Source organism: Muntiacus reevesi, chromosome 9, assembly GCF_963930625.1.
Source record: "Muntiacus reevesi chromosome 9, mMunRee1.1, whole genome shotgun sequence".
Taxonomy (NCBI): domain Eukaryota; kingdom Metazoa; phylum Chordata; class Mammalia; order Artiodactyla; family Cervidae; genus Muntiacus; species Muntiacus reevesi.
The window spans coordinates 40,819,901-40,891,989 of record NC_089257.1 but is presented as its reverse complement, the minus strand read 5'-3'; the positions used below and the strand labels follow the sequence as shown (position 1 = coordinate 40,891,989).

At 41.5% G+C, this 72,089-nt stretch overlaps 6 protein-coding genes across 6 annotated transcripts; 4 read left to right on the top strand and 2 right to left on the bottom strand.

Annotated features, from left to right (window-relative positions):
• Nucleotides 1–4,806: 4,806 nt before the first annotated feature.
• On the top strand, nucleotides 4,807–5,769 carry LOC136174746 (olfactory receptor 51I2-like). The gene has a single exon (XM_065944931.1). It carries the CDS (start codon nucleotides 4,807–4,809, stop codon nucleotides 5,767–5,769), a length of 963 nt encoding a protein of 320 aa, XP_065801003.1.
• Nucleotides 5,770–16,854: 11,085 nt separating this feature from the next.
• On the top strand, nucleotides 16,855–17,817 carry LOC136174744 (olfactory receptor 51I2-like). The gene has a single exon (XM_065944929.1). The coding sequence runs from the start codon at nucleotides 16,855–16,857 to the stop codon at nucleotides 17,815–17,817; it is 963 nt and encodes a 320-aa protein (XP_065801001.1).
• Nucleotides 17,818–28,465: 10,648 nt separating this feature from the next.
• Nucleotides 28,466–29,428, top strand: LOC136175094 (olfactory receptor 51I2-like). Its single transcript, XM_065945403.1, has one exon. The coding sequence runs from the start codon at nucleotides 28,466–28,468 to the stop codon at nucleotides 29,426–29,428; it is 963 nt and encodes a 320-aa protein (XP_065801475.1).
• Nucleotides 29,429–35,604: 6,176 nt separating this feature from the next.
• On the top strand, nucleotides 35,605–36,567 carry LOC136175184 (olfactory receptor 51I2-like). The gene has a single exon (XM_065945505.1). The coding sequence runs from the start codon at nucleotides 35,605–35,607 to the stop codon at nucleotides 36,565–36,567; it is 963 nt and encodes a 320-aa protein (XP_065801577.1).
• Nucleotides 36,568–41,247: 4,680 nt separating this feature from the next.
• LOC136175026 (olfactory receptor 51E1) lies at nucleotides 41,248–54,627 on the bottom strand. The gene is made up of 2 exons (XM_065945322.1): nucleotides 54,588–54,627; nucleotides 41,248–42,243 (listed from the first exon to the last, which is right to left on the bottom strand). Exon 2 carries the CDS (start codon nucleotides 42,199–42,201, stop codon nucleotides 41,248–41,250), a length of 954 nt encoding a protein of 317 aa, XP_065801394.1. The 5' UTR covers nucleotides 42,202–42,243; nucleotides 54,588–54,627.
• A 12,471-nt stretch (nucleotides 54,628–67,098) lies between these two features.
• On the bottom strand, nucleotides 67,099–68,073 carry LOC136175776 (olfactory receptor 51D1). The gene has a single exon (XM_065945997.1). It carries the CDS (start codon nucleotides 68,071–68,073, stop codon nucleotides 67,099–67,101), a length of 975 nt encoding a protein of 324 aa, XP_065802069.1.
• Nucleotides 68,074–72,089: the final 4,016 nt, after the last annotated feature.

The following is a 72,089-nucleotide window of genomic DNA, read 5'->3' as shown; positions in this document are numbered from 1 at the left end:
AATGCTAGATCTGCATCACCAACTAAGAGAGAGAAAGTAAAAAGGCTACTTTCCTGAAGCACAGATATTGTCTAATTCAGATAATTATGCAGAAACCCAGATTCTGTGTCCAAGCAGATTAATACCTTTTTATTTCTCTAAGAAAGTCATCAATGTAAGGGAATCTTAAAAATCCCACTCCAGAGAGCATCCTGTGGGTGATCTGCATGTTTGCTTGGTTTCTACACTCTCACTATGAGATTGTCCTTTTCATTTTTCTGAGTAAGTAGAGCCTTTCAGGAAAGAACTTGGCTTAAATATTGTGAAAGAGACAAAATAGAAAAGTTTTATGTCATTTCGTCTAATAATACAAAAAGTTGGAACTTGTTTCTTTTGTCTTTACATTTTATTTTCCAGTAACTCACTTTTTGTACTTTACAGAAGACTCAATATGAGACAGATTGGAAAGTCAAAAAGCAAACTAGTTCTTCTTCACAGTTTGAGAGGCGTTGAACTAAAATACTGATCCGACTAAATTCATTCCAAAAACAACCACATATTAGAATGAGTGCCTTTTTTTAAATATGAAAAGTAGATATGTTTATTTTTTCAGATTCTGTGTTTCAACAAATATTTTTTAACCTAAAAATAGTTGCATTTGATAAGAGGGCTTATTTTGTATCAAGTTTACTTTTATTTTAATTCAATACAAGAAAGGAACATCAATATGAAATTAAATGATTTTCAAGTAAAAAAAATATTGTGAAATAACTACAACATAGTATTAGATAGCACCTTCATCATGTCACATAATTACAAGATTTCTTTCTTTTTTTCTTTTGTAAAAAAAGAAACAACTTGGCTTTGAAGTCACGTAAAGAGTGTATGTTGGATTCAGCCTTTTGTTTCTCAGCTGTTTGACTTTCCAAGACACATGGAGTCAGAAGATAACACAATCCTAGAGTGCTAAAGTGGAAAGGATGGAATTCCTCAGGGGAGAGCTATAATTTAAAATTATCTTTGACCCTTTAGTGTCCTGGAGATAATAAGAGAAGACCAAACCTGATCTGATTCCAGGTTAAAGTGATTTATTACAAAATTCTGAGCTTCATAGGAAGCAAGAAACATATTAATCCAACTTGGCTACTAAAATAGGCATTTTAGTAAAAGAATAGGAAGAAAAAAAGCCTTTCCTTTCTTTCAACACAAAAAGTCTTTCTCAGTGTTCAGTTCAGTTCAGTTCAGTCACTCAGTTGTGTTCGACTATTTGTGACCCCATGGACTGCAGCACACCAGGCTTCCCTGTCCATCACCAACTCCTGGAGTTTACTCAAATTCATGTCCATTGACGCCATCCAACCATCTCATCCTCTGGCGTCCCCTTCTCCTCCTGCCTTCAATCTTTCCCAGCATCAGAAGAAATGAAGTGAAGTCACTCAGTCTTGTCCGACTTTTTGCAGCCCCGTGGACTGTAGCCTACCAGGCTCCTCTGTCCATGGGATTCTCAGGGTCTCTTCAAATAAGTCAGTTCTTTGCATCAGGTGGCCAAAGTATTGGAGTTCCAGCTTCAGCATCAGTCCTTCCAATGAATAGTTGGGACTGATTTCCTTTAGGATGGACTGGTTGGATCACCTTGCTGTTCAAGGGACTCTCAAGTGTCTTTTCCAGCATCACAGTTCAAAAGCATCAATATTGGACCCCTCGTAACACTGTAATATATATTAACAAAAGAAAGGTGGAAAGGTCATTATCTGGATATAAAGGGGAAATCAGCTTGGTTGTACATAATTTTTGGCAATATGCCTTAGGTGGTATACTATAATTTTAACCCCTTAAGCTCTGAACTTCTTATAATGTTTAACTTAAGCTACCATTTGGATCCTGATACCACAGCCAAGAGTAATAGATAACACAAATGCCTACAGTTGCCTGGGACCTACATATCAACTATGGAAAAAGTCAAGCTCTAAGATAAGGGATTTGAGAATAATTCAATAATAGGTCAATTAAGGCAGGGTGAAAGAAAGAGAACTGTGACATTCATCCCAGATAAAATTAATCCTCAGATTCCTTCAAATTAAATGGAGAGCTGACACATTCTATTTTGATTTATGCTGCCAAAGACAAAGAGTATCTCCTGGGTTGATCCTAAGCAAATCCAAATAAAATTGGATAATAATAAATATTAACTGAAGAAACCACTGATCTTTATACAAAGTATATAGTTTAAGTTGTGAACATATGGACCTATGAGGTGCTATGTTAAGGGTATGATATGTATGATATGTTAAGATGCTAAGATAAGGAGAACCAGAAAATGAAATTAAGGTATTTTCATTCAATTATTCATTTTCTTGTTCATTAACTGATTATCCCTGAAAAAAAGAGGATAGAAATTTATGAAATCATCAAAATCAGAACAGTAAGATGGAATGAGAGCTGAAGAACTATATCTTGGATTAATGAAAAGAAATGCAGGAGCAAGGAGATAATTAACACAATAAAAGGCAAATGGCTTTATAAGAAGGACACCCAAGGTGACAGTGAGAATTAAGATTTTTGGAGAAACAGGAAGGGGCTTCATTTGCAGCAACTTCAGTCTTATTAACATGGAACATCAGAAGAGAACAATCTCTTCTTGATAATTTGATCCTGCCAGCCCCACACTTAACAAACCTCCAGTATCTAGTACAGCCCACGGCCAATACAGGAGGTTTAAGACTGTTGAAAGCATGTAACCCAAATAGACTTGAATTTGAATTTGGTCTCTTTCCTGGCACAGCCTATACAAACTCTCTAAGCCTCTTCCTTCCAGTTTAATGTATTTTTTTTCCTTTTTTTTTTTTTTTTTTGGTGTGTACAATTTTTAAAGTCTTTATTAAATTTGTTGCAACATTGTTTCTGTTTTATGTATTGCTTATCTAGCCATGAAGCACGAGGGATTTTTGCTTCCAAGAAGGGATAGCATCTGTACCCTCTGTGGATGGTAAAGTCTTAACCACTGAATCACCAGCAAAGTCTCTACAATTTTTATTATTTGTTAAAAAGATACAGTAACACTTACTTTATGTCTTTTTCTTTGAGATTTCTTTGAGAGATATTATTCACAAACAAGAATGTTGGGGATCTAATATCTAGAACACAAGAGCTTCAATAATTGTTAAATTAGGAAGTTAATTTGCTCGGCATTGTTTTGTTGTTGTTGAGTCACTCAGTCATGTTTAACTCTTTTGCAACCCCATGGATTGTAGACCACCAAGCTCTTCTGCCCATGGGATATTCCAGGAAAGAATACAGGAGTAGGTTGCCATTTCCTTCTCCAGGGGATCTTCCCAACCCAGGGATCGAACGCGTGTCTCTTGCACATGTCCCCTGCATTGCAGGTGGATTCTTTACTGGTGAACCACCAGCTCAAGATCAGATGCTAAAACTTTGTGACACTACTAGGACAGATTCCCCTGAACCCTTAAAGAACCTAAATTTATGTCTCCGATTTATGTCTTCAGTTGGCTTCTGTGGAAATTCTAACTTGGAGAAGAGAAACTTATTTCTCGTCCTCCTGCAGCTGTGGCCCTCCCAGCTAGGGCTGAGGTCAATGATCAGAGATTACAGGGAGTCCATTCAAGGACAAATCAAGTCTTCCAGGTGAGTGTGCTAAGAGGCCGAACAAAAGGTTTAGCTGGTATTCTAAACACTACGGCAAATGTTCAACGAATGCAGTAAGCTAATGATTTCTGTTTAGCAACTTGTAGCCTGTATTGCAAGGGCACCCAATGACCCAGACAGATATTTTCCGGGCAAGGCAGAGCTGGACCCCAAACTCCTAAATGTTCTCAGGGTCCTGGTGAGAACCAAGTGTCTCTTCATTTACCAAAGTTTCTTAGTACTTAATATAGTTTTCAGCCTAGGTATTTATCATTACTGGATCTTGATTAGAAGACAATGTCCTAGGATTTGTACTCAGACACTCCAAACACAAGAAAATCTCAAGTTCTAATAGTTCAGGAAAACGCTGCAGTTTTCTCTTCCTTTGTTGGACTTCAGAATTTCTCTTTTCACTTTAGATAAAATATTTCACTTCTCTATAAGCAAAGTAATTATGAGAGAACATGTGATAACTATGTGAAATTGGGCTTCCCTGATGGCTCAGTTGGTAAAGAATCCACCTGCAATGCAGGAGACCCCTGTTCAATTCCTAGGGAAGATCTCCTGGAGAAGGAATAGGCCACCCACTCCAGTATTCTTGGGCTTCCCTTTTAGCCAGCTGGTAAAGAAATCACCTGCAATGCGGGAGACCTGAGTTCAATCCCTGGATTGGAAAGATCCCCTGAGGGAAAGGCTTAATCACTGGAATATAACATCATTTAAAATATAACAAAATTCATTCTCAATGGGATAAGAATAACAACCAGGACACAGGGAGGAGGAGGACAATGATTATGAGCATTTTGAATGTGCTGTACATATTAAAGAGTGCCAACACACATCAATTTATTTAAAGAAAACATTGGATGAAAGTGTATAAATTGTATAAAATTTACGTTTAGTAAAAACTAAATCCATTTCAGTCATTTATTTTGTGGTAACCATAGAAAATTTACACTATCTCCTACATGCCTCATCTGTTTTGATGACACAGTGGCTAATGTATGTACATTCCTAGAACAGTTAATAATATAAAGTTAAAGCTGAGAAATGGAAAATAAGTAGTGAAAATGCCTACACAGCATAATTATCTGCCTATTGACAGGTGTCGGGTCACTGTCTTTGTGTCTGTCTAGATTGAAAAAGTCACAAATATCTGGAGACCTCATCTGGCCCCTAAGGATGTTCCCTTCCTGGTCCTTTGCCAACATCTCCTTCTTCCAGCCACCTGCTTTCCTGATGATTGGCATCCCAGGCCTGGGGGCTGTTCATGGCTGGATCTCCATCCCCTTCTCCTCCATGTACACTGCAGCCCTCACTGGGAACTGCCTGATCCTCTCGGCTGTGAGGAGGACCCCCAGCCTGCACCAGCCCATGTACTACTTCCTGTCCATGCTGGCCCTCACCGACGTGGGCCTCACCTTGTCCACAATGCCCACCACGCTGGCTGTGCTCTGGTTTGACCACCGGCTCATCGGCTTCAATGCCTGTCTGGCCCAGATGTTCTTCCTCCACTTCTTCTCCGTGGTGGAGTCCTCGGTGCTCCTGGCCATGTCGTTTGATCGCTTTGTGGCCATCTCCAACCCCCTGCGCTATGCCTCTGTCCTCACAAACAGCGTCATCATCAGGATTGGGCTGGCCATTGTGGCTCGCGCTACTGTGTCCCTCTTTCCATTGCCCTTCTTACTAAAGAGACTGAACTATTGTCCTGGCAAGATCCTCCTGTCCCACTCATTCTGTTTCCATGCAGATGTCATGAAACGAGCCTGTGCTGACATTACTGTCAATATCATTTACGGGCTGTATGTGGTTCTGTCCACGATGGGAATAGACTCCTTGCTTATTGTACTATCCTATACTCTTATTCTTCATACAGTGATGAGCCTGGCCTCTCCCAGGGAGCGTATCCGGGCCCTCAACACTTGTGTTTCTCATATTTTGGCTGTTCTGGTTTTCTTCATCCCAGTCATAGGTGTGTCCATGATCCACCGTTTTGGGAGACACCTTCCCCCCATAGTACACGCCCTTGTCGCCTACGTGTACCTGGTGGTTCCCCCTGTGCTGAACCCCATCATCTACAGTGTCAAGTCCAAGCCCATCAGGGAGGCCATGCTCAGAGTACTGAGGGGGAAGAGGAAAGGCTGATGGAATCAAGAGATAACCTCAGAGTCTCAGGGAAAACACAGCCAGACAGTCATAACGTATGTCCGGAAAGCCCATTTTTCTGAGCCCTGACCCAGAGACATTATCAAGAGAATGACAAGCAAATGCATATCCTCAGACTCATGGGTGAAAACAGTCCTGATTCTTTACTGCACTCATTAACCTCAGCTTTTTTATTCAGAGTTTACTTGTGCAAGACTCTGTAGTTGTTATAAAGAATAATATTAAATGAACCATAGGTAGCCTCTTCCCTCCATTGAAGGATAGAAGCTCTAAATACACAACTACAGTAAGTATAATAGGGTTGTGAGGGTTTCACATGAAGAGTTATAGGAATGTGGAAGAAGGTTTGCTCCCTTGCCAGGAGAAAATGAGAAAGGAGTCAAGGAAGGAGGCTAAAAGGTGAGTCAGTTGTCAGGAAGGCAAGGGGAGGTCATACATAATCACTGGAAAAGATTGTAAAAGTGAATAAACTGAGATGTGGAGTTTTCTGGTTGCTTGAGGAAAGGTGAGTGGTCAGATGTGGTTCAGCATGTGTGTATGTGCTGGAGGCAATGAAGGTGCAGTACAGCTCTTCAGAGCTATGGATCCAATGGACATTCCTTGCTCCAAAAGTGTACCTCCGTGCTCAAAAATGGCCTTTCTCTGGCCTTTGGCTATCACCTGAGATTCTAATGTCAGAGACTCTAGATTTTAATTACACATCATTCACTTCTTCCTCACCTCTTAAAATTCCATGTCCCTTGGCTAGGAGCACCTTCATTGCAAGGACATCACAAAGAGATCACTCAGGTAGGCACTTTCTGCATTGGCAGCTGCACTGGCAGAAAATCAGGGAGCAGGTACATTTAAGCAGGGTTTAGAGGCCTATGTTTTGAAACAAATATTCTCTTATTATGCTACTGCACATATCTTTTACATCCTGGTGTCCATTTTGGTGGGCATATATTCAGAAGTGATAACTAGATAGTATAGTAGCTCCATATTTAATTTTTTAAGGAAGCTAAGTACTATATTTTTAGTAGCTACACCAGTTTACATTATCACCAACGATGTAGAAGTTTCCAGATTCTCCACATCCTCACCTAATGCTTGTTATCTTTTTAGTAGTAGTTGTGAGGCAACATCTCATTGTGGTTTTGATTTACATTTTCCTAAAAAGTAGCAAGTTTAGATGCTTTTTATATACATATTAATATTTTTTCAAAGAAGTGTCTATTCAGTTCCTTTGCCCATTTTTTAATCAGGCTATATTTTTATTTTTGAGTTACAGGAGTCCCTTATATATTGCTATATTAATTCTTTATCAGATACGTAGTTTGCAAATATTTTCTTTTCCGTAAATTGCCTTTTCACTCTGTTGATAGTGTTTCCTTTCCTGTGCAATAACTTTTGAGTTTGGTGTATCCCCACTTGTCTAAATTTGCTTTTGTTGCTTGTAATTTTGGTTTCATATTCCATAGATCATCACCAAGTCCAGTTACATGAAGGTTTCCCCCAAGTTTTCTTCTGCTAGTTTTGTAGTTTATTATGGTCAAATATTTAATCCATTTTTTAGTTAACTTTTACTTAAGATGTGAGATCTGGTTCAATTCTATTTATTTGCATGAGGGCATCCAATTTTCTCAACATCACTTGACAAAAAGAATGTCCTTTCCTCATTGTACATTCTTGGGACCCTCATTAAAAAGTAGCTGAGTATATATGGGTGAGTTTGAATCTTTATTGTACAAGACAGGTTTTATACCAGTGAAAGTGACAATCGTTCAGTCGTGTTTGACACTTTGCGAACCCAGGGACTACAGTTCATGGAATTATAGGCCATAATACTGGAGTTGGTAGCCTTTCCCTTCTCTAGAGGATCTTCCCAACCCAGGGATTGAACCCAAGTCTCCCACATTACATGCGTATTCTTTACCAGCTGAGCCACAAGGGAAGCTTATACCAGTACCATACTGTTTTAAATTGCTATAGATTTGTAATATATTTTGAAAGCAGGAAGTGTGTGATGCCTCCAGCTTTGTTCTTCTAATTCAAGTTTGCTTTGACTATTGAAAGTGAAAGTGAAGTGGCTCAGTCGTGTCCAACTCTTTGCGACCTCATGGACTGTAGCCTACCAGGTTCCTCCATCCATGGGATTTTCCAGGCAAGAATACCGGAGTGGGTTGCCATTTCCTTCTCCAGGAGATCTTCCCAACCCAGGGGTTGAACCCAGGTCTCCTGCATTGTAGGCAGATGTTTTACCATCTGAGCCACCAGGGAAGTCTGACTATTGAGGGTCTTTGACTATTGGGGGTCTTTTATTCTGTAAAACATATCATTGAGATTTTTATATAACTTTCATTGACTTTGCAGATCATCTGGGGTAAAATGCACACTTTGACAATATTAACTCTTCCAATCCATGAACATAAAGTGTACTTTCACTAATTTATTGTCTTCTTCAGTGATTTGTAGTTTTCAGTGTACAAATCTGTCACCTCTTTAGTTAGGTGTGTTCTTAAGTATTTTATTTTCTTCAATGCTATTGTAAAACAGATTATTTTTTCTTATTTTCCATTTTGGATAATTGATTGTTAGTGTAATAAAAACAAAACTAATTTTGTGTACTAATTATGTACCCTGAAACTTTCTTGAATTTATTGTAAACAGTTTTCTTATAGAGCTTTGGAGATTTCAAATACATAAGATTGTATAACCTTTAAACAGAGATAATTTTATTTCTAATTCTCCAGTTGGATCTCTTTATTTCCTTTCCTTGAGTCACTACTTTGGCTTGGATTTTAGTACTACATTGAATAGAAGTGGAAAAAATGAGCATGCTTCTTTTTTTCCTGATTCTCATTCATGAGAAAAATGTTTCAGTTTTTTACTATTGAGTATGATGTAAGTTGTGGGCTTGTCATATATGTCCTATATTAAGTTGGGATACATTGCCTACATATCTAGAACTCCCATAGTCATTTCAGCATTATTCACAATAGCCAAGATGGTGAAACAATCCAAATGTCCATCAATAGATGAATGGATAAAGAAAACGTGTTATACACATAAAGTGGATTATTACTTAGCCTTTTAAAAAGAGAATCCAGTCATTTGCAACAAGGAAACATTTGAAGGTGATGGATATGTCTGTCGCCTTGATTGTAAGGAATGATTTTAAGGGTAAATAGGTATGTTCAAATGGATCAAATTATATACATTATAGAAATTCAGTCTTCTGTATATTAATTATACCTCAATAAAGCTATTACACACACATACACACACACACACACACACAGATGCTTCTGCATGTTGGCTCTGGGGCCTCTTCATGCTTTCAGTATTGTTTTCACTCAATCAGAAGTAGAGGAAGCCCCTGAGGGTGAAACAAGATGGCAAGGACAATGTCCTGGGTAGGAAGGCATGCCGCATCATAAAACACAAGTCCAGAGACATGGATGAGCTCCCATGTCTTCCCCCATTCATCTCTCTGTGTCTTAAGCTGTTTATTCCCCATCTGTCCTCCCAGGTTACTTGATCCATAGTTCCTATGAAACATGATAGTGTTTTCACAAAATCACAGGAAAAACAGACACAGAAATGGGTCTGCTTAACCTGCAAGGACAACCCTAGGAACCAAGAAGAGAGTGGAGAGAAATAAACACAAGTCACCTGAGTGTCTGTAAGGCTCACTTGGAGGAACCAAGAAGTGTTCTGTGTGACTCCACATACTTAAAGACATTGTTAAAAAAAAAAAAAAAAAGATTGAAGTACCAACTAAAATCTCCTACAGATATGATAGCAGGGATGAGCCTAGAGAGGATGTTTCCAGCCCTATCCTACACAAATCAGGTGCTCAGTAATATAACTTTCCAACCAAAAATACATATTTTGCACATTTTCCATTGCCCAGGAAAGGCTAAGCTGAGACTGTCCTCTGTGGCCTGTGGCCAGGACGTCCCTGAGGAGCAGCAGCTCAAGGTACCAGGTATAAAGTAGCCTCTTAGTTGCAGAGATTTCCGGGGCTCCTTCAGAATGAGGAACAGTAGAAAAGGCTGCAACGACAAGCAGGGTGAGTAACTTGGGCCCAGATACAGTCCTTGATATACATGTTATTTAGTAGGAGGGGGCCCTGGTTAGAGAGTTTGGGATGCCCTCTTCATCAGCTGCTTTCATGTGGAAGAGCCAATGAGATGGAGAAAGCACATGTCAAGAGCAGGAAGAAAAGGAAGGAGGCCAGCCTTCCCAGAAATGCCAGGTCCACACCATACCCCTCCCCCTGCCAGGTAGGGAAAAGGAAGTGGAAGAGACTACTTTCCTGCAGCAGAGAGACTGTCTAATTCAGATAATTATGCAGAAACCCCAACTCTGTATCCAAGCAGATTAGTACCTTTTTATTTTTCTAAGTAAGGAATCAATATAAGGGTATCTTAATATTCCACCCCAGAGAGCATCCTGTGGGTGATCTGAATATTTGCTTGCTGTCTCAATTCTCTCTATGAGATTTGTCTTTCCCATGTTTTCTGAGTAAGAAAAAACTCTTAGAAGAGCTCTTGGCTTAAATAATGCAAAATTGTTACACCATAGCATTAGATAGCACCTCCATCATGTCACATAATTATCATGTTTATTTCTCTCTTTTTCTGGTAGGAGAAAAAAAGCACTTGACTTTTTTCGGGGGGGGGGTGTATAGTTGTTTTATAATATTGTGTTGGTTTCTACTGTACAACGAAGTGAATCAGTTTTATGTTTGCCCTTGATTTTATGCCTCCCACCCACACCCCCTCATTCAACCCCTCTGGGTCACCACAGAGCACTGAGCTGAGGTCCCCGTGCTGTACTGTAGATATACACCTCCCAAGTCCACATGGCCATACTCTATGTCTGGATCTCTACTCCTGCCCTGAAAATAGGTTCATCTGTACCTTTTTTCTAGATTCCACACATATGTGTTAACATATATTTGTTTTTCACTTTCTTACTTCACTCTGTATTACAAACTGTAGGTCCATCCACATATCTACAAATGACCCAGTGTCACTTCTTTTTATGACTGAGAAATATTCCATCATATGTATGTGCCACACCTTCTTTATCCATTCATCTATCAATGGACATTTAGGTTGATTCCATGTCCTGGCTATTGTAAATAGTGCTGCAATGAATATTGGACTGCATGTGTCTTTTTGAATAATGGTTTTCTCTGGGTATATACCCAGTAGTGGTATTGCTGGGTCATAGGGTAGTTCTATTTTCAGTTTTTTAAGGAATATGCATACTGTTCTCCATAGTGGCTGTATTAACATACATTCTCATCAAGTGCAGGAGGTTTCCCTTTTCTCTACATCCTATCTAGCATTTATTGTTTGTAGGTGTTTTGAAGATGGCCATTCTGACCAGTGTGAGGTGATGCTTCACTGTAGTTTTTATCTGCATTTCTCTGATAATTAGCGGTGTTGAGCATCTTTTCATGTGTCTCTTGGCCATCTGTATACACTTGATTTTGAGTTCAAGTAAAGAAAGTATGAGGTATTCAACCTTTTGCTTCTAGGCTACTTGACTTTCCCAGACACATGGAGTCAGAAGATAACAGAATCCTAGAGTGCTAAAGTGGAAAGGATGGAATTCCTCAGGGGAGAGCTATAATTTAAAATATCTTTGACCTTTTAGTGTCCTCGAGATAATAATAGAAGACCAAACCTGGTCTGATTCCAGGTTAAAGTGGTTTATTTTAAAATTCTGAACCACATGGGAAGCACAAAACATATCAATCCAACTTGGCTACTAAAATAGGCATTTTAATAAAATAAGAGTGGGAAAAAAAGCCTTCCCTTTTTTTTTTTAAACACAGGGAATCTTTTCCAATATTAGACTCCTCATAACACTAATATACACAAAAAGCGAGTAAAAAGGTCATTATCTGGATGTAAGGGAGAAATTGACTTGGTTGTACATGAGTTGCTCATAATTTTTGGCAATTTTCCTTAAGGTGTATACTATAATTTTAACCCCTTAAGCTCTAAACTTCTTGTAATGTTCAGCTTAAGTTACCATTTGGATCCTGCTACCACAGACAAAAGTAATGCTGCTGCTACTGCTAAGTCACTTCAGTCGAGTCTGACTCTGTACAACCCCATAGACGGCAGCCCACCAGGCTCCTCCATCCCTGGGATTCTCCAGGCAAGAATACTGGAGTGGGTTGCCATTTCCTTCTCCAAAGCATGCATGCATGCTAAGTCACTTCAGTTGTGTCTGACTCTATGCGACCCCATGGACAACAGCCCACCAGCCTCCTCTGTCCACAGGATTCTCTAGGCAAGAATACTGGAGTGGGTTGCCATTTCCTTCTCCAAAATTAATCCTCAGATTCCTTCAAATTAAATGGAGAGCTGACACATTCTATTGATTTGTGCTGCCAATGACAAAGAGTATCTCCTGGATTGATCCTAAGCAAATCCAAATGAAATTAGTTAATAATACCTATTAATTGTATTAATCTGAAGAAACCACTGGTCTTTACTATATACAAAGTATATAGTTCAAGTTGTGAACATATGGACGTTTGAGATGCTATGTTAATGGACTGAATGAAGAAGAGCTGGGTAATAAAATTACTGTCTTCATTCAGTTATTCATTTTCTTGTTCACTTATTGATTATCCCTAAAAAAAAAGAGGATAGAAATTTATGAAATCATCAAAATCAGAACAGTGAGATGGAATAAGAGCTGAAGAAATATGCCTGGGATTAGTGAAGAGAAAAGCAAAACCAAGGAGATAATTAGCACAATAAAAGGCAAATGACTTTATAAGAAGGATCTAAAGGGTCACAGCCTTTCCCCTGCTTAGAGCAAAGGCTAAAAGAGTTTTGCCAAGAGAACATATTGGTCATAGCAAACACCCTCTTCCAACAACACAAGAGATGACTCTACATATGGACATCACCAGATGGTCAATACCAAAATCAGAATGATTTTGCAGCCAAAGATGGAGAACCTCTATACATTCAGCAAAAACAGCACCGGGATCATGAACTCAGATCATGGACTAGATCATGGCTCAGATCATAAAACTCCTTATTGCAACATTCAAACTTAAATTGAAGAAAGTAGGGAAAACCACTAGACCTAAATATGACCTAGTATGACCTAAATCAAATCACTTATGATTATACAATGGAAGTGACAAATAGATTCAAGAGATTAGATCTGATAGACAGGGTGCCTGAAGAACTATGGACAGAGGTCTGTGACATTCTACAGGAGGCAGTGATCAAGACCATCCCCAAGAAAAAGAAACGCAAAAAGGCAAAATGATTGTCTGAGGAGACCTTACTAATAGCTGAGAAAAAAAAAGATGTGAAAGGCAAAGGAGAAAAGGAAAAATATACCCATTTGAATGCAGAGTTCCAAAGAATAGCAAGGAGAGATAAGAAAGCCTTCCTCAGTGATCAGTGCAAAGAAATAGAGGAAAACAATATAGAAAAAATAGAGGAAAAAATAAAGAAAACAAATAGAGGAAAATGAAAGCGACTAGAGATCACTTCAAGAAAATTAGAGATACCAAGAGAACACTTCATGCACAGATGGGCACAATATAGGACAGAAATGGTATGGATCTAACAGAATCAGAAGATATTAAGAGGTGGCAGGATACACAGAAAAGTTATACAAAAAAGATCTTAATGACCTAGACAGCCACAATGGTGTGATCACTCACCTAGAGTCAGACATCCTGGAATGTGAAGTCAAGTGGGACTTAGGAAGACTCACTACGAACAAAGCTAGCAGAGGTGATGAAATTCCAGTCGAGCTATTTCAAATCCTGAACGATGATGCTGTGAAAGTGCTGCACTCACTATGCCAGCAAATTTGAAAACCTCAGCAGTGGCCACAAGACTGAGAAAGGTCAATTTTCATTCCAATCCCAAAGAAAGGCAATGCCAAAGAATGTTCAAACTGCAGCACAATTGCACTCATCTTGTACGCTAGCAAAATAATGCTCATAATTCTCCAAGTTAGGCTTCAACAGTATGTGAACCAAGAACCTCCAGATGTTCAAGCTGGATTTAGAAAAGGCAGAGGAACTAGGGATCAAATTGCCAACATCCATTAGATCATAGAAAAAGCAAGAGATTTCCAGAAATACATGTATTTCTGTTTTATTAATTACACCAAAGCCTTTGACTGCATGGATCACAACAAACTGTGGGTAACTCTGAAAGAGATGGGAATACCAGACCACCTTACCTGCCTTCTGAGAAATCCATGTGCAGGTCAAGAAGCAACAGTTAGAACTGGACATGGAACAACAAACTGGTTCCAAATAGGAAAGGAGTATGTCAAGGGTGCATATTGTCACCCTGTTTATTTAATTTATACGCAGAGTACATCATGGAAAATGCTGGGCTGGATGAAGCACAAGCTAGAATCAAGATTGCCGGGAGAAAAATCAATAACCTCAGGTATGCATATGACACCACACATATGGCAGACAGCAAAGAAGAACTAAAAAGCCTCTTGATAAAGGCAAAAGAGGAGAGTGAAAAGGCTGGCTTGAAACTCAACATTCAAAAAACTAAGATCATGGCATCCAGTTCCATCACTTCATGACAAATAGATGGGGGAATAGTGGAAATAGTGACAGAGAGTGATTTTTGGAGAGTCCAAAATCACTGCTGATGGTAACTGCTACCATGAAATTGAAAGACGCTTGCTCCATAGATGAAAAGCTTTGACAAACCTAGACTGCATATTAAAAAGCAGAGACATTGCTTTGCTGACAAATGTCCATCAAGTCAAAACTATGGTTTCTCCAGGAGTCAGGTATGGATGTAAGAGTTGGACTATAAAGAAAGCTGAGCACTGAAGAATTGATGCTTTTGAACTATGGTGTTGAAGAAGATTGTCGAGAGTCCCTTGGACTGCAAGGAGATCAAACCTGTCCATCCTAAAGGAGATCAGTCCTGGGTGTTCATTGGAAGGACTGATGCTAAAGCTGAAGCTCCAATACTTTGGCCACCTGATGCAAAGAACTGACTCATTTGAAAAAATCCTGATGCTGGGAAAGATTGAAGGCAGGAGGAGAAGAGGATGACAGAAGATGGGATAGTTGGATGGCATCACTGACTCGAGGGACATGAGTTTGACCGAGCTCCGGGAGTTTTTGATGGACAGGGAGGCCTGGTGTGCTGCAGTCTATGGGATCCCAAAGAGTCAGACACAACTTAGCGACTGAACTGAACTGAAACAGCCACAGAGAAACGGCAAGATTTTTTGAGAAACAGGAAAGGGTTTCATTTCCAAAATCTCAATCTTATCACTATGTAACATCAGCAGAGAACAAGCTCTTCTTGGTAATCTGATCCTGCCAGCCCCACACTTAACAAATCTCCAGTATCTAGTACAGCCAATACAGGAAATTTAAGATTGTTTAAAGTGTGTAAGGCAAATAGACCTGAATTTTAATTTGGATTCATTTCTGGCACAGCCTAGAGAAACTCTTTAAGCCTCTCCCTCCAGTTTTATTTTTTATTATTATTGTCATTTTTATTATTTTTTTAAAATATACAGTAATATTTGCATTATTTTTTGAGACTGAGTGGTATTATTTACTAATACACAAGAGAGTAGAATGTCTAATATCTGGAAGACAAGAGGTATCCAATAACTGATGAATTAGAAAATGTGTTTCCCCAAAATCAACCTAGAGGGGAGGGATGGGGAGGGAGATGGGAGGGAGGTTAAAAGGGAAGGGATATATGTATACCTATGGCTGATTCATGTTGTGGTTTGACATAAAACAACAAAATTCTGTAAAGCAAGTATCCTTCAATTTAAAAAATAAATAAAAATTTAAAATAAAAAGGAAAAATGCTATAGAAATTTTTAACATAAAATTTTTAAAATATAAAATGTTGTGTTAGTTTCAAACTAAAAAGAAAATTTATTTCCCCAAAATCAGAAACTAAACTGACATTTCTAAGACAGATCCCACTGAATCCTCAATGAGCCTAAATTTATGTCTTTCATTCATGTCTTCAATTGGCTTCTGTGGAAATTCTAACTTGGAGAAGAGAACCTTCGGTCTCATCCTCCTGCAGCTGTGGCCCTCCCAGCTAGGGCTGAGATCAGTGCTGAGAGATGACAGGGAGGTCATTCAAGGACAAATCAAGTCCTCTTGATGAGTGTGCTAAGAAGCTGAACAAAAGATTTAGCTGGTATTCTAAACATTATGGGGAATGCTCAGTAAATGGAGTGAGAAAATGATTCCTACAAAGCAATGTGTAGCCTGGATTGCAGGGGCATTTAAAGACCCAGGCAGATATTCTCTGGGCAAGGCAGAGACGGAACCCAAATATCTAAGTGTTCTCAGTGACCTAGTGAGAATCAAGTGTCTCTTCATTTACCAAAACTTTCCTTGTACTTAACAGTCTAGGTATTAATCATTATGGGTCTTGATTAGAAGGCAACATCCTAGGATTTGTACTCAGACCCTCCAAACACAAGAAGATCCCAAGTTCTAATAGTTTTAATAATTCAGGAAGAAGCTGCAGCTTTCTCTTCCTTTGTTGGACTTCAGAATTCCTCTTTTCACTTTAGATAAAATATTTCCCTTCTCTATCTATCAGCAAAGTAATTATGAGAGCACATGTGATAACTGTGAATCTTTTAAAATTCTGCAAAAAGGAATGATCATGAGCATTTGAAATGTCCTTTATATATTCAAGAGTGCTAACACACATCACTTTGTTTAAAGAAAACACTGGAAGTAAGGGTGGAAATAGTATAAAATTTACATTTATTAAAAACTAAATCTTAAATCTATTTCAGTAATTTATTTTCTGGTAATCATAGAGAAGTTATACTATCCCCTAAATGGTATATTTGTTTTCATGACATATAGGTTGTTATATGTACCTTCTTAGAACAGTTAATAATGGAAAGTAAAAGCTGAGAAATGGAAAATAATTAATGAAAGAACCTACACATATCTTCCTAATGATAGGTGTATAGTCAATGTCTTTGTGTCTGCCCAGATTGAAAAGGTCACAAATTTCTGGAGACTTCAACTGCCTTCCCAAGATGCTCTCTTCCTGGTCCTTTGCCAACATCTCCTTCTTCCAGCCACCTGCTTTCCTGATGGTTGGCATCCCAGGCCTGGAGGCTGTTCATGGCTGGATCTCCATCCCCTTCTCCTCCATGTACGCTGCAGCCCTCACTGGAAACTGCCTGATCCTCTCGGCTGTGAGGAGGACCCCCAGCCTGCACCAGCCCATGTACTACTTCCTGTCCATGCTGGCCCTCACCGACGTGGGCCTCACCTTGTCCACAATGCCCACCACACTGATTGTGCTCTGGTTTGACCACCGGCTCATCGGCTTCAATGCCTGTCTGGCCCAGATGTTCTTCCTCCACTTCTTCTCCGTGGTGGAGTCCTCGGTGCTCCTGGCCATGTCGTTTGACCGCTTTGTGGCCATCTCCAACCCCCTGCACTACGCCTCTGTCCTCACAAACAGTGTCATCATCAGGATTGGGCTGGCCATTGTGACTCGCGCCACTGTGTCCCTCTTCCCAGGGCCCTTCTTACTAAAGAGACTGAACTATTGTCCTGGCAAGATCCTCCTGTCCCACTCATTCTGTTTCCATGCAGATGTCATGAAACGAGCCTGTGCTGACATTACTGTCAATATCATTTACGGGCTGTATGTGGTTCTGTCCACAGTGGGAATAGACTCCTTGCTTATTGTACTATCCTATACTCTTATTCTTCATACAGTGATGAGCCTGGCCTCTCCCAGGGAGCGTATCCGGGCCCTCAACACCTGTGTTTCTCATATTTTGGCTGTTCTGGTTTTCTTCATCCCAGTCATAGGTGTGTCCATGATCCACCGTTTTGGGAGACATCTTCCCCCCATAGTACACGCCCTTGTCGCCTACGTGTACCTGGTGGTTCCCCCTGTGCTGAACCCCATCATCTACAGTGTCAAGTCCAAGCCCATCAGGGAGGCCATGCTCAGAGTACTGAGGGGGAAGAGGAAAGGCTGATGAAATCAAGAGATAACCTCAGAGACTCAGGGAAAACACAGCCAAGCAGTTATAACCTATGTCCAGAAAGGCCGTATACTGAGCCCTGACCCAGAGACATTATCAAAAGAATGACAAGCAAATCACCCTCATACATATGGGTGAAAAGCAGACCTGATTCCTTTCTAAGTCTTTGTGGCCTCGCATTTAATTTATTTGTTTATTTATTTATGTGTTATTTTTCACCGTGCTGCATCGCTTGCAGGATCTTAGTTCCCCAAACATGGATGAAACCTGGAGCTCCAACAGTGAGAGTGCCAAGTCCTAATCACTGGACCAGCAGGGACTTCCTCAGTTCTAATTTTTCACTCCATTCATTAAATTCCATTTTTTTAGTGTTTATTTGTACTAGAATCTGTGGTTGTTATATGAAATATTTAAATGAACCATATGTAGTCTCTCCCCTACTTTGAAGGATATAGCAGCTTCTAAACACACAACTATAGTAATGTGCAAAGGCTGTGAGCGGTTCACACAAAGCGCTATAGGAGCCGAGAAGTGGATTTGCTGCCTTGACAGGAGGAAATGAGATAAGAGTCAGGGAAGAAGGAGGCTGAAAGATGGGTAGGAGCTTGTCAGGCAAAAAATGTAGGCAAAAGGGGGTCATACCTAATAAATGGGAAAGAATATAAAAAATGATAAAACTGAGGCATGGAGTTATCTGGTTGATGTGAAAAAGTGAGTGGTTAGATGTGGCTCAGCATAATGTGTTAGGTGTTAGAGGGAGACCTGGAGATAAGCTGGAAATGACAGGCAGTGGTGAGACCTCTTGAACCTTTCAGATCTGACTGGACCATTTGGTGTTCATTCTTTGTTTAAAGGTCAGCCTTGGAAAAGCTACTGCAATGTAAGAAGTTGTAGAGGCTTTACTGTGTATCACAAATTAGGAAGGTGAAAATGAAGAAGAAAATGAATGCAAGGAAAACATTTAAGAAGTTGTTTTAACAGTCTAGAGAAAAAGAATGTAAACTAAAAATAAGTCAATAATTTTTTTTAATGTAATTTTTAAACTATAACCCTATATGCAAAACAGAAAAAGAGACACAGATGTACAGAACAGAATTTTGGACTCTGTGGGAGAAGGCGAGGATGGGATGTTTCGAGAGAACAGCATCGAAACATGTATATTATCTAGGGTGAAACAGATCACCAGCCCAGGCTGGATGCATGAGACAAGTGCTCCGGCCTGGTGCACTGGGAAGACCCAGAGGAATCGGGTGGAGAGGGAGGTGGGAGGGGGGATCGGGATGGGGAATACTTGTAAATCCATGGCTGATTCATGTCAATGTATGACAAAAACCACTACAATATTGTAAAGTAATTAGCCTCCAACTAATAAAAATAAATGAAAAAAGTGTAATTTTTTATTTAATTTCATCTCCACATTTCTCTTCTCTGTCTTCTGAAAGTACCTGGAAGCAATGATACCATCATCAGTGAGCAAGACTAGTATCTATTTGCTTCTAAATATCATTCACCACTACCTATAACCTAGGATTCTTGGAGTAGTGGTTAATTCCAGGTATCCAGGTATGAAGCAGGGAGAGTACAACGTGAGATGGAAGAGTTTATGCCTGAAGAAATTAAAAAAACCACAAAGACAATAGGAGCATTAAAAAAAAATACACAGAAACTCATTCAAAAAGGCTACCAGTGGCCAAATGTAGGCCAATTAGAACATTAAAAATAGTTTTAACAGCAATTGATTATAGCAAATAGAATTCTTTAAGAAAAGTATGAGTCCCCAGTGATACTCAAAATGAAGAGATAGAAAAGAAGAAAACTCTTTTTATAGAAGAATGTCATGAAATAAATGCAAAAGTCTTGATTTATTAATAGATAACCTCTTTGCAGTTTTTAATGTATTTTAAATAATCAATAAATGCTTAAAAGATGTTCAGATACAATATTCACACAGTTTCAAAGTACACTGCACAACTTACTCACTTAATTGGAAAGGATAAATCTGTTTGAACAATAAAGAGACTGGCAATAATATCTTAAGCAAATAATCAAATGTAGGCTAACCAGTAAGATGTAATCTGACCTTATGTGCCTTCTGATAAGAATAAGGACACAAAATCCCATATGTAAAAGCCCTACCAAAAATGCTCAACCTGAATCTACTATGAGGAAATACCCAGGGAAACAATAAATATGGGAAGTACCCCCCACACATACTTACACTAACATACATACGTACACTCACACACAAACTAGTAGCCTGGGAAAGTTTTCAAAATACAGTGCTATAAAAGTTATGTCAGGGGACTTAATCTATATTAAAATCATGGAATTCAAATATGTATTGTACATAGGTAATAGTATTCAGTTCAGTTCAGTTGCTCAGTCGTGTCTGACTCTTTGCGACCCTACGGACTAGAGCAGCACACCAAGCTTGCCTGTCCATCGCCAACTCCTGGAGTTTGGTCAAACTCATGTCCTTAGAGGCTTGATACCAACCCAACCATCTCATCCTTTGTCATCCCCTTCTCCTCCTGCCTTCAATCTTTCCTAGCATCAGGGTCTTTTCAAATGAGTCAGTTCTTTGCATCAGGTGGCCAAAAGTATTGGAGCTTCAACTTCAGCATCAGTCCTTCCAATGAATATTCAGGACTGATTTCCTTTAAGATGGACTGACTGGATCTCCTTCCTGGCCAAGGGACTCTCAAGAGTCTTCTCCAACACCACAGTTCAAGAGCATCAATTCTTCAATGCTCAGCTTTCTTTATAGTCCAACTCTCACATCCAAACATGACTACTGGAAAAACCATAGCTTTGACTACGTGTACCTTTGTTGGCAAAGCAATGTCTCTGCTTTTTAATATGCTATCTAGGTTGGTCATAACTTTTCTTCCAAGGAGCAAGCGTCTTTTAATTTCATGGCGGCAGTCACCATCTCCAGTGATTTTGGAGCCCCCCAAAATAAAGTCTGTCACTATTTCCATTGTCTCCTCATCTATTTGCCATGAAGTGATGGAACTAGCACCATGATCTTAGTTTTCTGAATGTTAAGTTTTAAGCCAACTTTTTACTCTCCTTTCACTTCATCAAGAGACTCTTTAGTTCTTCTTCGCTTTCTGCCATAAGGGTGGTGTCATTTGCATATCTGAGGTTATTGATATTTCCCCTGGCAATCTTAATTCCAGCTTGTGCTTCATCCAGCCCAGTGTTTCTCATGATGTACTCTGCATATATGTTAACCAGTGTGACAATATTCAGCCTTGACATACTCCTTTCCCAATTTGGAACCAATCTGTTGTTCCAAGTCCAGTTCTAATTGTTGCTTCCTGACCTGCATATAGATTTCTCAAGAGGCAGATCAGGTGGTGTGGTATTCCCATCTCTTGAAGAATTTTCCAGTTTGTTGTGATCCACACAGTCAAACGTTTTGATGTAGGCAATAAAGCAGAAGTAGATGTTTTTCTGGAACTCTTGCTTTTTCAATGATCCAATGGATGTTGGCAATTTGATCTCTGGTTCCAATGCCTTTTCTAAATCCAGCTTGAACATCTAGAAGTTCACAGTTCACATACTATTGAAGCCTAGCTTGGAGAATTTTGAGAATTACTTTACTAGCATGTGAGATAAGTGTAATTTTGCTACAGTTCGAGCATTCTTTGGGATTGCCTTTCTTTGGGATTGGAAGGAAAACTGACTTTTTCCAGTCCTATGGCCACTGCTGAGTTTTCCAAATTTGCTGGCATACTGAGTACAGCACTTTAACAGCATCTTCTTTGAGGATTTGAAATAGCTCAACTGGAATTTGAGTCCACTTGACTTCGCATTCCAGGGTGTTTGGCTCTAGGTGAGTGATCACAATAGTATTAGGCTGGTATGATTTGCCTAGGTTTAAAAATAGTTTTGTGATTAGGTAGGAAAATCTATTTTTAGGAAGTGCATGCTTAATATTTATTATGAAGAGTTGTATTAGCTATAATTTATTTTCAAAGGAGTTATCAAAATAAAATATATGTGAGTGCAAGTGTAGAGAGTGAAGGGGGGAGAGAGAGATAGAAAACAGTGTTAAAAATGTTGCTAATCTAGGTTATTGGAATACACGTATCAGAATATTCTTTTGACTCTTGCAGACATTTTAAATTTATAAAAATGAGAAAGTGTGAGTGGAGCATATCATATATATACACATATATATAAAGAGAGAGAGACAGAGTGACCCTCATGCCCATGGTCCTATATTTCAGGAGAGATAGGACAGCCTCTTAGATAATTATTAGATACTGAGGAGATCCTAAGACAGCTTGGGTATTCATGCTAGGGATGCTGAATTAGAATTCAGAGTCAGCAAAATAATTATACCTCCTCTTGACTAGAATATGATTTTACTCAAAACTGTAACTGGGACTTCATGAACTCCCACCCACCCCAAGCTAAATCGGAGAGTTCAACAGTGATCACTGAGCACCCAATGTTTCCCTCAGTTGTAATACTTGATACACTGTAACATAAATATGGATAAAAAAAGAAAGCTTACCACTCAGTGCAGATGTTTTAATGGATGGATGGATGGATGAACACAGTGAGAGAAGGTATCAATAGCATAGGGACTCTGGGTTCTCTTCAGAAATGGAGATCTCCTGATGCAGGGTCTCCTACTCCTCCCCTAGTTTACCTTCAAATGTAGGCAGCAGAGGGCTGGCCCACCACTGCACACCCTGGGGAGAGGACCTCCAGCTTCTTTACTGCTAGAGTCCCCTACTCCTACTCTCACCATCTTATTTAGAAGACTCTTCTCCTTACGGAGGAGATAAAAGTTCCTGTCCTCTGGGTCTGTGATCTTCTCTCTGCTACTCCTTTAATAGCCTGTTCACACCTCTCTTAGAACTCTTACCACTTGCTGTTGAAACCATGCTTTGTACTGACAGTTTCTGGAAGGCAACAGTGAAACCTGATTCACATTGAATGCCTTCATTATCTGTAAAAGAGATTAGCCCAAAGGTGGCTTCAGGAATACTGCTTGAATAAACCTATTTATGAATCATAACTCCTAAATAAATGCACTGAAGTCTATTCATGTATTTATTCAACAATTACTTATCAAATTTACATCAAATCTCAAGCAATTAAAGCAGGAGTTATAGCTCTTCACAGCTGTGGATCTAATGGACATCTTTGTTGCCCCAACAGTGTACCTGCTTGCTCAAGAATGGCCTTCCTCTGACTATTTGCTATTGCCTGAGATTATAATATTAGAGCCTCTACATTTTAGTTACACATAACTCTCTGCCTCACCTTGTGAATTTCTGTGTCTGGGATAGAAATACCTTCATTCCAAAGTCATCCCAGAGACCACTCCGGTAGGCACTTTCTTCACTGGCAGCTATACTGGCAAAAAATTGGGGAGTGGGTAAATTTAAGCAGGATTTAGAGGTCGACATCTGGAAACATAAATATTGTTCTAAGGTGATATTGCAGATATCTTTTAGATCCTGATGTCAGTTCTTTTGAGTATATATTCAGAAGTAGAACTGCTGGATGGCACAGTAGTTCCAAATTTAATTTGGAGTAAACTCCATACTGTTTTCCATAGCAGCTGCAACAGTTTACAGTATCACCAACAGTGTACAAGGGTTCTAATTTCTCCACATCCTCACCAATACTATTTTTTAATGACAGCCATCTTAACAGTTGGATCAACTTAGAAAAGATGATGATTCTAGCCCTCTCCTCCACAGTTCAATTGCTCAAAGAAACCATTTTGTATAAGTTTTCATCCAAACACATATATCCTACATGTTGTCAATTCCCCAGGAAGGACCAAGCAGAGACCATCCTCTGTCGCCTGTGGCAGGGCCGTCCCTGGGGAGCAGTGACTCAGTAGGGCACCCAGTCAGTGGTATAAAGTAGGATCCTAATTGCAGAGTTTTTCTGGGCTCCTTCAGAATGTGAAGCAGTAAAGACTGCAACAACACACAGCGTGAGTAACTTGGGGACCAGATAGAGCCCTTTCTACACTATTTAGAAGGATGAGGACCTAGTTAGAGAGCCTGAGATCCCTCTCTGTCGGTTGCTGTCTTGAGGAGCCAGTGAGCTGGAGGATGAGCAGATGCCAGGAGCAGGAAGAAAAGGACCTTCCATAAATGGCAAGTACACATCCCCAGGTTGGGGAAAAGTAAAGAAGGCTACCTTCTGAACACACAGATTTCCTAATTCATACGATTATTAAATCCAGGCTCTGTGTCCAAGCAGGTGAGTACACTTTTGTTTCTCTAAGTAAGGCGTCAGTATAAGGGAAATCCCACCCGTCCTGTGGGTGATCTGAACATTTTCTAGGTGTCTATACTGTCACTATGAGATTTTCGTTTCCATTTTTCTGAGTAAGAAGAGCCTATTATAAAAGACTCATATATTACAAAATGATTATACCATAGCATTAGATAACACCTCCCTCATGTCACATAATTACCATGATTTTCTTTTTTGGTAGAAATTTTAAAAGAAAAGAAAAGAAAAGCACTTGGCTTTGAGGTCAAGTAAAGAGAGTATGGTGGATTCAGCCTTTTGTTTGTAGATAATTTGACATTCCCAGACATACCCAAACACAAGTTAACAGAAACCTAGAATGCTAAAGAGGAAGTGCTTGAATTCCTTGGGGTAAGAAAGCTATAATTTATAATATCTTTGACCCTTTAGTATCCTGGAGATAATAATAGAAGAACAAACCTGGTCTGTTTCCAGGGTAAAGTGATTTATTATATAACACTTCCGAACTTCATGGGAAGAAAGGAACGTGTTAATAGAACTTGGCTACTAAAATAGGCATTTTAGTAAAAGAACAGAAAATAAAATATTTCTTTTGTTTTGCCACAAAGAATCCTTTTCTAATATCAGACTCCTCATGACACTGTAATATTCACAAAAGGAGATAGAAAGGTCATGCATGATCTGGATGCAAGGAATAAATTCTTGTGATTGCATTGGAGTTGCTCATGGGTTTGGCAACTAGTCTTAACTGGTATCCTATCATTTTAATCCCTGTGCTCTAAGTTTCCTGAAAGTTCAGCTTAAATTACCATTTGGATTCTTCCACCACAGCCAAGAGCAATAGATCACACAAATACCCACAGTTGCATGGGATCTACCTATGAACTGTGGACAAAGACAAGTTCTAAGATAAGGGATTTGTGAATAACTCAATAATAGATCAATTAATGCAGAATGGAAGAAAGAGATTTGTGACACTAATCTGACGTAAAATTAGTCTTCAGATTCCCACATGTTAAAGGAACAGCCCAGAATTCACCTTTAGCTATCACATTACCATTTATGTTACCAATGACTGAGGGTATTTCCTAGTTGATCCTGAGTAAAACTAAATAAAATTGGATAATAATAAATAGTAATTGTATTAATCTGAAGGAGCCATTGGTTTTTAATATATGCAAAATTTATTCTTTAAGTTGTGAACATGTGCACCTAGGAGGTGCTGTGTTAAGGGTTGCAGTGGAGGGGAAAGTGAAAGCGAAAGTTGCCCAGTCATATCCGACTCTTTGTGAACCTATGAATTATACAAACCATGGAATTTCCCAGGTACTAACACTGGAGTGGGTAGCCTTTTCCTTCTCCAGGGGATCATCCCAACCCAGGAATCAAACTGGGGTCTCCTGTATTGCAGGTGGATTCTTTACCACCTGAGCTATCAGGGAAGCCCCATACTGGAGGGGAAATGGATTATAAAATTTAGAGTGTTTTCATTCAATTATTATTTTGTTGTTTGTTCATTGATTATTCTTGGGGGGAAGAAACATAAATTTGTGAAATTATCAAAATCAAAACACTGAGAATGAATGAGATTCTTGAGGAAATGTGTCTTGGATTAGTAAAAAGAAAAGCAGTAACCAGGAGATAATTAGCACAATAAACAAAAAATTTTATTTCTTTATAAGAAGGAGCCAAAGGGTCACAGAGTGGCGTAAAAAGATTTTTGGAGAAACAGGAAGGGGCTTCAACTGCAGAACCTCAAATCTTGTTACTGTGGAATATCAGAAGAGAACAAGGTTTTCTTGATAATCTAATCCTGCCAGCACTCACACTTAACAAATTTTCCATATCTAGCACAGCCCATAGTCAATACAGGTGGTGAAAGACTCCTGAAAGTGTGTAAGCCAAATAGGCTTGAATTTTAATTTAGGCTCATTTCCAGCATAGCCTAGGGGAAACTCACCAAGCTTCTTCCTTCTTTTTTAAACATTGCCTTATTGTTGCTATTATTATTCCTTAAAGGTTACAGGAGGGAAGGGAGCTAGAGAAAGGGGCAAAACAGGTGAAGGGGATTAAGAGGTAAAAACTACTAGATATAAAGTAAGTTATAAGGATATGGTGTACAGCACAGGGAATATAGTCTTATTTTATAATAATTTTGTATGGAGTATAATCCATAAAAATATCAAATTACTATGAATTTGAGTTGAGCTATTTCAAATCCTAAAAGATGATGCTGTGAAAGTGCTACACTCAATATGCCAGCAAATTTGGAAAACTTCAGTGGCCACAGGACTGGAAAATGTCAGTTTTCATTCCAATCCCAAAGGGCAATGCCAAAGAATGTTCAAACAACAGCACAATTGCACTCATCTCACATGCTAGCAAGGTAATGCCCAAATCCTCCAAGATAGGCTTCAACAGTATGTGAACCAAGAACTTCCAGATGTACCAGCTGGATTTAGAAAAGGCAGAGGAACCAGAGATCAAATTGCCAACATCCATTGGATCATAGAAAAGGCAAGAGAATTCCAGAAAAACATCCACTTCTGCTTCATTGACTATGCTAAAGCCTTTGACTGTATGGATCACAACAAACTGTAGAAAATTCTTCAAGAGATGGGAATACCAGACCATCTTACCTGCCTCCTGAGAAACCTGTATGCAAGTCATGAAGCAAGAGTTAGAACTAGACATGGAACAGTGGACTGGATCAACATTCGGAAAGGAGTACATCAATGCTGTATATTGTCACCCTGCTTATTTAATTTATATGCAGAGTACATGTGAAATGCCGGGTTGTAGGAAGCACAAGCTGGAATCAAGATTGCTGGGAGAAATACTAACAACCCCAGATATGCAGATGATACCATTTTAATGGCAGAAAGTGAAGAGGAACTAATGAGCCTCTTGATGAAAGTGAAAGAGGAGAGTGAAAAAGCTGGCTTAAAACTCAACATTCAAAAGACAAAGATCATGCCATCTGGTCCCATCACTTCATGGCAAATATATGGGGAAAAGTGGAAACAGTGGCAGGGAATGCTCAATGAATGCAGTGAGGGAATGATTCCTGTAAAGTAATGGATTGCAAGGGCATCCAAAGACCCAGGTGGATATTCTCTCGGCAAGGCAGAGATGGATCCCAAATACCTAAATGCTCTCAGCGACCTGGTGAGAATCAAGCATCTCTTCATTTAACTTTCTGAGTACTTAATATGACATTCAGCCTAGGAATTTATCATTACTGGGTGTTGATTAGAAGACAATGTCCTGGGATTGTACTCAGACTCTCCAAATACAAAAAGATCTAAGTTCTAATAGCTGGGTCAGGTGAAAGCTGTAGTTTTCTCCTTCTTTCATGGACTAAAGAATTTCTCTCTTTTTACCTTAGCTAAAATATTTCTCTTCCCTATCAACAAGGTTAAAAATAATGTACTGTGTGAAAGCACATATGCAAAATATGCTATCATTGGAATAATAACAAGGCAAAGGGATGACGATGATGAGCATTTGGAGAGTGCTTTATGTAGTGAAGGGCTTCCTGGTAGCTCAGCTGGTAAAGAATCTGCCTGCAATGCAGGAGACCCTGGTTTGATTCCTGGGTCGGGAAGATCCACTGGAGAAGCGATAGGATACCCCCTCCAGTATTCTTGAGCTTCCCTTGTGGCTCAGCTGGTAAAGAATCTACCTGCAATGTGGAAGACCTGGGTTCGATCACTGGGTTGGGACGATCTCCTGGAGAAGGGAAAGGCTACCCACTCCAGTATTCTGGCCTAGAGAATTACATGGACTATACAGTCCATGGGTCTCAAAGAGTCAGACACAACTGAGCGAATTTCATTTTCACTTACATAGTGAAGAGTGTAACAAACATCACTTTTTTCAATATTAGAAGACACTGACTGCAAGTAAAGGGTGGAAATAGTATAGCATTTATATTTAAAAGAAAGAAATTCTAAATCTATTTTAGTCATTTATTTTCTCCTGGAGGAGGAAATGGCAATACTCCAGTATTCTTTCCTGTAAAATCCTATGGACAGAGGAGGTGAAATCCCATGGATAGAGGAGGCTGGTGGGCCTCTGGTGTCCATGGGGTCCAAAGGGTTGCAAAGAGCTGGACATGGCTGAGCAACCACGCACCCACCCAGCCGTGGAAAATTTAAACTATCCCCCAACATGGTGCATTTGTTTTGAGGACACATTGGTTTATGCATATACATCCCTGAAACAGTTAATAATACAAACTAAAAGCTGAGAAAAGGAAAAATAATGAATGAAAAGAATAAATAAATGTCTTCTTTGACAGATATCTGGTCGGTGTCTTTCTACCTATCTGCCAAGACTGAAAAAGTCACAAGTTTCTGGAGACCTCAGCTGCCTTCCAGAGATGATCCCTTCCTGGTCCTTCAATAATATTTCCTTCTTCCAGCCACCTGCTTTCCTGATGATTGGCATCCCAGGCCTGGAGGCTGTTCATGGCTGGATCTCCATCCCCTTCTCCTCCATGTACACTGCAGCCCTCGCTGGAAACTGCCTGATCCTCTCAGCTGTGAGGAGGACCCCCAGCCTGCACCAGCCCATGTACTACTTCCTGTCCATGCTGGCCCTCACCGACATGGGCCTCACCTTGTCCACAATGCCCACCACGCTGGCTGTGCTCTGGTTTGACCACCGGCTCATCGGCTTCAATGCCTGTCTGGCCCAGATGTTCTTCCTCCACTTCTTCTCCGTGGTGGAGTCCTCAGTGCTCCTGGCCATGTCGTTTGACCGCTTTGTGGCCATCTCCAACCCCCTGCGCTATGCCTCTGTCCTCACAAACAGTGTCATCATCAGGATTGGGCTGGCCATTGTGGCTCGTGCTACCCTCTCTCTCTTCCCAGTGCCTTTCCTGCTTAAACGTCTGAACTTCTCCCCTAATAAGACCCTTTTGTCCCATTCATTCTGCTTCCATCCTGACGTGATGAGAAGAGCCTGTGCTGACATCACCATAAACATCCTCTATGGGCTCTATGTGGTTGTGTCCACTGCGGGCGTAGATTCCCTGCTCATCGTCCTGTCCTACACTTTCATCCTGTGCACGGTCCTGGGTCTGGCCTCTCCCAGGGAACGTATGCAGGCCCTCAACACTTGTGTTTCTCATATTTTAGCAGTTCTGGTTTTCTTCATCCCAGTCATAGGTGTGTCCATGATCCACCGTTTTGGGAGACACCTTCCCCCCATAGTACACGCCCTTGTCGCCTACGTGTACCTGATGGTACCCCCTGTGCTGAACCCCATCATCTACAGCGTCAAGTCCAGGCCCATCAGGGAGGCCATGCTGTGGGTGCTGAGGGGGAAATGCCAGAGTTGATGATGCCAGATGCCTGCAAGATTGGGGGCCTTGAAAAAAGTTTGGTAAATCAAAATTTCAACTCCTGGATAGATCAAGTCCCACCATGGCACTGTTTGCGGCATCTGGAAAAAGAGATGATCAATAATCACGGGAAGCTTTCATTTATTTATTTATTCTCTCATTATTTCACATACATTTATTCAGTGCTAACTTTTTTCTGGTCCTATGCAAAGTACAAGGAATACAGAAATGATTTATAAATGGTCTTTCCCTTCAAACATCTCACCTTTGAATATACATAAAAATTACACGTATAAAAATGTTTAAGTAAGTGTACATGCTCAGCTGTGTCTGACTCTGCAACCCTGTGGACTATAGCCCACCAGGCGCAGTGGTGAAGAATCCTCCTGCCAGTGTAGGAGACATGGGTTCAACCCCTAGATTGGGAAGAACCCCTAGAAAAGGATGGCAACCCACTCCAGTATTCTTGCCTGGAGAATCCCATGGACAGAGGAACCTGATTTGTCATAGCTTTTCTTCCAAGGAACAAGTGTCTTTAATTCTGTGGCTGCAGTCACCACCTGCAGCAATTTTGTAGCCCAAGAAAGTCTGTATCCCAGACTTTGTTACAGTAAAGTCTGCCCCTGTTTCCATTTTTTCCCCATCTATTTGCCATGAAGTGATGGGACAGGATTCCATGATCTAAGTTTTTTGAGTGCTGGGTTTTAAACCAGCTTTCTGCCTTTAAGATGGTGTCATCTGCATATCTGAGATTGTTGATATTTCTCCCAGCAATATTGGTTCCAGCTTGTGATTCATCCAGCCCAGCATTTGGCATAGAAGTTAAATAAGCAGGGTGACAATATATAGCTTTGACATACTCCTTTCCCAATTTGGAACCAGTCCGTTGTTCCATGTCCAGTTCTGTTTCTTCTTGACCTACATACATGTTTCTAAGGAGCAGGTAAGGTGGTCTGGTATTCCCTCTCAAAACTGACATCCTGTTATGCACCTGATAAATAGGTCAAATGATTATTTTCAAGTGTATAAGTGCTCTCTCTAAAATCCGAGGAAAACTAATAGGTTCTGTGCCTCTTTGGAGGAAGTAGGAAGAACAAGGTGAAGTAATTTGCCCTTTACCTTGGAGAGGGTAGGCTGACAGGACACAGAGCACTGAACCTGTAAGAGCTTCACTGATGTGTCTGGCTGCCTAATATTTGAGCACTTTGTCTCCCGCTCTATGATGTGCAAATGTCTTTTTTAATATATAATTATTTTAATGATAGCCTTAGCCTGTGAATAACCAGAATTGTGGTTGGACCAGCCCTTGGGGTTGTTATTACTTTTTCAAGATTTTTTAAAGGTTTTCTTGAATTTGTTACAATATTGTTTCTGTTTTATGCTTTGGCATTTTTGGGATGCAAGTGGGATCTTTGCTCCCCAACCAGGGATTGAACCCACACCCCCTACATTGGCAGGTGAAGTGTTAACCACTGGACCACTAGGGAAGTCCCCTATGTACATATGTTTTATGAGGATATTCAGAGGACTTATCACTTCCTGGTCTCTTCTCCAGAACCTTGGCCAGGGATCTTAATATCCATGTCCAAATATCATGCTCCTTCAGCTCTTAAAAGTTCTTTTGGTGAAAAGCATTTTTCCTTCTGTGACATAAGCATTCCTTTTTTCCTCATGACCTACTTCTGAATGTTCAGTTTAGTTAATGGTCACAAGTAATGTCATCTCTGTGTTGGCTAACTCTGCCTCTTTCCAGCAAAGAGAAAGATATTCTGTTTTAAATGATATGTACAGCACAGATGGGCCCCTGAATCATCAAAACCTGTTGAAAGCAAGATTTACAGAAGGCTGGGGTAGATAACCAGAGAGTCTCTACATTTCGGAGAGTTCTGATGGCTCATATCTCTAATTGATCAGGGTTTCCCTTTCTCTTGAAAGCTCCCTTCAGCCTCCTCCATCTTTCTTACCCTCTCATAACATGCTCCAATCCCAGGGGTGAAACACAGCAGAAAAAAGTTTCTCTGTGACCCAAAGCCTGATATCCCTAGAGATGGGCTGCATTCCCCTGAAGCAGCATAAAAGGGGAGTGTCTTGGCTGCAGAGTTTTCCCGGGTTTATGTTAAGAAGTGGCACAAAAAAGCAGCCTGGGGAAGCAGCCAGGGTAAGTAGCCAGGGCCCAGACTCAGAGCCTTCTTTATGTCCAGAGTCCTGGAGGACACTTCTGTTACCTTCCCCTCTCCTCCTTCAAAATAAGGGTTAAATGGAGATAAGTGACAGAAGGCAGAGGTAGCAGAGAAATATGGAGACTGGAGTACTGAGTACCCTCAGTGGTAGTTTCATATTCTGCATAAGGTAAAGGTCAAGGATAATCTCTTCCTGAGGCTCCTGGATTAGCTCAGAGAAGGCCTCAATATCCCAGGCTCTGTTTCTAAGACTGACGTCTATATTGGTGATCCAGAGTGGTAATGGTTAAGGTTACCAAAATCTCTTCTGGGCTACCATTCTAGAAAAATAGAAAGATGCATGCTTGGCAACACACAAGCGTAGTATGCAAATTACTCTAGTGACTTTCATTCATTCACTTGTTTATCACAGCAACCAAATTCCCAAGATATACCATACATTGTGCTGAGTAGATCCTTATGAATATAAATCAGAATTGCTGTTCTTGGGAGACTCAAGCTAGCTGAGAGGAGAGAGAAATCAGAAATCACCAGGTAAATGACTGAATGATTGAAAGTGATTTCTAAGAGATGTGAATGAAGAAACAAAAGGGAGGGGAAAAAAATGGTTGGGCATGTGGAGGGTTGTTTAGCAAAAACAAAAGTTTAGGAGCATGAGAACCTTAAGGGAAGGAGAATCAGAGGGGGAAAAAACAGTAAAAGGAAAAAGTAGGAAAGTGAAAAACAAATCTATCTTAGGAACACTGGGTCTTGCAATCATAGAATGTCAGAATTAGAAAGATAATCTGTCTCAGTTCCCTGATTTTACAGATGAGGAAATTGAGGATCACAAGGAGAAACTGACAGATCTTTAGCAAGCCTGGTACCACATGCAGTCTGTGGCAAACAGTGCAGTTTATTTGGAACAACAAGGTATGTGACAAACAGAATTAAGATTAGATCATTCAATGCTGTATCCTCACTAGAAACTTGACTTCTCCAAGCCTCAGTGTCTTCATTGATATATATGGGGAAAGTTAGATATATCCCACCATGTGGCTTCAGAGTGGAGGGAATTCATTGTTCATCATAACTTGACTGATTTCTAATCTGTGCCATACATAACCAGCACAACTCAATGATATAGTGGCATAGCTCTAATTCTCTACATTAAAATAAATTGGAATGCATTGTATCTGCTGTATGCTGTGTGATAGTGTTTCTCTACCAATTACAAAGCACGGAGACAGAACGGAGGGTCTCTGCTCCTGTGGTTGCCCCAGAGATTCTGAAGCCCTGAAGGGATGTACACCCGCGTGACAGTACAGAGCTCCAGCCAAAGGCACTGGTGGACTGGCCTAGAGAATGATTAAGAGGTTCCGGGGTGTAGAAATATACCAATTTCAGTGTGGAAAGGAAAATTAGGAAAACTGAACTGATTTAAGTAGCTTGAGAAATCTGCCAAGGGAGGAGGTGGTCGTGTAGGTAAGAGAAATGATACCAGTAAAGCAGCCACCCTAAGAAACTATAAAGGAAATGATGAGATTATGAACTATTGAATTAGGGACTGAATTAGAGGAAGGAGAGCACAGATGTAAGGCATATTGGGCAGAGAGGAAACTGATGAGAGGACATCCATCAGCTTTAATTCTAGGCAGATTATCCAATAATAAGGTTGTAAGTACACATATGTCTGTGAGGGCCCCCATCACACTTCTCAAAGCAGTATGGATAGACCCAAATACTTGAGATTCATTGTTGACCTTAATTGTTTTCATAAATTCATTTTCAAAAATTTAACAAGACCCTTCATTGGGCGTTTCTCTTATGCCCAGTCATCCATGAATCAAACATGTTTCCAATTCTATAATGCATTAATGCCTAGGATAAGACCTCAGCTACCTTCCTCTTTAAAAAGCAGCCCTTTTCCCAATATTTGGAAGATAGGGGAATAGTGGTTTTCTTTTACTTCCTCTCCTTTCATTGAGTTTACAGACATGATTATTTATTTTGCCATTTATTTATTCAAACAAGCAAATATTGACTGAAAATCTGCTCTGTTCCAGGCACTGCACAATGCAAGAGCTCTGTGTCAGCAAATACAACCATATGGCTATTGTATTCATGGCTCTTACAGTCTAGTGAGAGAACAAAAGGTTTCAAGGAAAGAAGCAATCACAAAATTTTAAAATATGTGGAGTGGTATCAAGGAAACTAAGTATGTGTAGAGTGAGGGTAATGCGTTTGGTATATGGCTCATTGCACTTACTTAATGAGGGTCAACCCAAATGGTCTCTGAGAAAATGATATTCAAGATCTAAGGACAGAGGAGTGAGCCAGGAGAAAGCAAATAGAGGGATAAAGGATGAACAGGAAAGCCCCAAAGTGAAGCAGTAACTTGGCTTTTTTAATAAACTGAAGTAAGATCTGTGTGGTTAAAGAATACTAAGTAAGAAGTTTTCTGTTCTGTGATAAGGGTGGAGAGTTAGGCAGGTGGGGTTGAGAGGGATAAATTGGGAGCTTGGGACTGACATATACACGCTACTATATATAAAATAGATAACTAATAAAGACCTGCTATATAGCACAGGGAATTCTACTCACTCTGTAATTGTCTATATGGGAAAAGAATCTTAAAAATGAGTATATATATGTATGTGTATAACTGATTCACTTTGCTATACACCTGAAACTAACACAACATTGTAAATCAACTATATCCCAATTTTAAAAAATGTTTGAAATGACAGGGATCAGTATCACCATATAACATCATATTGCAAGCATTTTATCAGAGTGCACTGAGGAATGACTGAAAGATTTTAAGCAGGGGAGTAGCATGAACAAGTCACTTCTCTGAATCTCAGTTACATTATCCCTAAAGTAAGGATAGTAATCCCTTCAGAGTCTACATCACAAGATAATTGTGAACATTAAAGGAATAATATACAATGAAAGATTTAAAGAAATACATATTACACAATAATAACAAAAATCATTCCTGTGGTGCTTTGCGCTTAAGACAGTTTTCAAATACTTTGTCTCATCTGAAGAAGTCGCAGGAAAGAATATTGGATTTGGAGTCAGAGAGACTCAGATTGAATATCAAGGACTACAATATAGGAGCAGTTCACTCAGAGGCCAGCCACTAGAGTTGAGTCTCAGTTTTCTCATCGGTATAATGGGAGCGGGGAGGTGGCCTTGTCCAAAGTCTCTGCTGGTTCTGAGATGGAGAAATTCAGTCAAAAATGCTTATGCACATATCAATCCATTTATTATATTCAAAATGTTTTATGCAAAAGTCAAAAGCAAGAGAAGCATAGCACCTTAGGAATTCCTGGTTTCAAGAAGTGTAAGGACATCTCCATGGGGGAAGAAAGCGGCTAATCACTCTTTCAGACCCTCTCTCTATCAGACTGCATGAGCTCTCATCCTTGCCTCTCCCTGGATATCTGATTCAACTGTCCCTCTCTCTCTCCAAACAGGCATTCTTCTTAGATCCCAATGCACATAGCAATACATCCTCAATTTGAGCAACAAGTATTCAGAATTCAGAATTCAGATTCTCTGAATTCTAATTGCTATTTCGCTACAGAGAAATTTCATTAGCTCATACCTGGGCTCAACATTAGGGATGGTAAACTTTTGCAAGATAAAATTATGTCTTAGTGATGTGACTCATAGGGTCCAAGACTGTGGATGAAGGGGAACAGCCTTAAAAAGAAATTTATGACTTTGATAATGAAATGAGAAAATCTAGACAAATACACTAGCATAGTACATGGAATATAATAGGGGGTCTGCCAATATTTAAGTTGCTATTATCATTAGGTTTTAGACATGTTGGTAAATAGTACAACCAGTTATTTGATTGTACTGGGACTTGATCAGGTATGGGACTTGATTTTTAGAATTCGGATTCAATATTAGATTTTTCTTTTCTCTGGATCCTCTCAGTGCCTGCCCAGATTGAAGAAGTCACATCTTTCTGGAGACCTGATCTGTAAACTAAAGATGCTCTCTTCCTGGTCCTTTGCCAACATCTCCTTCTTCCAGCCACCTGCTTTCCTGATGATTGGCATCCCAGGCCTGGAGGCTGTTCATGGCTGGATCTCCATCCCCTTCTCCTCCATGTACACTGCAGCCCTCACTGGGAACTGCCTGATCCTCTTGGCTGTGAGGAGGACCCCTAGCCTGCACCAGCCCATGTACTACTTCCTGTCCATGCTGGCCCTCACCGACGTGGGCCTCACCTTGTCCACAATGCCCACCACGCTGGCTGTGCTCTGGTTTGACCATCGGCTCATCGGCTTCAATGCCTGTCTGGCCCAGATGTTCTTCCTCCACTTCTTCTCCGTGGTGGAGTCCTCGGTGCTCCTGGCCATGTCGTTTGATCGCTTTGTGGCCATCTCCAACCCCCTGCGCTATGCCTCTGTCCTCACAAACAGCGTCATCATCAGGATTGGGCTGGCCATTGTGGCTCGCGCTACCCTATGCCTCTTCGCTGTGCCATTTTTGATTAAGCGCCTAAACTTCTGCCCTGGCAATAATGTCCTGTCTCACTCATTCTGTTTCCATCCTGATGTGATGAGAAGAGCCTGTGCTGACATCAGCCTCAATATACGCTATGGGCTCTATGTGGTTGTGTCCACTGGGGGCATAGATTCCCTGCTCATTGCCCTATCCTACACTTTCATCCTGCGCATGGTCCTGAGTCTGGCCTCTCCCAGGGAGCGCATCCGGGCCCTCAACACCTGTGCCTCCCATATCCTGGCTGTCTTTGTCTTCTTTATTCCAGGTGTCTCCATGTCCATGATCCACCATTTTGGGAGGCACCTTCCCGCTGTGGTACATACCCTTGTTGCCTATGTGTATCTAGTGGTACCCCCTGCGCTCAACCCCGTCATCTATAGTGTCAAGTCCAAGTCCATCAGGGAGGCCATGTTCAGGGTTCTAAGGGGGAAAGACAAAGGCTGATGTAATTATGACAGGCTAGAGAGTCTGGATATCACAAAAGACACTTTCTGTAGCCTCATAGGATCCTGCTACCCTCAGCAAGCACTGACAGTTCCTAGTCTGTGCTCATGCGGTGGGAAGACAATGAAGCTTCTTCATGATACAAATGGACATTCACCATTTACTTTGTACCAGAAGCAGTGCTGAGAAGGAAAGGCTAAGAAATATTTTAATCACGGTCCTTTCTTTCTAGGAGTTCACAATCTTGTGCCAGGATAAAGGCATATAAATATACAGAGTATAGATTTATACATACCATAATAAAGTTCAGTGCAAGAGATCACTAAGGACGATAAATTCATGCATGCCAGAACTTTCCTAGGAAGATCAGACAAACCTCTACAAAGGGGAGAAGGCTTTTTATTTCATCTTGGAAAATGTATAGGGTTTTTCTAGGCAAAGTGTGAATTAAGGAAAAGGAAAATCTAGAGGAAAAAGAAGACATGAAAAAGCCATTTTTCATTTTTTCATAAAATTTTATTGAACAAGTGAATAAATGTGTTAATCATGTGATATGGTGCCACCTGCCTAAGCACTAACTCTTCTTGTAACCCCACTCAGGAGTGTCTTTTTCTCCAAGAGACTCACTTTCCTGATAGATTCCATGGTGAAGTCTGATACTGACAGTTGCATCCCCTCCTATAACCAGAATTCAGATTTCCAACAGTCTTCATATCCTTATTCTTCAAGTGTGTTAGAGTTAAGAATCTACATCCTTGTTGGCTTCCTTAGGAATAGTAAATTACAATCTGGTTCTGCATCAGCTTCATATTCTTTGGATCAAATATAAGATTAAAAAAATCTATGAGACTCCAGGGGAATGGACATGAAGTTTGAAAGTACTTTGCTTAAGAGATAAACAAGAACACCAACTCTGAAAGCCTAAATCAATGTTATAATATAATCCTTTCCCAAGTTCAGATCTGCCTATGTGAAGGCCAGCCATAGTGGAAGGGAATGACCCTCCACAGGTATGTCCATTGCATACAAGGGAATCTTTCCTCAACTTAATTAAAAGAGTGATATAAGATAGATTATTATCTTAAACAGACAGAACTCAGAGATCTCATTCTAGCTTTTCTGAACTGAAAATGGTCCAGTTCTAAAAATCTTCAAGAAGTCAGAGCACACTGAAGAGAAAATACTTCCTCTGGCCTGACAAATCATGGATAGCTTCATTTTATAAGGAGTTACTAAAAAAAAAAGGGGGGGGGGTGGGGGGCAAAAGATCAGTTCACACAATGGGACAGAGTGAAACAAAGGCTTTAAAAATTAATAAAATCAATCAGAGACACCAAGTAGCTGAATAATACGTTGTGTGGAAGAATTATAAATGTTATACTGAAGAAATAAGACAGGAACAGGTATAAAAGGAAAAAGTGTAGCCTACTGTCTTTCTGAGAAGTAAAAACTTTTCACGGGAAGTAACAAAAGATCCTTGATGGATTTTAAGCAAGGAAGTTAATCAGAGGTGTGTTTGGAAAAAACTCCTACTAGCTCTGTGGGGTTTAGAACTGGTGCAAATGATATTCAAAGCAAGGAGACCAGTGTGAAGGTTTTGACAATTGTCCAAGCAGCAGGGGAGTATCTGGACTAGAGAGCTGGTAGTCATAACTGAGAACGCAAGACATGTTTATGAATCATTTCTAGGTAAAACCTAAAAAGAAAAAAAAAAAATGAGTAAGTGACTTAAAGACTGAAATTTCATGTTGTTCCAACTTTTCTAGGATCCAGCAAAGGTCCAATTAGTTGCAATGGTGGGGCCAGAGACAAGAATATCTAAACAAAGGAAATGGGGCCAATAAAATGATGTCCAGGTAAAATGTATATGATAAAGTTTTTAAAAGTGAAAGTGTTAGTTGCTCAGTCATGTTTGACTCTTTGCAACCCCATGAGTTGTAGCCCACCAGACTCCTCTGACGGTGGGTTTTCCCAAGCAAGAATACTGGAATAGGTTGTCATTCCCTTCTCCAGGGGATCTTCCCAACCCCGGGGTTCAAACCCAGGTCTCCCTCATTGCAGACAGATTTTTTACTGTTAAAACTACCCAGGAAACTTCTAATTTCCAATCAACTCTCCTAAAAAAGGCAGCCTCTCTTTTCATCCTAGTTCTTACCTCTGGGCCCTCTGGATGACCCAGTAAGTACTGAAGTAAATGACCAGATATAGTTTTGTCCCTAAATCTGGCCTTTAGTACTTATTGAGAAACACAGGAAGGTAGTGGAAGTGTTGATGTGTGTGCATGTGTGTTTACATTCACCAAATGGTTAATCCATTTAGGATCAAAACCATGAAACTTTATCCTGAGCATATTAACTATTATACACTTGGAATCTAAGTGTACACTTAGATTTATACACTTTTGTGTATAAATTATACACTTTTGAAATCTAAGATAATAGCTGCATCCCCAGAAATAAAAGTAAAAAATGTGTCTGTCTGATTTGTCTCTTTTTACTCATTTATCTGTGACTCTTGTGGGATTTCAACTATAAAACAGATACCCACATTTATCATATGCCCATACAGAAGCATGTATACAAACACTTATTAGAAATCTGGAAGAATAAACACCAAAAGGCCAGCAGTACTTTTTTTTTTTTCTTTAGGGTGACAAGTTTATTGGAGTTTTTATTACATTTTTATTTCTGTTATATTTTCAGAATGTCTAAGATCTTTGTTTACTGTGATCATATACTGGTTTCCTAATAAGAAAAAAGTCTTTCTCTTCTCTCTCATTCTGTTTCTTTCAATCTCAGTGTCAGGGCACTATTGGGAACTGGGATGATCCTCTATACAGTTCAGAGTGACCCTAGCTGGCATTGACTAATTTATATCCCTCGATCTGCTGGTTGCCACTCACCGAGCACAGCAGATTCCACACTGCTCACAATTCTCATCTTCTGGATTCCAGTGCAAGAAATTGGATATGCTCTCCTGATAGCCTTTCTACCGAGTAGTCCTGTGCTTCTGGCCATGGCCAGAAAAGTCTGTTCAGCCATGTGCCATGCTCTCTACTCTCCTACCTGCTTCTCACACTTACGTATCTATCTCTCCTTAGGTCTGCCTAGCACTCCCCGGTGGGTGGAGATCTCATTCCTCCTCCATTCATTACTCCTGAACTCCTGCACCTGCAACGCCCACACACATTCTTCCCATTTGGCTTCCTTCTGGAAATGCTATACTTGGCCTGTGGGGCTCCTGTCTGGGCCTTTGGAACCATACTCATGCTAAATGCAGCTATCAGGGATACAGTCTTTAAAAAAAAAGTCTGTATTGCATGACACAACATGTCAGATCTTAATTCCCCAACCAGGAATCAAACCCATGGCACTTTGGTGCTGTGCGTGTCCCCAGCAGGGTGTCTCAGACCCTGGGAATACATGTTGCCCACTTCTATGCTCTGTTCACTTTCTGTGGGCCTATGCTTGCCTTAGCTTTTCTTCCTCACTAGTCACCTGGGCCACTGATCCCACTCAGCCTCACAATGCTTTGTGCTCTTGACTCCCTGGTCTATGGTACCAGCCCTGCCCTTTCTGCCGTGAGCCTCTAAGTTTTCTCAGCTGCGTTTCTCTATAAAGTGTCTCTTCAGATATCCAGTGAATGCCCCAACTACTAATCATACTATTACCCGAAATAGCCACTGTTTGGGAATTACCCAAACATATTCCTGTTGCTATGACATAAGTACAATGGCAAGTAGTCTGGGAACCTTTGAAATTAAAGCCATCAACAACATTAACAGGGAATTCCTAAATACAATACTGAACGGGAAAGGAACTTAAATACAGAAAATTCAAGACTCTAGAATGTCTGACTTACTACCCCACTAGTCTAACAACCCCTCCTCAAATATGGGGTTGGGCATCAAAAGATAACATTTTAAGCCCGTGTGATCTCATTGAACATCAGTTTCCCCATCAGTACAATGGGGACACTAATCACATTCCTGCTGAAATCAAAAGGTTGATAAGAAAATTGGAAAATAAGGAAAACTTTCCAGAGTCTACGAAAATGCTCAGATATAGTATCATCTTTTATTAATGTAGATAAATGTAATCTTCTGTGAATTTACTTTCAATCCTCTTCTTTAGAACTGGTAGTCAGGAAAAAAAAAAAAAGAAATCATGTTTTCTCTGTGGACATCATTTTGAAGAGGGAAATCCAGGTATGTCTCCTTTCCTAAGATCCAAATGGTAGGGGATTTTGAAGAGGAAATCAGTTTTAAGCCAGATTATCTAATTGTAATATGTTCTTATATTTAATTTTTGTCATACTCAAACCTTTGGTAAACATCCTTTAGAAATATCGCCCTTATCTCAGAATGCTATGAACTATCAGCACAAGCAACTGTCTGAATGGTTTGGACTTGAAAATTGAACTGAATTCCAACCAAATAGGAAGTAATAACCCTCCAACCTCAACTACCCCAAAGAACTAAAGGGAAAAATAATATTGAAAAATAAGGATTGGGAGTATACAGTTCTGCTGCCCCTACACACATGGAGATCCTCTAACCAGTTTCATCTTTGAAGGATCAGTTGTGTTTTTATTAAGAATTTTTTTCCTAATACTGTCTTCCAAAATGTTGATATTAAAATCTGAACTGAAAGACTTTGCACGAAAAAGAAATATGGCCCCTTAGGGATCCAAAGTGTGGGTGGTCACATGAAAAAGACGAAGGATACGCTGTCGGATCTCCTTTGTCTTCACTCCATAGACAATAGGGTTGAGCACGGGAGGAACAAGCAGGTAGGTGTTGGCCAGGATGATGGGCAGGAGGGAGTCATGCGGCTTGCCAAACCGGTGCACCATAGACAATCCAATGAAAGGTACATAGAATATGAAAACAGCACACACATGAGAGACACATGTACCAAATGCTTTTGCCTGGGCTTCACGTGTCAAGCCCAACACAGTCTTGAGGATAAGCAGATATGACAAAGAGATGAGAAGTGAGTCCAGGCCAATGGCTGAGATGATGACGATGAGGCCATAGATGATATTGACGTGGATGTCAGCACAGGCCAGCTTCATGACATCTTGGTGCAGGCAGTAGGAATGGGAAAGGATATTGGATCGGCAGAAGGGTAGCCTTTTGATGAAGACAGGTAGGGGTGCCATAAGTGCAACCCCCCGCACCACAGCAGCCATGCCAATCTTGGTTACACGAGGCAATGTTAGCACAGTGGCATGGCGTAGTGGGTGGCAGATGGCCACATAGCGGTCAAAGGCCATGGCCAGCAGCACTGTGGACTCCATGCCAGATAAAGAGTGGATGGCAAACATCTGTAACAGACAAGCATCAAACTGGATGGTAGTGGAGTTGAACCAGAAGATGGCCATCATTTTGGGCATGGATGACGTGGAGATGAGAACATCAAGGCCAGAAAGCATGCAAAGAAAGATGTACATGGGTTCATGTAGACTGTGCTCCGTCCTCACAATGTAGATGATCGTCAAGTTACCTAGCACAGCAATAAGGTAGAGGGAACAAAGTGGGAAGGCCAGCCAGAACTGAGCTTCTTCCAAGCCTGGCAGGCCTATTAGGATGAAATACGTGGCACTGGATTCATTGCCATTGGGACCCACCATTGTGAAGAAGCTGAGCTGCAACCAGTGCCAGGCAGGTAGAGGCTGGAATACAAAGATAAGCCATTGTCAGATCCTCTAAGATTTTTCTGTCATTTTCCTCCCCACCTCCCCCCTCTCTATTCCATGCCCTATTCTTTGACAAGAACTCTAACTTCATTGCCTATCCAAACTCTGATTCTATTCTAAATTCAACCTAACTATCCTTCATAACTCAAGGCCCAAATGAGCATTCACCCAGTCTTACTTACTAGCCTCACCTCAAAGTGAACTCGGAAAACAAATAAAATACTGAAGCAAAAATTCTAAGTGTTTTAAATCGTGTAGTTCACCGATAAGAGGTAGTTGACTAAGTTCATATCAGACATAGATGATAAAACTCCCTTTGCTTCTATTCTAACTACCCTGTGCTCCACTATCTTTAATATCTACTGTAATTCTATCATTCAGTTCAGTTCAATTCAGTCGCTCAGTTGTGTCCGACTCTTTGAGACCCCATGAATCGCAGCACACCAGGCCTCCCTATCCATCACAAACTCCCGGAGTTGATTCAAACTCATGCCCATCGAGTCGGTGATGCCATCCAGCCATCTCATCCTCTGTTGTCCCCTTCTCCTGCTGCCCCCAATCCCTCCCAGCATCAGGTTCTTTTCCAACGAGTCAACTGTTTGCATGAGGTGGCCAAAGTATTGGAGTTTCAGCTTCAGCATCAGTCCTTCCAATGAACACCCAGGACTTATCTCCTTCAGGATGGACTGGTTGGATCTCCTTGCAGTCCAAGGGACTCTCAAGAGTCTTCTCTAACACCACAGTTCAAAAGCGTCAATTTTTCTGCGCTCAGTTTTCTTCACAGTCCAACTCTCACATCCATACATGACCACTGGAAAAACCATAGCCTTGACCAGATGGACCTTTGTTGGCAAAGTAATGTCTTTGGTTTTTAATATGCTACCTAGGTTGGTCATAACTTTCCTTCCAAGGAATAAGTGTCTTTTAATTTCATGGCTGCAATCATCATCTGCAGTAATTTTGGAGCCCCCAAAATTAAAATCTTACACTGTTTCCACTCTCTCCCCATCTATTTCCCATGAGGTGATGGGACCAGATGCCACGATCTTAGTTTTCTGAATGCTAAGCTTTAAGCCAACTTTTTCACTCTCCTCTTTCACTTTCATCAAGAGGCTTTTTAGTTCCTCTTCACTTTCTGCCATAAGGGTGTCATCTGCATATCTGAAGTTGTTGATATTTCTCCCGGCAATCTTGATTCCAGCTTGTGCTTCTTCCAGCCCAGCGTTTCTCATGATGTACTCTGCAAGTAAGAGTACTTAAACAAGCAGGGTGACAATATACAGCCTTGATGTACTCTTTTTCCTATTTGGAACCAGTCTGTTGTTCCATGTCCACTTCTAACTGTTGCTTCCTGACCTGCATAAAGGTTTTTCAAGAGGCAGGTCAGGTGGCCTGGTATTCCCATCTCCTTCAAAATTTTCCACAGTTTATTGTGATCTACACAGTCAAAGGCTTTGGCGTAGTCAATAAAGCAGAAATAGATGCTTTTCTGGAACTCTCTTGCTTTTTCGATGATCCAGCGGATATTGGCAATTTGATCTCTGGTTCCTCTGCCTTTTCTAAAACCAGCTTGAATATGTGGAAGTTCTCGGTTCACGTACTGCTGAAGCCTGGCTTGGAGAATTTTGAGCATTACCTTACTAACGTGTGAGATGAGTGCAATTGTGTGGTAGTTTGAGTATTCTTTGTGATTGCCCTTCTTTGGGATTGGAATGAAAACTGACCTTTTCCAGTCCTGTGGCCACTGTTGAGTTTTCCAAATTTGCTGGCATATTGAGTACAGCACTTTCACAGCATCATCTTTCAGGATTTGAAATAGCTCAACTGGAATTCCATCCCCTCCACTAGTTTTGTTCATAGTGATGCCTTCTAAGGCCCACTTGACTCACATTCCAGGATGTCTAGCTCTAGGTGAGTGATCACACCATTGTGATTATCTGGGTCATGAAGATCTTTTTTGTACAGTTCTTCTGTGTATTCTTTCCACCTCTTCTTAATATCTTCTGCTTCTGTTAGGTCCATACCATTTCTGTCCTTTATTGAGCCCATTTTTGCATGAAATGTTCCCTTGGTATCTCTAATTTTCTTGAAGAGATCTCTAGTCTTTCCCATTCTGTTGTTTTCCTCTATTTCTTTGCATTGATCACTGAGGAAAGCTTTCTTATCTCTCCTGGCTATTCTATGAAACTCTGCATTCAAATGGGAATATCTTTCCTTTTTCCCTTTGCTTTTCACTTCTCTTCATTTCACAGATATTTGTAAGGCCTCCTCAGACAACCATTTTGCCTTTTTGCATTTCTTTTCCATAGGGATGGCCTTGATCCCTGTCTCCTGTTCAATGTCACGAACCTCTGTGCATAGTTCATCAGGCTCTCTGTCTATCAGATCTAGTCCCTTAAATCTATTTCTCACTTCCACTGTATAGTCATAAGGGATTTGATTTAGGTCATACCTGAATGATCTAGTGGTTATCCCTTTTTTCTTCAGTTTAAGTCTGAATTTGGCAATAAAGAGTTCATGATCTGAGCCAAGAGCTCTATACAGTCAGCAAAAACAAGACTGGGAGCTGACTGTGGCTCAGATCATCAACTCTATCATTAGACTATCTTTAAGACTAATCACAGTCCAATGTAGGAATACTCTAGTAACACAGACTAACATTGAAATATAACCTTATCACTAATTCTTATGACCTCTCCAATTCTAGCCTTAACCCTAACTTTAGCATTAACCTAAGACTTAAATCCAGTAGCTATTCAAAACAATGTAAAACTTAATAATGGCCTTCCCAGGTGTCTCAATGGTAAAGAATCCACCTGCCAATGCAGGAAACGTGGGTTTGATCCCTGGGTTGGAAAGATCCCCTGGAGAAGGAAATGGCAATCCCCTCCAATATTCTTGCTTGGGAAATCCCACAAACAGCTCCAGTCCATGGGGTCATGAAAGAGTTAGACACGACTTAGCAGCTAAACAACAAAGACTTAACTCTTGCAGTCATTTAAAACTTAATGTAAAACTTAATAATACCTATTTTTTATGGTAACCCTTAATTCAACTTAAAAAAAAAAGATACACTAAACACATCCTGAACTTTAACTCTACATTCTTATTCTTGCTCAAATGTTCACCCAAAGTCTTACACTTGTTCAGACTGCCCAGTTTATTTCATTAAAGGAACAGTGACTGCAATGGATGCCATAGGTGTCCCACTCAGATCCCCTTCACCAAGCCAATGCATCTGTATCCCTTCTGCAGTGGATGTTGAGTAAGACAGGCTCAGAATTCTTCCTTTCTACAGAAAAATTTTATTTACCAAATGAGAGGCACTTCACCCAGAAAGTCATGTTATCCCCACCAGGGCAGATCTAGAGGTCAATGAGTGCCTGACACAATGGTACACAAGGCCAGCCTCCTTGACTCCAGGTGGGACCAAAGCTGGGATGCAATGTGTGCTCCAAAGCTTCCTGAGGAACCAAACCTGTAGCTGGTCTCCAGCTGAAACCACAGCCTCACATTATTTTCTTTCTGTGCTCTGTGCTATTTCCCTCACTCATCTTCTCGTGACAATATGTCCTTTAAATAAGAATTTCTATTTAGGTACTGTTTCTAGGGGACCTACTAGGCTGAAGAGAGTTGGACTGATACAGAGGACTAAATGTGAATGATGATGGCATTAGAAGCACTGGAGGAACAATCAATCCTACACCAGGGTTCCACCATCCCCAAATCTGGCTATTGAAGTGAGGGATATAAGTAGAGATTCCTGAGGTGGGAAATATCAGACTTGAGTTTTCTCAGATCACATCTCTCTTTTGAAACAATTAGAGAGTTAACTAACTTTCTCTCTTTTTCCTTTTCCTTCGTTCATTCACGTATATTCACATGCTCCTATTATTTATTAGATTATATAAATTGTATATATAGGTGTATATATTTTGTGTGTGTGTGTGGCTTTCTCCTCTTCCCATTATGCTAGGGTATGTTTAAGAATTTTATCTTGGTAAGAAAAAAGGGGGCTTCCCTGGTGGCTCAGACAGTAAAGAATCCACCTGCAATGCAGGAGACCTGGGTTCAATTCCTGGGTTGGGAAGATCCCCTGGAGGAGGGCGTGGCAACCCACTCCTGTGTTCTTGCCTGGAGAATCCCCATGGACAGAGGAACCTGGCAGACTATAGTCCATGGGTTTGCAAAGAGTCAGACACGACTGAGCGACTAAGCACAGCATAACAAGAAAAAAGAAGGACTAGGTTCTTAAGATTTGGTCCTTGATAACTGAGGTAGGGGCTTCTGCATGGGCTACCAGACAGCAGGTGAATGCAGAGAAGAGCTCACAGCCAGCATCAGGAGGGGTTTACACTTTCACTGGGTTCAGAATGTGTTGATGGGTTTTGTTCCACCATTGATCTGCCACCCAGAGGTTCCCTCAGGCCAGACACAAAGGGGAAAACACTGAGAGCATGAGCTTTAGAACAGAGAGGGACAGATTTTAATTCCAAAAACTGGAGGGAGAAGCTCTAAGGAGTCAAGCTTAATGAAGAACTTCAGGTTAAGAGACCAAAGTCTTCAAAGTCACTTAAATCTTCTGTACTGACCTCTCCATAGTATATGACACTGTGATTATTTCTCTCCTTCTTAAGACTTCTCCTTGATCCTTCTGCTTCTCCTCATTTCTCTCTGACCATTAGTTTTTTATTCTTTCTGGATCTTCAGCCTCCTTCACTTGACCCTTAAGCATGTTTTTACATGATAGTGCTCTCAGAATGTTATCCTCAGAGCTCTTTTCAATCTATATACATTCCCTGAGCCATCTCACCCGCTTCAGTAAACCTTCAGTAAACTGATGATTCCTAAATATTCTTGGGAAGGCCTGAATTATCTTTTGTGATCCAGATTCACAATTCTAAATTCACTAAAAGAATCCACCTAGTTGTCTCTGAAGCACATCAAACTCTCCATGTCCAAAGATCAAGGTCTTCCAGGGGCAGTATTGTACAGTTGTTAAGTAAGACTGGATTTAAATGGAGCCTGGATTTAAATCCCAGGCAGCAACTTTGTTAGCTGTACAATCTGGGGCAAATCATTTAACCTTTATAAGCCTCAGTTTCCTCATTGCTAAAATGAGATTAATAGTCCCTGCTTAATAGAAATCAATGTAAAGTTTAATTGAGATGATCAGTGTTAAAGCTTTTAACACAATGCCTGGAACAGAGTAAATCTGCACACACACAAAAAAATTATATGTGTTGCTGTTAACTGTTTTCCTATAGTGTTTCCCTTTTTCTATTATGGTGGCCTAAACAGACACAGGACTTTCCAGGTGGCGCCAATGGTAAAGAACCCATCTGCCAGTGCAGGAGGCATAAGAGACCTGGGTTCGATCCCTGGGTTGGGAAGATCCCCTAGAGGAGGGCATGGCAACCCACTCCAGTATTCTTGCCTGGAGAATCCCATGGAAAGAGAAACCTGACCGGCTACAGTTCATAGGGTCGCAAAGAGTCGGATAGGACTGAAACAACTTATCCAACAGACACATAAGCTAAATACTCTGATTCTCATAGCCATGCCCCTAGTGTTAGCTTTGTTATCAGCACAATCCCAAGAATCTTCTACCCAAATGAAATTGGGTCACCATTTATGGTTTTAAAAAATACCTTTGAAAACTTCACGTTAATTCTGGAATAAAGACAGAACTGCTAGGGTGGGGCAAAGCTCCGCCTTTCAGCATCCAGCCCTAGTTTCTCTCTGACCACTCTTCCCCTGGCCCCTATACTCCAGACACATTGGAATACATACCATTTCATAAATGTAGCATTGATTTTGTGCCTCTGTTTGTCTTTTTTTTTTTTAACTTCTTTTTGTCACTTTCCTCCTAAATCTCCCTCCTTATCTTCCCACTGGGCAAGATTGCATCTTCCACCTCCTGGTTTACTGCCTCTCTCCTGTGCACTTTGCTGAACCTCTTTCCCTTTGATCCCCTGGGGTATAATTAAATGTTTCCTGTTCTGTGCTCCCAAAGAACTTCGTTTAGGTCTCTTTTTATGCATTTACCATCCTGAACTAGAATTATTGCTATGTTTGTCACTAAATTTTTAATTCCTAAACGGCAGGGACCCAATTCTGTGTTTAGTTAATGTTTGTTGAAAATAAAAAAGAGTTTTATCACAAGAAGAATTTCTCAGTAAATGTCAAATGAGGTAGCACAGCCAAGGGGATAAGAAAGACTGCTAGTTGTCTGAACTATAGAGATTTTTGAGAAAAAATAAAAAACTGGAAATTCATATCAGGGTGTTGTAAGTTCAGAACAAGAATTTTTAGGATCAAACTAAAAAGATCTTTCTCATTCAGGGATCCAGAGGGCATGAGAATGGATACATGGAGAACAGGGCAAGAGCAAAGCCTGGACTCTAAATAAATGCAAAATGGACATATGTAACTGGGAAGGGTTAAATCTGACTCCATACTGGATCTGCTTCTGTGACTTTAAGTCTTATTTTGCCGATTTTGTTATTATGTGGTTTAGTCGTTAAGTCCTGTCAGGCCCATGTGACCCTATGGGCTGTACTGCCAGGCTCCTTTGTCCATGGGATTCTCCAGGCAAGAATGTTGGAGTGGGTTGCTGTTTCCTTGTCCAGGGGATCTGCCCCACCCAGGGGTTACAGGCAGATTCTTTACCGAGCCGTGAGGGAAGACCTTTTGTTATTATAGGCATTCACTACGGCTTGCCCTGGGCTATGGTCCCTTTGACTCACAGGCAGATAGCCTGACCCTGCCCACCTATGAAAGACTGGGACATTCTTGAGTTCCTTGTGTGGGAAATGGTGCCCTTTGTCTCTTGCTTACCAGCTTGGCTCAGAAATTCACATGTGGAGGGCCGGAATCGCAGATAGCTGTGGCATATTTGTTTATTGATATGACAGGAGATACTTCATTTCATATCACCTGTGAAATAACTGTAAGGAAGTGAAACCAACACATCCCCCTGCCGAAGGCTTACCATTCTAGGAAACATTTGCAAGAATTAAATGGTCTTTTACTTTGTTTCCTCACCTCCCCCCATCTCTGATCCATAAAAGAACCTAGCATCTAAGCCCTGGCATCCAAAACAATATGATTATTTTCAGACACTAGTCTGCCATTTTCTCAGTCAGCCAGCTTTCCAAAGTCATATCGCTTGCCTCAATACCTCATCTCCCGGATTTATTGGCCTATCGTGTGGCAAGCAGAATGATCTTGGACTCAGTGACACTTGCAGCACAGTTTGTACCTAAGAGAGAGGGTGACCAAGGATCCCTGATCTGGAGATGTCAGCAAAAAGGCTCCGGTGCTTCACAGGGTCAGATATCAATACCATCCAAAATTTCACGTGGACAGACAATGCAAAACTGGGCAGTTCCCAGGATAAAGATGCGCTGCCTTAGGAAATATACTGAGGAGAAATTATGGGTTGGCACATTCAACCCTGTTACCTAGAGGGTAAACTGATGTGTTGAGTGGAGCCCTGGGACTACAAATCAAGTCCTGGGTCCAAGTAGATGCAGAGGATGATAATCTCATTGTGCTGTTGCAAAATCAACAAGGTCAGGAATGTCAAAAGACATCATAAAACAGCATCACAGTGTACAAAGTGTTTTTTTTTCATGTTTGCTTAAAAATGGGGAATAAGGGCTCTGAAAATGTCTGAGGTTTCCAAAAACTTTTTATCACCCCCCCATTTGTCACCTTAATTTCCACTTTACCTCAAGCACATTCTCATATACACACACATACTAACTAGCAGCCAATCTCTCCCAAAGGCAAAGGCTGAGAATTGAGATGGAGACACCAGAAATCAGAGAGAGGAGGATTTAGCTGGCCCAGAAGAGAGGTGCCTCGACAGCATAAATTGGACAGCTATCTGAGGTAAAATCGGGCTGGAACTCAGATGCCAGTAGCAGGAGAGAGCTGAAGGTCTGGAGGGGAAGCCAACCCAACGACCCAAGCATCACCCTTCAGACTGCTCAGCCCTGAAGCACCCCAGTCTCCCACAGTCCTGCCAGCTGACTGCCAGCCTGGGCAGCTGTTAGTAATTAGAACCATGGCACACACTCAGATAACATTTGGAAGCTCTGAAGGAAATTGGAGCTAAATCACTCTATTTTGAAAACAGAACATAATCAAGGAAAAATAAACAAAGAAAGAGTTTTTTTCTTTTTTAGAAAGCCTGCACTGCCTTAAACCCCCAGGGGATAGCTCTATGCTTGAGATTTTCTCTGAAAAGTCACACCATTTTAACAAGCCTGGGGAATGTTTCTTGGAGAACTGTGAAAAAAATCTTAGCCCTTTCTTAAGGACAGGGCATTAGAGCCTCCAGTGAGGTGGAGTAGAAATCTACATTGAGGTTTTTAATCCTCCACATTCCTTTCCCCTGGCCTCCAGGAGTCAGTCCCTCAGGCCAGCTCAGCCCCTATCCCAGCCCATCCTCAGATTCTTCCCCAGAGTTTCTAAATTCCATGTCAGAGAAGCATGGAAAAGTGGTCAGGGATACACTATCCACGAGAACAACGAGATCACTGCCACCATTGATTCTATTAGTTTTTGTGATTAAAATAGAAATCACAGACTGCCTACAAAATGCCAGATCCTGCCTGTATAGAGATAATTTAACCAAGGAACAATTCTCCATAATGAGACTTTTATGTATCATGTCTACATGGCACCCCACTCCAGTACTCTTGCCTGGAAAATCCCATGGATGGAGGAACCTGGTAGGCTGCAGTCCATAGGATCACTAAGAGTCAGACATGACTGAGCGACTTCGTTTTCACTTTTCACTTTCTTGCATTGAAGAAGGAAATGACAACCCACTCCAGTGTTCTTACCTGGAGAATCCCATGGACAGAGAAGCCTGGTAGGCTGCAGTCCATGGGGTCGCTAAGAGTCGGACATGACTGAGCGACTTCACTTTCACTTTTCACTTCCATGCATTGGAGAAGGAAATGGCAACCCACTCCAGTGTTCTTGCCTGGAGAATCCCAGGGACGGGGGAACCTGGTGGGCTGCCGTGTATGGGGTAGCACAGAGTCAGACACGACTGAAGCGACTTAGCAGCAGCAGCTACATTATAGGTGAGAAAACTGAAGTCGCCCCCCAACAAAAGTTAAATATTCCCAGGGTTTAATAGTTGACTGGTAAAACAGAAATCTGACCGAGGCTGTTCAACTCCAACACCTGTATGTTTTCCCCTTTAACTGTCTTTAATAGTGTTGCACCTTCTGAAAGCTAATCAAACCTTCCCCAGAGGCAAAGTAGAAAAGGGGCTTGGCAAGTAGAACACCTGGCCCAGTTAGATCCTTGAAAGAGAAACCAAGAGGGCAGTAAAGAGGACCCTCCTGGACTGGGACTTAGGCACTTCCCGCCTTTCAGCCCCAATTCTTCTGGTTGTGACTTGGGCAAGACCCACAGTGGAAAGTAAAAATCTTTACCCTCTATTGAGTACTTCCTTCTTATTCAATACAGGCCTCTCATCAAGCTGTCAAGCAGACATCATAAATCCCATTTTGCATACAGGAATGTTGAGGCTTAATTAAAGCTCTCAGCATCATATCCGTGTGCTTTCCAATATGCCAAGCTACTGCCCCGCCTCTCTCCCAGTCTCCTTTTGAATGATTTTAAGGACTATTTCAAGGTTAATCCGCAAGGAATCCAAAATTTAAAAAAAACCATAAGTCCAGAGAGCTTCTCTAGAACTCAGGACACCTGACCAGCTGTCTCTACTTGGATTCAGTGGGGAAGGGGGACAAGGAGGGAATGGAAGAGGGGATTTGTGATCACTGCTCTTACCTCGGCTAAGCACACAGAATGTTCTGTGCCTAGAACAGTGGGGTGGGGGCCTCTGGTGCCCCTGCCAGCATCTGTGGGAACATCTGGAAGAAAATGTCCTTGGAGGGAAGTCCAGGAATACCTGGGAACCTCTGACTGTTACTGCCGGGCCATCGAGGGAAGGCAGACCTCAGGGGTGATACTGTAACTGGCAGGACTACCAGGGCTCATCATTCAATTCATGGAGAGGGAACCTTCTCTTCATACTCCATAAGGGTATGATTCACGCATTCTAAGTCACTTCAGTCGTGTCCGACTCTTTGCGACCCCATGCACTATAGCCCACCAGGTTCCTCTATCCATGGAATTCTCTAAGCAAGAATACTGAAGTGGGTTGCCATGCCCTCCTCCAGGGATCTTCCCAACCCAGGGATCGAACCTGCATCTCCTATATTGCAGGCACATTCTTTACCGCTGAGCCACCAGGGAAGACTCTAGAAGAGTACCACATCCAGCCAAGTCATCTACATTTTCTGCCCCTCACAGCTTGCTTGTATTTTATAATGCACATGAACCCTTACAGGGCCTTGGCCATTCTTTTTAGAATGGCCACAAAGAGACTGGAAAGATGAGAGAGTACGATTTCTGACTCACAAAAGGCAAAGTGAGGGGCCTATCACCACTCTCCCTCTCATCCCCATTCCCTTCACTCAATCCAGTCTGTCCCTCCAAAATCAACCCCAGTCAGAGCTCCAAGCATTCATGGCCCTGCCCCTCCACTTCCCAAGTAGGACCAGAGCCAATAAGGTTCCCACACACCTTCACATTTTGATCCTTATCAGAGACCTTCAGAGCTTCTTTGACTATCGTCTATATGCAGCAGAACAGCCTGAGCTCAGACTTTAATATACATTTTTTTGGTTTTTTCAAATATCATACTACGCCAGACTAAGCACCAGAGATACTAAAATACAGAGTAAACAAGTCATGTTTCAGCCTTCCCGTCGGGGGCGGGGGGGGGGGGGAGAAATCGAGACAAATATGCAGCTATCATAACATGTTGTGATAAATGCTAGGGCAGGGGTAAGTACAAGCGGCTCAGAACAAAGCAGAAAATAGTTCACCAACGTGTCAGGCTCTGAGGAGGTGACATCTGAGCCAAGACTTGCAGGACCAGTCACAGTTAGCAGGGTTGGGGACACGGGGCCAGCAGCATTCAGTTAGATGACAAAACACATCAAGCGCCTACAATGTGCCCAAAACTGGAAATAAAACAGTGGATACAACAGAAAAGATCAGTGCTCCTCTGGAGCTCAAGCACTAGGAGAGCCATAACAGAAAAGAAACAAATAAGCCAAAACATTTCAGATAAAGATAAATGCCCTGAAGGTAGGACAGAGTGATGGGATAGAAAAGGACAGGGGCAAGACAGCCCTATTTGAGACAGGGGGTCAGTGAAGGCTTCTCTGAGGTGGTGACATAGCAACTGAGAGATGTGTGATGAGAAAACGCCGGCTGTTCTAAGATCGAGGCAAAGGGCGTTTCAGGCAGAGGAGGGAAGAGAAAAAGGTCTTCTGCTTTGGGGATTCACAGGAGGAAGAAGGTCAAGGTGGCCAGAGTATCAAGAGCACAGGAGAGTTGTAGGAGATGAGGTCAGAGAGGAGAGGAGGGGACAGGTCATGTAGGGACTTGCAGGACATGGCCAGGAGTTTTGATTTAATTCTGAGTGACTTGGGGGAAATTAAGCAATAGACTTGATCTAATTTGTTTTCAGAAGTGCATTCTACAAATGCAAAGACCCAGAGAGAATGAGAACACACCCTGTTTGAAAAGCTGCAAGTGGTTCAGTGTGCGTGCATATGTGTGTGGCGGGGGAGGGGAGGGGTGCACCTAAAGAGTGCAAGTCAGGAGAAGTCACAGCGTGGACACAAAATCCAGTTTTTTAATGGGCTGAAGACTGAACCCTGATCCTAGACATGGACTGGGTCAGGATCGGAAGCCCAGGAATTGTGCTAAGTTCTAAACCCAGCACAGCCTGACTCCTGATGTAAAGTACAGCATGAGCCCAGACCGCATTCAGAGCCCACATCCCACACAGAGCTATAATCTGACCCCTGATCAACCACACCAACATCCTGGGTGGGACCAGTCCTGTTCACACACCAAACCCCAGTCCAACTCTAGAGTGGTCCCAGCCCTGTCTGCTCTCGACCCACCACCTTCATTTAGCCCCATCCCCACCAGGCTAAAGATGGGTGCCCCAGTAAACTGATCACAGGAAAATGTCTTAAGAATTGCAAAAGAAGCATCCAGCACCAACCACGTTCCCTTCACCACATGAGCAGAGAAATTGCTGAGACCGTCTGTCCTTTGAGTCCGGGGCCTCCTTCACATCCCCAACCCCACTCCCTACTTCTTGTTCTCTCTGGCCTGGTTTCTCTTTCACTTAGCAGGTCTAATGAAGGACCCCTAGCTGCAGGAAACCCACACCCCCGGAGTCACCTCCAGTCTCCCACACTCACCTCAATTGCACTGAAGGAACGAGTGCCCTTTTCTCCAGGACTCTTCCAGCAGTGATCTGGCAGGCTGTACCGTAGGGCCGCCCTCTCAGTCTCCGCCCCCTCCCTTGTCAGGCTTATTTATTCTGTCATATCTCCTCCCTTCTTTTGGCTTCTCCCTGCTGGGGGTAGGGCGCTGCCCAGAGGGTGTATCCTCAGATACCCCCCGGTAGCCAACTGTGGGACTGATGTCCTTCTGGGCTGCTGTGTCCTGAGAAGGTGTGCTTGGGGTATGGGGAAGAAGGGGTAGTGGGTAAGGGGTCTCTAGAGTCCTCCCCAGATGGGCCCTGTGCCAGTTGGGGTATTTCTGCCAGTTCCCAACGTGAAGTTAGGGTGAATGAGTACGGAGAGTCTAGAGAAACTCATGTGTGTGGCCTTGGTCTCTGGGAGAGCCTTTCTCTAAATTTCCCCCAGCCTCATCAAACTCCACCAGAGGAAAAGCAGGATATGCTTTCAGGGAGACCCCGTGATTAGGTGCCAAATCATCATCTTCCTGAAACTTTCTCTGGCCTCCACCTTCCTTCTATGGGTGGTGCCTGCTTGGTCCTTGCTGGGCCTGCATCCCAGTGGACCCATCTGCCTTTCCCGAAAGCTATAGGACTGTCTTCTTTATCCCCCAGGTTCTAGGGCATGTCTCTAGCTAATTCATAACAGGGATCCCTGGGGACCATGCCCCTGCCTTCTATTCCCTGACCTTGAACGTCTTGTTGAGAAAGGAGGTTGTGGTTTCCTTAGCCCTCCCCTACCTCCAGCACCAGCCATATAAGACCAATGCCATCTGGTTTCTCTCTTAAGGGCAAAAATAGTGAGAGAACATTTTAGAGGGTTAGAGATCAGTGGGAATGAGAAACTAAGTATGTTACATATTTAAATAATTTTTAGTAAATCTATTAATAAAGTGAATTTTCATTGGTTTCTCCTTGTGTTTTTACTGATCAATTTCACAACTGCAAGTTTTAAATTCACAACACAGAGCGTGCTGATATAAGCTATGCAAAATTAGACAATGTCAAATCAGACAATTCCAACTGAGACCATATCAAAACTAGCAATTACAAGATCTCCAGGTTCCTGTAAATCTGCAACCTGTCACTCATTGCTATCACCCTGGAGCCATCTCTGTTGCTTCCCTCAAACTCCCAAAGACTGAGAGGGTGTGAAAGACACCCCAGGGACTTCTACTTCTGGCCAAGAGAGAATAACATGAGGGAACATCCCACCTGAAGGAACCTAAAATAGACAGCATACATTAAAAACAAAAGTTTGCAAGATACTGGATATCAGGCAATGAAGGACAATGAGCCCTGAGGCATGGAAAACAAATGGAGTGAACCTGGGGTTTCCCCAGCTTACTGCCTTGAGAGGTTCCCTGCTGCAGTCCAGGGAAGGAGAATGCAGAGTCCAGAAGACATCTTAAGTTAAGGATGTAGAGCTGGTAATCCAGGAAGCCCCAGCTAGCTAGAATTTGAAGACCAGCTATCGGAGGTGAGAGATCTATAGAGAGACAGAGAACTCTAGAGACATGTAGAGGTTCCTCTGCAAGAATCCAGCTGAGTACTGAGCCCACATGCATGTGAACAAGCTGCTTAAGACTGGGACAGAACCACCTGGAAATATTAGAGATGGCATCCCCAACCAGGGTTCACATAGGGTCACAGAAAGTTACTGTTCCTGCCTACCAGGTTGGAGAACTTCAAGATTTACAGGGCATTGAGTAGAGAATACAGAAGGATCCTGCCTCTGTAGTGGGGAATAATTAACCAAATATTATCTGCAGTATAATGTGGGTTTTAGATCATAAGTGATCATTAATGGGTGGGGAAAGTACTTTGTTGACTTTATGAAACAGTACCCGTCAAACTAAGGACTATAATTTATAGAGACAGGAACAAGAGATGAGTGTGGGTGGGGGTTGGAAGGGGTTTGGAGAGGGATACGTGAATTTGGTTTATCTTAAGTAAGTAAACCAGAACCCACTCAGGCTCTCCTTCTCTCCAAGAGGTCCCAGACAGACAGCCATTGAGCATACAGTATGTCAGGCCCTAGAGACAGAGAAGCCTGGTCCTTGTCCTCAGGGAGACAGACAACTATGTACATGGATATTTCAGTTCTGTGATGGAAGATAAACATACAGCTATCATAAAACTATTTAAGCTCTATGACAGAGGGATAAACATCCAGTTGGAAAAAAAAAAGCTTTAAAGTTTATGATCAAGGGAAGCAGAATCTGTGGGAGCCTCGGGGAAGCCCTTAATGTAGTCTGGCACTTCGCCAAGTTTTCAAACCAGTGACAATTACCCCAGTCACCACCAGTTATCAAAATAAAGAGATTCTAGAGGACTCCAAGATTTCCCAAGGTCTCCTGAGAAAGAAGGCCATGAGTTATTCTAAAACCAGAGACACTATAACCTGGATAAGAGAATAGCTTCTGGCCTTGATACAGCAGGGTTTTATGAAAGGTGAAGTGTCTTGTTTGAATATTCCCTAAAATGGAATAAATATACCTCATTTAATCAGTTTTATAATTTAAAACCATTACCAACATCGTGTATTGATCACTGTTTCTTTTCCATGTGTTTTCACATCTGTTATTCTATTTAACCTCCACAACCACCCAACAGGAGGTACATTATATTTCCTTTTTTACAGCACCTACAATTTCCAAAATTACTGAGGTGCAGTAGACTAAGTAATGAGCCCAAATATTAAAGCTAGTGATCCTAACCTCTACTGACTCTAATCCCTACCCCACAATGTCTTTTCCTGAAACAGCTATCAACCACGTTTAAAGGAACTTCTTGGCAAGGTTGTGCTTTCTTTGAATTTCATTTGTAAATTTGAACATCACTTGTAAATCAGACACCAGCATGGGAAAATAAGTGTCAAGTTGTCTGAAGCTCTGTGAAAACAGTTTATTACGAGATAGTAAATAATAATGTTTTCATTAATAACAGTAAATCAGGATGGCCCCACGAGGCCAAACTGGTGATGCAGTGCACAATATAGGAGCACCGTTCACACGGACCATGATGTGGATGTCGTTTCCTAAAGCTGTACAGGGGAGGAGCCAAGATGGCGGAGGAGTAGGACGGAGAGACCACTTTCTCTCCTAGAAATTCATCAAAAAAATAACTGAACGCAGAGCAAACTTCACAAAACAACTTCTGATCGCTAGCTGAGGTCATCAGGCGCCCAGAAAAGCAGCCCATTGTCTTCGAAAGGAGGTAGGACAAAATATAAAAGATAAAAAGCGAAACAAAAGAGCTAAGGACGGAGATCCGTCCCGGGAAGGGACTTAATAGAGGACGTTCCCAGACACCGGGAAACCCTCGCACTGGCGGGCCTGGGGGAAGTGTTGGAATCTCAAGAGTTTGAATCTGACTGGGAGGGATACAATAAATAAAACCCACAGATTAAGAGCCTAAAAGCAACTCCCAGCAGAAAAGTACCCCAGACGCCCGCATCCGCCACCAGCAAGTGGGGGCGGAACGGAGAGGAGCGGGCGGCATTGCTTGGGGCAGGGTCCGGGCCTGAGCGCCCTGAGGACAATCAGAGGGAGCTTTTGTGAGTTGCCAACTTGAACTGTGGGACAGCAAAAGAGACAGAAAATTAACCGGCCCGAACACACTGCCGGCCGTTCGCAGAACAAAGGGACCGAGATTCTGGGCGGCCGAAGCCCGCCGGGAGGGTCGTGGCGAGACAGAGGGCGCGGGCGCCCGACCGGCGCGGGCGGGAACTGCGGCTGGGGACACGGAGGGCAGAGGGCGCGCGCTCCCGACTGGCGCCGGCGGGGACTGAGACTGGGACCGCGCGGGGCAGAGGACGCGCCGCACCCGGGGAGAGAGCGCCCGTCAAGCGCCTGGCTGCCTGGGCCGCTCGGGCGGCGTGGGGACGGAGCGCGGGCCCGGCTTTGTGTGCCGCGCTTTTGTGAATCGCCCGAGGGCTGGAGCCGCGCGCAGCGTGGCGCGCGCTTCAGACGGAGCAGCCCGGAGCCTGAGCAGCGCAGATCGAGAAAAGAGCGCAAGCCTCTCCCGGGAGCGCCGGTCCCTCCCCGCACAGCCCCTCGCCGCAGCGCGACGGAACTAGCTACCTGAATAAGAATCCACCTCCGCCCCGTGTGTCAGGGCGGAAATTAGGCGCGGAAGAGAGACCGGCAACAGAACCCAAATAAACAAAGGGACCGGTGTAACAGATTAAAATCCCTGAAGAAACCACGGACTGACTACACCGGAAGGGCCTGTAGATATCGAGAAGTGTAAGCTGGAACGAGGAGCTATCTGAAGCTGAGCCGAACCCACACTGACCGCAACAGCTCCAGGGAAACTCCTAGATATATTTTTTCTTTTTCTTTTCTTTTTTTTTTTTTTAAGTAAGGAAAAAAAAAAATTTTTTTTTCTTTCTTTTTTCTTGGTTCTCTTTTATTTTCCTTTAAAAATTCCTTATTACTCCCCCATTACTCCTTAACTTTCATTTTCATAGATTTTTACGATTTTTTTTAATTACGCAAAACAATTTTTTTTCTCATTCTTTTTTCTTTTTTTTTTTCTTTTTTCTTTTCTTCTTTTTTTCTTTTCTTTTTTCTTCTCTTCTATTTTCTTTTTCTTTTTCTCTTATTTCTTTTAAAGCCCTCTAGCACTCCTTTTACTACGCCTTAATTTTCATTTTCAATCCACTATAACCTTACAGAAGAAGGAGAAGGGGAAGAAAAAAAAAAAAAAAAGAAGAGAAGCCCTATTTTTATACCAAACTTCATATATATTTCTAAAATTTCTTTTGTGTGTTTTGGTTTTTGTTTTTAATATAGTATTTTTAAGAGTCTAACCTCTACTCTAGATTTTTAATTTTTGTTTTTCAGTATATGATATAAATTGTGAACATTTAAGAATCCAATATTCAGCTCCCATTTTTATTCACGAGTGTGTTGATTATTCTCTCCCAATCTTGACTCTGTTTTCTACCTCAGAACACCTCTATTTCCTCCTTCCCCCTTCTCTTCCCAATCCAATTCTGTGAATCTTTGTGGGTGTCTGGGCTACGGAGAACACTCTGGGATCAGACAACTTCGTAGATCTGTCTCTCTCCTCTTGAGTCCCCCTCTTTCTCCTCCTGCCCATCTCTATCTCCCTCCTCCCTCTCCTCTTCTCCATGTAACTCGGTGAACCTCTCTGGGTATCCCTAACGGGGGAGAAACTTTCCACCATTAACATAGAAGTTTTATTATCAGTGCTGTATAGCTGGAGAAGTCCTGAGACTATAGGAAGAATAAAACTGAAATCCAGAAGCAGGAGACTTAAGCCCAAAACCTGAGAACACCAGAAAACTCCTGACTACATGAATCTTTAAGTAATAAGTGACCCTACAAAAGCCTCCATACCTGCAACGAAACCAACCACCACCCAAGAGCCAATAAGTTCTAGAGCACGACATACCACGCAAATTCTCCAGCAACGCAGGAACATTGCCCTGAACGTCAACATACAGACTGCCCAAGGTCACACCTAACACATAGACCCATCTCAAAACTCATTACTGGGCACTCCATTGCTATCCAAAGAGAAGAAATCAAGATCCGCACACCAGAACACTGACGCAAGCTTCGCTAATCAGGAAACCTTGACAAGCCAATCGTCTAACCCCACCCACTGGGTAAAACCTCCACAATAAAAAGGAACCACAGACCTCCAGAATACAGAAAGCCCACTCCAGACACAGCAATCTAAACAAGATGAAAAGGCAGAGAAATACCCAACAGGTAAAGGAACATGAAAAGGGCCCACCAAGTCAAACAAAAGAGGAGGAGATAGGGAATCTACCTGAAAAAGAATTTAGAATAATGATAATAAAAATGATCCAAAATCTTGAAAGCAAAATGGAGGTACAGATAAATAGCCTGGAGACAAAGATTGAAAAGATGCAAGAAATGTTTAATAAAGATCTAGAAGAAATAAAAAAGAGTCAATTGAAAATGAATAATGCAATGAATGAGATCAAAAACACTCTGGAGGGAACCAAGAGTAGAATAACGGAGACAGAAGATAGAATAAGTGAGGTAGAAGATAAAATGGTGGAAATAAATGAAGCAGAGAGGAAAAAAGAAAAAAGGATCAAAAGAAATGAGGACAACCTCAGGGACCTCTGGGACAATGTGAAACGCCCCAACATTCGAATCATAGGAGTTCCAGAAGAAGAAGACAAAAAGAAAGGCCATGAGAAAATACTCGAGGAGATAATAGCTGAAAACTTCCCTAAAATGGGGAAGGAAATAGCCACCCAAGTCCAAGAAACCCAGAGAGTCCCAAACAGGATAAACCCAAGGCGAAACACCCCAAGACACATATTAATCAAATTAACAAAGATCAAACACAAAGAACAAATACTAAAAGCAGCAAGGGAGAAACAACAAATAACACACAAAGGGATTCCTATAAGGATAACAGCTGATCTATCAATAGAAACCCTCCAGGCCAGAAGGGAATGGCAGGACATACTGAAAGTAATGAAAGAGAATAACCTACAACCTAGATTACTGTACCCAGCAAGGATCTCATTCAGATATGAAGGAGAATTCAAAAGCTTTACAGACAAGCAAAAGCTGAGAGAATTCAGCACCACCAAACCAGCTCTTCAACAAATGCTAAAGGATCTTCTCTAGACAGGAAATGCAGAAAGGTTGTATAAACGTGAACCCAAAACAACAAAGTAAATGACAACGGGACCACACCTATCAATAATTACCTTAAATGTAAATGGGTTGAATGCCCCAACCAAAAGACAAAGATTGGCTGAATGGATACAAAAACAAGACCCCTATATATGCTGTCTACAAGAGACCCACCTCAAAACAAGGGACACATACAGACTCAAAGTGAAGGGCTGGAAAAAATATTTCACGCAAACGGAGACCAAAAGAAAGCAGGAGTCGCAATACTCATATCAGATAAAATAGACTTTCAAATAAAGGATGTGAAAAGAGACAAAGAAGGTCACTACATAATGATCAAAGGATCAATCCAAGAAGAAGATATAACAATTATAAATATATATGCACCCAACATAGGAGCACCGCAATATGTACGGCAAACACTAACGAGTATGAAAGAGGAAATTAATAGTAACACAATAATAGTGGGAGACTTTAATACCCCACTCACAACCATGGATAGATCAACTAAACAGAAAATCAACAAGGAAACACAAACCTTAAATGATACAATGGACCAGCTAGACCTAATTGATATCTATAGGACATTTCACCCCAAAACAATCAACTTCACCTTTTTCTCAAGTGCACACGGAACCTTCTCCAGAATAGATCACATCCTGGGCCATAAATCTGGTCTTGGAAAATTCAAAAAAATTGAAATCATTCCAGTCATCTTTTCTGACCACAGTGCAGTAAGATTAGATCTCAATTACAGGAAAAAAATTGTTAAAAATTCCAACATATGGAGGCTAAATAACACGCTTCTGAATAACCAACAAATCATAGAAGAAATCAAAAAAGAAATCAAAGTATGTATAGAAATAAATGAAAATGAAAACACAACAACCCAAAACCTATGGGACACTGTAAAAGCAGTGCTGAGGGGAAGGTTCATAGCATTACAGGCACACATCAAGAAACAAGAAAAAAGCCAAATAAATAACCTAACTCTACACCTAAAACAATTAGAGAAGGAAGAAATGAAGAACCCCAGGGTTAGCAGAAGGAAAGAAATCTTAAAAATTAGGGCAGAAATAAATGCAAAAGAAACTAAAGAGACCATAGCAAAAATCAACAAAGCTAAAAGCTGGTTTTTTGAAAAAATAAACAAAATTGACAAACCATTAGCAAGACTCATTAAGAAACAAAGAGAGAAGAACCAAATTAACAAAATAAGAAATGAAAAGGGTGAGATCACAACAGACAACACTGAAATACAAAGGATCATAAGAGACTACTACCAGCAGCTCTATGCCAATAAAATGGACAACTTGGATGAAATGGACAAATTCTTAGAAAAGTATAACTTTCCAAAACTGAACCAGGAAGAAATAGAAGATCTTAACAGAGCCATCACAAGCAAGGAAATCGAAACTGTAATCAGAAATCTTCCAGCAAACAAAAGCCCAGGACCAGATGGCTTCACAGCTGAATTCTACCAAAAATTTAGAGAAGAGCTAACACCTATCTTACTCAAACTCTTCCAGAAAATTGCAGAAGAAGGTAAACTTCCAAACTCATTCTATGAGGCCACCATCACCCTAATTCCAAAACCAGACAAAGATGCCACAAAAAAAGAAAACTACAGGCCAATATCACTGATGAACATAGATGCAAAAATCCTTAACAAAATTCTAGCAAACAGAATCCAACAACATATTAAAAAAATCATACACCATGACCAAGTGGGCTTTATCCCAGGAATGCAAGGATTCTTTAATATCCGCAAATCGATCAACGTAATACACCACATTAACAAATTGAAAGATAAAAAACATATGATTATCTCAATAGATGCAGAGAAAGCCTTTGACAAAATTCAACACTCATTTATGATTAAAACTCTCCAGAAAGCAGGAATAGAAGGAACATACCTCAACATAATAAAAGCTATATATGACAAACCCACAGCAAGCATCACCCTCAATGGTGAAAAATTGAAAGCATTTCCTCTGAAATCAGGAACAAGACAAGGATGCCCACTCTCACCACTACTATTCAACATAGTGTTGGAAGTTTTGGCCACAGCAATCAGAGCAGAAAAAGACATAAAAGGAATCCAGATAGGAAAAGAAGAAGTGAAACTCTCGCTGTTTGCAGATGACATGATCCTCTACATAGAAAACCCTAAAGACTCTACCAGAAAATTACTAGAGCTAATTAATGAATATAGTAAAGTTGCAGGATATAAAATTAACACACAGAAATCCCTTGCATTCCTATACACTAACAATGAAAAAACAGAAAGAGAAATTAAGGAAACAATACCATTCACCATTGCAACAAAAAGAATAAAATACTTAGGAGTATATCTACCTAAAGAAACAAAAGACCTATACATAGAAAACTATAAAACACTGATGAAAGAAATCAAAGAGGACACAAACAGTTGGAGAAACATACCGTGTTCATGGATTGGAAGAATCAATATTGTCAAAATGGCTATTCTACCCAAAGCAATCTATAGATTCAATGCAATCCCTATCAAGCTACCAACGGTATTTTTCACAGAATTAGAACAAATAATTTCACAATTTGTATGGAAATACAAAAAACCTCGAATAGCCAAAGTAATCTTGAGAAAGAAGAATGGAACTGGAGGAATCAACCTGCCTGACTTCAGACTCTACTACAAAGCCACAGTCATCAAGACAGTATGGTACTGGCACAAAGACAGAAATATAGATCAATGGAACAGAATAGAAAGCCCAGAGATAAATCCACGAACCTATGGACAGCTTATCTTTGACAAAGGAGGCAAGGATATACAATGGAAAAAAGACAATCTCTTTAACAAGTGGTGCTGGGAAAACTGGTTAACCACTTGTAAAAGAATGAAACTAGAACACTTTCTAACACCATACACAAAAATAAACTCAAAATGGATTAAAGATCTAAATGTAAGACCAGAAACTATAAAACTCCTAGAGGAGAACATAGGCAAAACACTCTCCGACATAAATCACAGCAAGATCTTCTATGACCCACCTCCCAGAATATTGGAAATAAAAGCAAAAATAAACAAATGGGACTTAATGAAAATTAAAAGCTTTTGCACAACAAAGGAAACTATAAGTAAGGTGAAAAGACAGCCCTCAGATTGGGAGAAAATAATAACAAATGAGGAAACAGACAAAGGATTAATCTCAAAAATATACAAGCAACTCCTGAAGCTCAATTCCAGAAAAATAAACGACCCAATCAAAAAATGGGCCAAAGAACTAAACAGACATTTCTCCAAAGAAGACATACAGATGGCTAACAAACACATGAAAAGATGCTCAACATCACTCATCATCAGAGAAATGCAAATCAAAACCACAATGAGGTACCATTACACGCCAGTCAGGATGGCTGCTATCCAAAAGTCTACAAGCAATAAATGCTGGAGAGGGTGTGGAGAAAAGGGAACCCTCTTACACTGTTGGTGGGAATGCAAACTAGTACAGCCACTATGGAAAACAGTGTGGAGATTTCTTAAAAAACTGGAAATAGAACTGCCATATGACCCAGCAGTACCACTTCTGGGCATACACACTGAGGAATCCAGATCTGAAAGAGACACGTGCACCCCAATGTTCATTGCAGCACTGTTTATAATAGCCAGGACATGGAAGCAACCTAGATGCCCATCAGCAGATGAATGGATAAGGAAGCTGTGGTACATATACACCATGGAATATTACTCAGCCGTTAAAAAGAATTCATTTGAATCAGTTCTAATGAGATGGATGAAACTGGAGCCCATTATACAGAGTGAAGTAAGTCAGAAAGATAAAGAACATTACAGTATACTAACACATATATACGGAATTTAGATAGATGGTGGCGATAACCCTATATGCAAAACAGAAAAAGAGACACAGAAATACAGAACAGACTTTTGAACTCTGGGGGAGAACGTGAGGGTGGGATGTTTTGAAAGAACAGCATGTATATTATCTATGGTGAAACGGACCACCAGCCCAGGTGGGATACATGAGTCAGGTGCTCGGGCCTGGTGCACTGGGAGGACCCTGAGGAGTCGGGTGGGGAGGGAGGTGGGAGGGGGGATCGGGATGGGGAATACATGTAACTATATGGCTGATTCATGTCAATGTATGACAAAACCCACTGAAATGTTGTAAAGTGATTGGCCTCCAACTAATAAAATAATATTAAAAAAAAAAAAAAAAAAGAAAACAACAACAACAAAAAAAAAAAAAAAAAGCTGTACAATGAGACAACCATGAATATGATCATTTCTTGCATGTTTACACTTTTCAGTTTACATAGGAGGCTCGTAGGATTTAAGCTTTACAGCATCACTACCAGTGTAGTTTCATTATTAAGAAGAGGAAATGAGATCCAGAGAGGTTTTACAGTATGCCATTTTATGATATTTCCAGGATTTTAACCTTATAAGTCTTACTTCAGTATTCTTTCATCTCCCTCAAATGAACCTACATTATTTTCTACCTAAAATTCTTCACTGTGAACATTTTTACCTAACAGTTTCCCAGTTCATTATGGCACATTCTTGTGCCTTATAAGCCACACCCATTGAACAAATGAGTGCAATATGTCTTAAAACATAGTAATCACAAACAATACATACATACACACACACATTTGTAAACACATACCCTTCAGATATTATATTCCATCTATAAATGACTAAAGACATATATATTACACAAAAGGATTTCATATCACAAATACTTTGCATCACAGGCATACACCCAAAGATAAATAAGCCAAAAATCACAGCCATCCCAACACCACATATTCCACACACTTATGTGTATTATATAGTCTACATTGTTACAAATAAGCAACATTCTACATTCTACACCCTACCTTTAATATATTATTAATACATTCTACATTATTACATATTACATTCTACATTTACATATTAAAATATGAGTATAAAAAGAGGCATCTATTCTCATTAGATACACATGTTCTCCAACCATTCTCACATAGGTGCATATCATATACAAACTAACAGAGATCACATAAACACAATAAATGTGGAATTACAGACATTATTCACAAAATATTATACATGACAGGACACAGCTCCCAGGGAGACCAGCTGGCACACATTCTGTGTACTTACACACACACAGGCTAAAATCACATATAGCCACACAAACAAACCTACGTACTCACAGCTACAACCAAGATAAACATCACCCTTATGGAAAAATAATTTCCAATAGAACCACATAGATGACTTTGGCAGATTCCACATGAATACACCCCCATATATATAGAAACATAAACACTTCGTGGGAGCTGTCTCTTTGCTTACTACCATCTCCCTCCCCTCCCTTCAATCACCATCACACAAATACCTTTATTAACCCTTAAAGATGACTGTGTTACCTCTTTGGGATCCAAGACAGAAGTTATAGTTAACACATATTCACTGATGTGGATACATTGGAGCAAAATAATAAAAATCATACATCAAGACTGGAATGAATCATGATGTGTATCATTTACAGCCTTTGCATATCAAAATTACATGTATTTTCTACTTGGGAGAGAGAAATAAGGCAAGGTCACCACAGGAAGGGAGTGTAGGGTGATCACTATCCAGCATGTCCTGTCAAAACTGGTTCTTCTGAAGTGACCCATTTCTGGAGATAGAAATTGAAGGTCTACTTAGATAACTTGGAGCAGAGAGCCCAGTAGGTGAGATGTTCCAATCACCAAGACATTCAACAGGGCTGCACCCTGCCATCTTTGGTAGGGACTAAGGACACTGGGGAGGAAATCTGCTCAGCTGCCCTTCTGTGAGAATATATGGAAGACCCGAGAACGAATCTCCTTGGTTTTGGCTCCATAGACTATAGGGTTAACCACAGGCGGTAGCAGTAGATAGATATTAGCCATAACCACATGGAGCAGGGAAGTGGGGCCACTCAGCCTGTGCACCACGGACAGCCCGATGAGGGGCACGTAGAAGACCAGCACAGCACAGAGATGGGAGATGCAGGTGTTGAAAGCTTTGAGAGCTGCCCCCTGAGAGGACAGCTCCAACACGGCCCTCAGGATGAGGATATAGGAGAAGCCAATGAAGAGGGAGTCGACGCCCATGACCGAGAGGATGATAAAGAGCCCGTACACCACATTGACCGTGGTGTCAGTACAGGACAGCTTCATGATATCTTGGTGCAGACAGAAGGAGTGTGTGACAGTGTGCTTTCGGCAGTACGACAGCCGCTTCAGGATGAAGGGCAGGGGGAGGAAGAGTACAAACCCTCTGGTCAGGGCAGCTAGTCCAATCTTGGCGACCGTAGGCCCTGTGAGTACAGAAGCATGCCGCAGCGGGTGGCAGATGGCCACAAAGCGGTCAAACGCCATGGCCAGCAGGACAGCTGACTCCATGGCTGACAGAGCATGGATAAGGAACATCTGGGCCAGACAGGCATTGAACTCGATCTCCTGGACGCCCGTCAGGAAGAGGCTGACCATCCTGGGCATGGTGACGGAGGAGAGAACTAGGTCAGTGGTGGAAAGCATGGCCAGGAAGAGGTACATGGGCTCATGCAGGTGCCTTTCCACACAGATGATGAGGACAACGGCCAGGTTGCCCAGGGTGGCCAAGGCGTACATACAACACAGTGGGAAAGCCAGCCAAAAGTGGGTGTTAGGTCCCAGGCCGGGGATGCCCACCAGCAGGAAGTATGCTGGGTGGACCAGAGTTCCATTTGGCACAGTCATGGCAGGAATCAAGAGCTGAGGTTTCTGCATCCCAAGTCCAAGGTCTATGAAAGGGAAGAGGAGAAATATCACTCAGGCATGGTTCAGCGGAGAGAAAGGCCTTAGGAAAGGGCACTGAAACAGTTAGGGCAACAAATAGAATGATGAAGTACTCCTGTTAATTTCAAAACTTCAGTCTCATTCTGCTTTAATTCTTTTTTTTTTTTACATTTTAAAAACACCTTTTATTTTGTATTGGGATACAGCTGATTAACAATCTTGTGACAATTTTAGATGAGCAGCAAAGGAACTCGGCTGTATATATACATGTAACTGTCCTCCCTTAAACTCCCCTCCCATTCAAGCTGCCACATAACATAATCTGCTCTAATTCATCATAGACTACCTCCCTGGGGATCCCATTAATCTCAGTGTGTAAAGCCCACCCAGGATACACGTGCAATGCCCTTCATTTCCAGAGCTGATGTTGCTGGCTACATATCCTGCTTTTGGTCCCTTCTAAACCAGCACTGCTGGACTTGCACAGATCCTTTCAGAACCCAGCTTTGCTAGTGCATGTTAGGGTTAGGGTCTGTCTGGGTTCAGAGTTTGAGGCTCAGTCTGTGGTTGCCTTTTAAAATCCATTCTCAACTGACTTCAGGGCAGGAAGTGGGGTTGGGGGTGTCCATCTGAGACTCAATTTCAAGAGATGGGTTTGTGTTTCAGCTTGAGTACCATTTCTCAGCCTTCACTGATAGAATTAGCTAAAACTGTTATTGAAAACACTGTCTCTCAGGTTCTACTCCAGACTCAATTTTCCAGGGGAGGGGTCCAGAAATCTGGTTTAAAAAAGCAAGAAATCTCTTCTGTCCCAGTGATTTTTTTTTTTAATCAGAGAAATTTAGGAAAAGTTGTTCTGGTGTTCTGGGAGGTAGGGAGATTCCAGTCCTTAACAAAGAATGAAACATAGCCTTTCATTGGGATCTCTTAAGGCCCACATGAGAGTCAGTCTCAGATTGTGCTTAGCTGGAGTGTGACATGGAAACTAGACACAGCTAAGATGTGAAAAGACAAATCAGTCCGCATTGCTGCCAGTGCTATGTGGTATCCACAGGCATATCCTCCTTCCTCCATACCCTCCAGGGTGAACACAGAACAAGCTCAACTTTCTTCCTCTACACAGACCACTCTTTTCTAAGCCTCTGTCCTGAGATCCAAACATATATAACATGTTTCCTCTTCATATTTCTACTTGGATAATCCAAGAGTTTCATATTTTGTCCCAAATAGGACCCCTCTGAATGGTACCAATGAGTCACTCATGTCATCCTGGTCAGGGAAGCTAGTCCCATCTCTGTTTTTTTCTCCTCTACTGTGATTTTTGTTTTTCTAAGTAATCTATCATGGCTTTCTTTTTATTCAACACATCCTCCCTCCCTCCCAACCTCATTATATCATTCATTCTGCTCTGATTATTAAAAGAACTTCTGAACTCACCTCCCTGCTTCCAGAATCAGATTCTTCAATCCACCTTCCACATGGCTGACATCTAAACAGAAAAACTGGATATGACAGGCTCCTGTTTATCAAGTTACAGGTGACTCCCATAGCCTTCAAGATCAAACTGGAATCCAACAGTCTGCATTCAAAGCCTTTCCCCGCGTGGCTCCCACTTAACTTTCCTGCCAAGGTTCTCAATTTGTTTCTTTATTTACCAATTGCCACCACCACCACCAACATACACAAATATTTTTCTCTGGGTAAATTAATTCCCCTTGCCTCATGTTTCAGTGCAGGGTGAGAAGCTAGAACTGAGGGGGTTCCTGACACAGGATTAGACAGTTTGGAATGAGCCTCACAGCGGTTAGAAGGAATTCCTCTTTGGGAAGGTCCCTGAACTGGGTCTGGGATCCCGACGGTGGATGCGGAAACAGGGCGCGCTGGCAGGCTTCCTCGGGCAGGGCGCCCTCCCTACCAGGTCTCCGCGAACTTCCCAGGACCTGGGCAAGGTTCCCGTCCCGTGCCCTCGCCTCCCCACCCTGACCTAAGTCTGGCACGCTTTCCTACAGTGACTCTGCCCCAGGCAACTGCCCTTATATAGCTTCTCTGGGGGCTCTAGGGAGCGTGAGGGATGAACAGTGAACTTCGCCAGACTCCCTGGGAGCACCGCTCGGCTTAGGTACCCAAGGAAAGCTGAACCCCGACTCCTACCCCGGGGGGCTGCACTGTTACAATTTTAAGGTCCCTCAGGAGACTAGAGGGAGAGGGAGTACAGTGGAGGTGAGAGATGACCGGCACTGGAAGAAAAGAGCCACTGGAATGGAGGTGAGGGCGCGCACTTAAAAGCACACAGATGTGAATACTCTTGTTCTCGGTCCGGACTCTGTCCTAGGGGATCCCGAGCTGTGCTAAGGCACTGCCTCTCGCTTCTCGATGGTGCCCCCTTAGGGTAATATAGGCGAATTGCAGCCTGGTCGCTGCTTGCTCCCTGACTGAGGACGATGAACTAAGGACCTAACTTACCTTGTATCTGAGCTCCTGCCACTGCACTACGGCTGCCCCTAAGCTCTTTCTCCTCTCCCTAATAAGCCAATTCTTTATTCCTCAGGCTGCTAATAATACTCTCCTGTTCCCACCTCCCCATCCAAGATGAAACAGTGTAGAATAGCTGTTTAAATGTGGGGCTCTATCAAGGAACAAACTTTTGTCCAAATCTGGGCTCAACCACTTACCATCCTTAGCCTCAGTTTGATGTGAAAAATAAAATGAGATACTAGCAATTCTCCAGTGAATGATTGTGACAGAGGGTGAGACGGTAGGATAGCATCACTGACTCAGTGGACATGAGTTTGAGCAATTACAAGAGATAGTGAAGGACAGGAAAGCCTGGCATGCTGCAGTTCATAGAGTTGAAAAGAGTTGGACACGACTTAGTGACTGAACAATAACAACGACTAGCCATTCTCCAGTGAATTATTATGTTCATTATTATTGCTCAAAACAACAGGAAGAACCAACACAATAGGAGAAAATCTAGTTGAGATAGTGTTAGAACAGCCAAAGGAAGCAAATGCATTAGGGAGGAAGAGCAGACAGCAGTGCTGGAGGCTGCTGAGAGATCAAGTAGTTGGAGTACTGAAGATGAAAGGTCCCTGGTTACCTTGTGAAGAACTGTTGAGGTGGTTGGTAGGAATGGAATCTTGAATACAGCAGAGTGAGGAGTGAGTGAGTTGGGAAGAAATGGAGAAAGTGGATGTAGACCACTATTTTGATAAGTCTGTGTGTGAAGAGAAGGAATGAAATGGACTAAACATGAAGTATTAATAGCTCAAAGGAGAATTTCTACAAATTTGAAGCTTAAAGAGATTAAACACAAGTAAATGTCAACAGGATGGAATTAGTAGAGTATTCTTTATTTCTCTTATTCGTAGTGAAGTTCTTCAATGCTGTTACCCAGGTAGACCTTCTGTCCTTCCCCCTCTATATAGTGACGATGAGAAATCTTAATTGCTCCCATATAATCCCCCAAACAGGCCAAACCAACACCCTGAACTCCAGACGTGGTCATGCCTACTGGACATTATTTAAGCATCCCTCAGGCATCTCAAACTCAATGCCTCCAACCACGTTCACTATCTCTGATCCTCAGTCTATGTCTCCAGTCTGTGTTTTCTGTTCTGTGTCTGTTGCCTCAGCCAGGAACCTAGAATCCATCATCTCTGCCTTCTCCCTCTCTCTTACCTCTCTCTGAGCCCATCCAATCAGTCACCAAGTTCTATTTAATTTACTTCCTGGAAATCTTGTGAATCAGATTCTTTTTGTCCATGTCTTTTGCCTCCTAACCAAGATAACCTCTGCCTAGATCATCAGAATCATTTGTTCACCTGCCAGCCTCATAGAATATCTTTTGCCATCAATTCACTGTCCACCGGTGTGATCTGCCAAACACACATCAGTTCATAACATTATCCCATTGACTTTAGAATAGAAAGTTCAAGTTCACACTTCATAATACAGTTTATTAAAGCCTTCATGTGCTATCTCCATTCATTTTTCCATCCTATCTT

Excerpts from the sequence above, each read along its gene's own strand:
- LOC136174746 (XM_065944931.1), top strand. The coding sequence starts at position 4,807 with ATGTTCCCTTCCTGGTCCTTTGCCAACATCTCCTTCTTCCAGCCACCT.
- LOC136174744 (XM_065944929.1), top strand. The coding sequence starts at position 16,855 with ATGCTCTCTTCCTGGTCCTTTGCCAACATCTCCTTCTTCCAGCCACCT.
- LOC136175094 (XM_065945403.1), top strand. The coding sequence starts at position 28,466 with ATGATCCCTTCCTGGTCCTTCAATAATATTTCCTTCTTCCAGCCACCT.
- LOC136175184 (XM_065945505.1), top strand. The coding sequence starts at position 35,605 with ATGCTCTCTTCCTGGTCCTTTGCCAACATCTCCTTCTTCCAGCCACCT.
- LOC136175026 (XM_065945322.1), bottom strand. The coding sequence starts at position 42,201 with ATGGTGGGTCCCAATGGCAATGAATCCAGTGCCACGTATTTCATCCTA.
- LOC136175776 (XM_065945997.1), bottom strand. The coding sequence starts at position 68,073 with ATGCAGAAACCTCAGCTCTTGATTCCTGCCATGACTGTGCCAAATGGA.